We start from the raw sequence: 72,089 nt of genomic DNA on the forward strand, positions 1-72,089 counted from the left end.
ATCTGTGTGAATTAAATCTAATAATTCAGTTTCTCTTTGGAAAGTTATACAACTTTTCTTTGTTATTTCTTTGGACTATATTATGGTCTTCCAAGAATATTCCAAAGATAACATTATCAACATTTTCAAATTATATATTTGGGATAACACACTGCAATTTGAATGAATCTCAGTACTCTTTGAGTTATTCTCCTTAGCTGTAATTAATGCTTTCCATTTCAATAGATTTTCTTCCAATTCAATAAAACACAAGATTTTAGCAATTTACCTTGCCAGCTCCTTGCAAATATCCCAAGACCAGCTTAAATGGCATCCTTGCATAATGCTGCAACTGTGTCCTATTGTACAAGCTCAGCTGCATATGTAATCTACTGTAGGGTATGTGGCCACTTGTTTTGTATCTGCGATGGCTTGAACTCAGTCCGAGATTCTACGTTCATTCCTGTATCTTCTAAAGATTCAGTCCATTTCCCTACTGTTTTGCAAAGTATGCATCTAACTTCTCTCCATTCCTAATTAAAGTTCTATGGGTTAAAAACAAAAAAGCTTTCTGAAGTATATCTAATACACAGAAAAGCCCTCGTGATTTCCAAACATATAAAACGACACCTTATGTTTTGAACTAAATTGTAAACTAATAGAATTCGTTAAACTTAACGGAATCCGGTAAACTTAACAGAATTTGATAAGTTTAACGAAAATGATGGTCTCGACTGTTAAACTTACCGGATTCTGTTAAGTTTACCCGATTCCTTTAAATTTAACAAATTTTGTTAGTTTACAATTTAGTTCAAAACATAATGTTTCATTTTGTATGTTTTAAAATTATGGGGGACTTTTATGTGAATTAGGTATATCACAGGGATTTTATTGTTTTTAACCCAAGTTCTATTCATTTGTTGTCTCCTAAATTTGCCACGGAAGATTAACTATTCTGTCTATTCGTTTTTCCCCATCTTCTCTTTATAATCTATTTTAGGTTCACCCACCATTGGAGAGTCATGTCTGAGGTTCTCAAGTACATCCCACTCAAGTATCTACTATTGGAGATCTCTTGTCAACAAAGAACATGGCCTTCGACTATATCTACACCTCTACCATAGTATTTCCTAGCTCAGCTCAGTGGAAAGCTACATTTACTGGAATAATTTGCCTCAAGTCTAATACAAAGCTTCAGCCAAGAAACCAGATGAATGAATATGTAATGATGAATTAAAGGCCAAACTGATTGTGTATAATTTTTTGTTATGCAAAAGCACAACATGTTATGTATGCCTTGTTGACATTTTGGAGCCTGAAACCTCTGATGATTGTGAACTTGAGGTAGCTAGTGGTTGACGAGAAGAATGGATGGCAGTGGCTTGTGGAGAGCAGACCAGAAATAGAGATGTTTGCAGGGGTTAATAGGATTAAAAAAGATTTTTATTTTCCTTTACATAATTTTTGCTGTCACGAATATGAAAAGTTTTGGTCATGTCTCATGGCATATATGTTGAATTTCAAAGTCAACAATTGTTGAATTTCAAAGCCAACAATTGTTGACTTTGAAATTGTTGGCCTAACATTCTAATATCCCACATCGATTGAATTGGTTTTTGTGGAATGGTTTGAGAGCTATAAAATAACTCTCAAGCAAACCAATTAAATCACGCCAAGCAAAAGCATCATAACTTGTTTTATTCTCTCTCTTTGTAATATTTCTTCTAGTAAAATATTAAGTTGTCGGTAGTGTCCAAGGACGTAGGCAAATTAACCGAACCTCGTTAAATTCTGGCGTTCTATTTTATTGTCTATTTAGTAGCTATATTTGTAGGTACATTTGTAGTGAGTTATTGTGCAATTAATTGCATATATATGTGATTCTGTCTAGAAAATTGGTACTTAAGCAGGCCAGTGTGTCTCACCAAATATTTCCTGGGAATTATCATTTTGCAATTTTAGGTACAATAATTTACTCGTTATACCTTAATTTGGTAGAGCTTCCGCAACAATTGGTATCAGAGCTCGAGCTTTCTTAGTATGCTCTGTGGTTGTAGCATAGTCTGATCTTCCACATCAGAAAAGATTTCTTGGACTATTGTTATTCTACATTTAGGAGCTACTAAATATAATTTGTAGAGATGGCGGAAAGTAGATCTTCATCTACAATGTAAGCTTCGACAAGCTCATCATCGTCTATTATGGCAAGAAATGCTATAATGAATGCAAAATTAAATGTGGAGACATTTGATGATACCAGTCATTTCGGTATGTGGTAAAGTGAGATTCTAGACGCGCTCTTTAATCAAGGTCTAGACATTGCCATCGAAGAAGAGAAACCAGAAGAGATTGAAGAGAAGGAATAGAGGACGCTAAATCGTTTAGCGTGTGGTACAATTCGATCGTGTCTTTCAAGGGAATAGAAATATGTGTTCTCAAAAGAAACTTCTACAAATAAATTGTGGACTGGATTGGAGGAGAAGTTCTTGAAGAAAAATTGTCAGAACAGGCTTAATATGAAGAAGCGTTTATTTCGCTTCACTTATATTCCCAACACAACTCTAAGTGATCACATCACTAATTTCAATCAGTTAATCACTGATCGGATGAATTTAGATGTGACATTTGAAGATAAAGATTTGGCTCTCATGTTATTGGGATCTTTTCCTGAGAAGTTTGAGCATCTCAAAACAACTCTACTTCATGGGAAAGCTGAAGTGTCCCTCAGTGAAGTTAGCTCTACCCTGTACAACTACGAGCTCAGAAGAAAAGACAAGTAAAATAGCAGAGATGGAGCAGCAGAAGCTCTGGTAACTAGAGGACGCTTACAAAATCAGAAAAAGGGGACAAGATATAGATCCAAATCGAGAGCTAGTCTAAGCAAAGATGAGTGTGCTTTTTGCAGAGAGAAAGGGCACTGGAGGAAGGACTGCCCAAAGTTAAAGAGTAGACTTGACAAGGAAAAAACTGTTGCGGATTCAAATATAGGTGAGTGCATTGATCGAGACTCAAACTTTTCATTAGCTGTCATGCCTACTGGTCATTCTAGTACATGGCTATTGGACTCAGGTTGTAGTCATCATATGACGTCCAATAGAGAATGGTTCTTTGATTTCAAGGAACAAGAAGGTGGAGTCGTCTACACAGCAGATGAGACCATATTAGCAATAAATGGGGTTGGTTCAATTCGGCTGAGGAATCAGGATAGATCAATTAGAATTCTAACTGATGTCCGATATGTGTCAGAATTGAAAAAGAACCTCATTTCTGTGGGAGTACTAGAATCAATAGGTTACAAGGTGTCGGTATATAATGGAGTGATGAAAATCATTTCAGGTGCATTGGTATTGGTAAAAGAAATCCGAAAAAATAATAATTTGTGTTACTATCAAGGTAATGTAATTGTTGGAGTAGCGGTAATGGCTTCCAGTGATGATCGAGAATTGAAAGTAACCAGATTATGGCATATGTGCTTAGGGCATACCGGAGAAAAATCCTTGAATCTTTTGATGAATCAAGGACTATTGAAAGGAGCCAATGTTTGCAAGTTAGATTTTTGCGAGCATTGTATCAAAGGGAAGCAGACAAGGGTAAAATTTGGCACTGCAATTCACGATACCAAGGGTATTTTGGATTATGTGCACTTTAATGTGTGGGGATCTTCCAAAATAACTTCTCTAGGAGGCAAAAATTATTTTGTTACCTTTGTCAATGACTTCTCTCGAAGAGTATGGGTGTATACTATGAAGGCGAAAAGTGAAGTATTGGGAATTTTTATCAAGTGGAAAAAGATGATGGAAACTCAAATAGAAAGAAAGATCAAATGCCTTCGAATAGACAACGAAGGTGAATACATTAGTGATCCGTTCATGGAGGTCTGTGAAAATAAAGGCATTGTTTGGCACTTCACAGTCAGAGATACACCACAGCAGAACAGGGTGGCAGAGCGTATGAACTGGACATTGGTGGAGAAAGTTCGGTGTATGTTGTCCAATGTTGGGTTGGGCAGATAATTTTGGGCTAAGACTTTAGCATATGCAAATCACCTCGTTAATCGCTTACCATCAACTGCTATTGGCGGCAAAACGCCATTAGAGAAATGGTCAGGAAAACCTGCTACAGATTATGATTCCTTATATGTGTTTGGTTCTACTGCATATTATCATGTTAAAGAATCAAAGTTAGATCCAAAGGCAAAGAAGGCGCTCTTTATGGGGATCACGACAGACATTAAAGATTATCGCCTTTAGTGTCTCGAAACAAAGAAGATAGGTTTCAACAGGGATGTCACATTTAATGAATATACCATGTTAACAAAGGTAGATGTACAGCAGAATGGTGGTACTCCATAACAGGTGGAGAGCACTCCGAAGCAGGTGGGGTTTGAAAGAAACATTATCAGGCCAGCAGTAGATATAGAAGCAGATGAAAGGACTCCTTTGATAAAAGAATAATCAACTGAAGAAGATGTTCTTGTTAGAGAGTCTTCACAACAACTTGAATCAATTGCATTGAGTAAGCCAAAGAGGAATATCAAAGTACCTGCTCGGTATATTAATATGGTGGCTAATGCATCTGCAATTGCAATAGATGAGGTTCCTACCACTTATCTTGAAACTATCCAAAGTTCAGAGAAAGGGAAAAGGAGGATAACCATGGAAGAAGAAATGCAATCCCTTTATAAGAATCAGACTTGGCAACTTGTCAATTTGTCAAAGGGAAAGAAAGCAATTAGGTGCAAGTAGTATATGCAAAGAAGAAAGAATTTCCTGATAAATCTGGTGTTCGCTACAAAGTAAGATTGGTGATTAAAGGCTACGCTTAGAAGGAGGGAATTGATTACAACGAAGTGTTTTCTCCCATCGTGAAACATTCCTGTATCAGAATTTTATTGGCTTTAGTAGCACAATTGGATCTGAAACTTGTCCAATTAAATGTAAAAACTGCGTTTTTACATGGTGACTTGGAAGAGGAAATCTACATGACTCAACCAGAAGGATTCAAAGTTACTGGTAAAGAAAAGATGGTGTGCAAGCTCGACAAATTGTTGTATGGATTGAAGCAATCTCTAAGGCAGTGGTACAAGCGATTTGACAAGTTTATGATGGGACAGAGGTATACAAGAAGCAAATATAATGACTGTGTATATTTGCGTAAGCTACGAGATGGATCCTACAGATATCTTCTTCTTTATGTTGATGATATGTTGATAGCTTCTAAGGATCAAGGTGAGATTGAAAAATTAAAATCTCATTTGAGTCGAGAGTTTGAAATGAAGGATCTCGGCGAAACCAAGAAAATTCTCGGCATGGAGATAAGCAGAGATAAAAGATTGGGGAGGCTTTATTTGACTCAGAAAGAGTATCTTAGTAAAGTATTAAAGAAATTTGACATGAATGAAAAGATCAAACCTGTTAGTACTCCACTTGCTCCTTATTTCAAACTCAGTGCATCGTATCTCCAAAGAATGATGCAGAACGAAAATATATGGCAAATGTACCATATGCAAATGCGGTGAGTAGCTTGATATATGCTATGGTGTGTACAAGGCCTGACATTTCACAAGCAGTCGGAATTGTGAGCAGGTACATGCATGATCCTGGCAAGGAGCATTGACAGGCCGTAAAATAGATTTTACGGTACATTTTGAACACCGTAGATGTTGGATTAGTATTTGAGTGGGATGAGAAAATTGGTCAAGGTGCAGTTGGATATTGTGATTCCGACTACGCAGGTGATCAAGATACACGTCGATCAACGACTGAGTATGTGTTTACACTTGCTAAGGCACCAGTCAATTAGAGGTCTATCTTACAGTCAACGGTTGTTTTGTCTACTATAGAGGCGGAGTTTATGACAGTTACGGAGGCTGTTAAGGAAGCAATTTAGCTTCATGGACTGCTTGATGAATTGGGAATCGGACAGAAGCCTTTCAAAGTTCATTGTGATAGTCAGAGTGCTATTCATTTAGTAAAGAACTAGGTTTATCATGCAAGGACGAAACATTTCGACGTACGGTATCATTTTGTGAGGAAGATTTTGGAAGATAGTATGATACTACTTCAAAAGATTCAGACTAAGGAGAATCCTGCTGATATGCTTACGAAGGTTGTGACAACTATCAAATTCCAACATTGTTTGAATTTGATAAATATTGTGCACAACTTGAAGATTGGTGCTTGACAACGCATTTGAAGACACCATCAAATATTGAGTGAGAAGATTTTATATTTTTTTGAGTAGGAATTAGAAATTATGCCAAGGTGGAGATTTGTTGAATTTCAATACTAATAATTGTTGAATTTTAAAGCCAACAATAGTTGACTTTAAAATTGTTGGCCTAACATTCTAATATCGCACATCGATTGAATTGGTTTTTGTAGAATGGTTTGAGAGCTATTTATAACTCTCAAACAAACCAATTCAATCACACCAAACAAGAGCATCATAACTTGCTTCCTTTTCTCTCTTTATAATATTTCTTCTAGTGAAATATTAAGTTGTCGGTAGTGTCCGAGAACGTAGGCAAATTAGCCGAATTTAACAAATCTCGTTAAATTCTGGTGTTATATTTTATTGTCTATTTAGTAGCTATATTTGTAGGTATATTTGTAGTGAGTTATTGTGCAATTAATTGCATATATAGGTGATTCTGTCTAGGAAATTGGTACTTAAGCAGGCCAGTGTGCCTCACCAAATATTTCTTGAGAATTACCATTCTGCAATTTTAGATACAATAATTTACTCATTATACCTTAATTTGGTAGAGCTTCCACAACAATATATTTGCCTGGTCTATGAAACGAATCACTTTTAGTTTTATTCAATAAAACAATTTCAAACTAAGTTTTAGAATATACAGAAATATCATGTGCAACACGTACATCTCAGGGACCAAACAAAATGGACATCTTACAAAGAGATAATTTATATCCTCTGAAATTGAGTGTAGTTCTACAAATTGATTTGACAATGAAAGGCTAGCTGTCAAAGGAAATATGGATCAAGTTGGATCATATACTAGCCAAAATCAAAACTAGAATCAAATTTCCAGTGAAAGGAAGAAAGCAAGGGCTTCTACCTTGAATGCTGAAAGAGCTGATAATTGTTCATTGCAGATGAATGCCTCAGTTCTCTTCAAAGGATCCACCCACATGCAGCCAATGACATCAGACAAAGCAATCATGATCAAATAATGAAAATATAAGATGTGAAGAGAATATCACCACTCCATCAACTATAATATCCTTGAACTTCAATGCCTGGAAAATCTTCCGTTGATCCACACCATGAAGTTCGCCGGATGGGGTTAACCTTGCAGATTTACATGAGGAAACGTCTTCAAGAAAATCAAGAATGTCATACGGTGGGGAAAATCATGAATGTGAAAGTTATCCAGTTCATTTTTTGAACCGAACATAAGCAATATAGTAAACCAGCAAAACATATTAGAACTCTGCCTATTTTAATGGCTGGCCTTCAGTAAACAAATTTTCATCATTTCCCCAGTTTGAAGTATCAGCTTCAGAAAAACAGGCAGGATATTTTTGAAGAGAAGATTTAGCAAATGTTAGTTTGATTGCCCTGGCCGGAAGGAGCAAAACAACTGAAAAACCACATATAGCTGGGGCAAATATTGTCATCACTCAGGCTGGAAGCGTAACAAGTGAAAAAGTATATGCAGTCAGAAAGATATTTCTTATTCGATGACTGCAAAAGATGCCGAATTGAAAGAACTCTTTGACTTACTTAACGTTTGAGAATTTCTCTGGAACTTCCTGAATATTTCAGCATATATGCTTGAGTAGGTGGTACTCCTGATTTTTCTGCTTATGCAAGTAAACAGAAGACAAAGGGCCAAGTTCACCTACTGAACATGCACACTCCAGTGAGTTTTGTCATTTTTATTATCCATTTATTGCTTTATTTCATACAGACCTATTACAGTATAGTTCTTCATGGTTGTTTCCCTTTTGTGCGTTATATTCAAGTTCTAGATTTGATCATTCACTCCTACAATTCTAGTTTTTCTTCTCCTCCTCTTTTGGGGTGGGGGGTTGGGGGGGGGGGGTTGGGGAAAGGGATGACTGGATGTGCTGCTCTATTTTGGGCAAAGATGGGAAGGATTAAGCAAATTTGCCAGAGTTTTCTGACATCTAGAGCCTCAAAGACAGAATATGTAAAATAGGAATATTATGCAGTATGCTCTATTGCAATAGTGCCTAATTTTTTTCAAGCACAATGTTTGAGCTGCTTTTTACCAATACTCTGATAAAATAGCATCTCCCGTCGATGGTCAAATATCACTAATCTGTTCCAGCAAGATGAGATTTTTTAGTCTGAAAGAACTCATGGAAATACTGAATTGAATGATAATAAAATCCTGTCTAAAGGGAGAGATTGTAAAAGTCCATCTTCATGCTCAATAAATATGATGGCTTTATACATATGGCTCATTAAATAAACTGAAGAATTGAAGCTGGCTGCATTTGTTTGTTGTTGGCATAAATACTTCTTTAAAACACCGAGGGAACAAGGCTTCACAGTAATTAATGTTGATGAAACTTGAATTGTGTGCAATGTCCCCATCTGTATTAGGGATTGGAGCATGAAATTCACATTTATTTGTTTGAGTCTTGTCTATCATTAACTCTCTCTGCTGATGGCTTGCAGTTGCATATGCATGAATCCCTGCTGCTAAGTCAAGCTATTGCCATCAGAGGTTCATCTATAAGCTTTTTACCATCCTAGCAACATTGTTAGTTATTTTGTTTTTACTAGCTGAAAATTTGGTACTCTAAGTTAAGCAATTGGAACTTCAGATTTCTTACTTTCCAACTTGTGCTGAATGGTATTTCAGTTCGGGGAGCTTTAGATGTATGTTCGAGGACTCCTTTCATAAATCAGCGTTCGTTGGTAATTGATATCGTTCTTGCTTCTTTCTTTTCCTAATGTACTGGCTTTTATCACACTACTTGTTACTTCTCATGAGGTAAAAGGGATTTATTGATTGACCAATACGCAAAGCATTAAGCAGTTCATCTTGTCCATTGCTTTACGATTATTTCTGTTGGGGACTTAATGATGTCGGCTACATTCACTGAAAAATTAATCAACTACATGAAACATAGCCAATACTTTTTCAGAAACAATAAAATCTTGGAAACAAGGATTCCAGACGATGAACAATACACACCGCAGAGATAGGGACTTTTAAACAATACCAGTTTTTTAATTGACTAAAAATATTGTTTAACAAATTTAAAAACAAACATTGTTATCCTCTGAAATTCGCACTGGATACTATAACTGAAACCTGTTGTTTAATTCTTAGCTTGTTTGGTAATAGTAGAAATGTGTGTGCATGTGCGTGGGTGTGTGTGTGTGTGTGTGTGTGCGTCTGTGAGAGAGAGAGAGAGAGAGAGAGAGAGAGAGAGAGAACATGGTTTATGAGAGGAACAGATAGAGGAGTAGCTGGACTTCTGAGTTTAGTGTTGGTTTGAGTGGGCAATTGAAGCTAATAATTAAGTGCTGCAATGCCTTGTACTGGTAGGGCGTCATTTTTTTCATGATTAGTTTATGCTGCAGTTGTGATAAACAATGAAGAAATAGTAAGTTACATATGCATTTGCATCTTAACGTTTGTAGGAAGCCTAGGAAGCCGATGCTAGCCAAATCCTTAAGTATCAGACAAACACAGTTCATGTATTATTCCTATTGGTAGCATCTACAGTGTTGCTGCAACTATCGCAATCCTTTGATTTGCCGAAAATGAAAGGCAAAATATTCCAACGAGAGTACTTGCTCTCTAATTTTTGTGGCATCAGGGATGTAATCTGACCATTCTGTTTCAGATGCCTTCCCCCCCCCCCCCCCCCCTCCGTTTTCAAAGAATAATACCTTCTCGAGTTTACATCGACATCAGATCAATGTTTTCATGGACTGTCATTACTGGCATGATCTATGGAGGTTGTTACTAATTGTGGAACTATAAAGTGATCATGGAATTCGAAGACTTCCATAACACATTTTTATTTGTGGTAATGACTTCCTATCAGCATTGTGCTGATCTAAAGGAGCATTAAGCTTATTTTGTAGGCAATCAATAATGTGACTATGGTGACAACCTGAGCTTATCATTTTTCACTTTTCTGCATCTAAATTTTTTTACTCTGCATACTAAGAGATGTATTTTTCTATAAGAAAACAAGATCCAGAAGGATTGTTATTTTCTATCTTGACATCTTTCTGTGACATCTAAGTGTACTTCTTTTCTTTATGCTGAAAGGGGCTCATACATTCCTCTGAACTTATGGTTAGGCTTCCACATTGTCTTGAGAGAACATATGTGGCATTGTTTTGCCTAATAGTCACTTCACTCAGCACAATCATTCATGATCAGTCACTCTACATTTCATTAATCTCCAAGTGTGTAACATATGCATTTCCATCACAGAATTCATGGTGGAGGAGTATTAAAGACAAATATACCATGTACACATTTCAAGATTTTTCCTTTTGTGACATTAGTAACAACTAGAAGAGTTGAACTCGTATAACCTGAGATTGAAAATTAAGATTAATAAGAAGGACAAAAAAATGCAAAATTGCTGAGTCCAAAATATTCAATTGATAAGACTTCTGATCGAAGTTCTTGGTCTTCCGGCAGTGGGATCTACTTGTTGGAAAGAAGAATAGGCAGAATATGACATGAAGAAGGACAATATTCGTCCTTTTCATGTCTTCCATTTTGTTATGGTTGATAAACTTCAGAACCAATCTTTTTATCCTTTTTTCTGGAAATTAGATATTTGTTAAAGCATGCTGCTACATTTTTTAAGTTGACAGATGACAAGAACAAAATCATGCACCACAGCATCCTATAGGGTCCCGAGTAAATACGATGCTATGAGATGCAGACGTACCCCTTTCCTTTCCTTCCTGCTACTGTTGTGAACTGAACGGTGTTGTTTCTTAGCTTAATTTTTAATGATGAAAGGGGCCTGGAGGGAGAGGGGGGGGGGGAGATAGGGAGAGGGAGAGGGAGAGGGAGGAAGGGAGAGATAGCGGCCGGAGAGAGAGAGACAGACCAACTGACTGACTGACAGAGACAAAGAGAGGGTGGGAAAGAAAAGGAACAGATGAGAGTAGCCGGATTCTTTGAATTCACTGTCGGGTTTGAGTTGAAAATTTGAAGCTACTAATGTAAATGTTTCAAATGCCTTCAGTTCATATAGTTACTTAAATCTTTACTTTGCATCTTAAACTTTGTAGGATTCTCAGAAGTTCTGATCTTAGTAAAATCCTTAACTTGCAGTCAGGTGAACGGGTTCTCTCCATTTCGCATACTGGGAGCATCTAAAACTGTGTTCTGACAAATTCTTTCTTGGCTGAAAATCAATGGTAAGTTATTCAAACTTCAGTTATCATGCTCTAATTTTCGTGGTATCTGGGATATAGTTTGATCACTTCAGTTCCATAAGCTGTTTCTGTAATTTTTCCTCTAATTTTGTAAATCTAAAATTCCGTCCAAACGGAACTACAAACATGCCACCTTGAGTTTTACATATTGATTAGATAGCTGCTTTCACGCAACTTCCATCCCACTGTCTATGATTCAGGATAATAGCATCATCTTTTAAACTTTTTACTGGTTATGAAACTAAAATACGACAACCACATCCAAATCTCCATTTGCAAGTTTGAACTTCCATTCTTTTATGTTGCTGATATAATAAAGCATATAGCTTATCTTTTAAAAACCAATCTATAACGAAGTTCAAATCCAGAGCTAACAATTCTTTACTTTCTGGTTTAAACTTCTTAACCCTCATTTCTTACTCTTGAATCTGAATCTTTCTGTTCTGCATATCAGGTTGGAACTTTTTCTGTTCCGTTCTAAACTGATTTGTGGTAAAGAGTACACATGAGGGGTGTTTTTAGACCTACTACCCATTTTAGAGTGCTTCCTTTTGTCCCATTAGGCACATTTCAAGAGTGGATCCTAGGACAATTAAGATTGAAAAGTTAAATCAGGCACAAAGTATAAGAAATGGAAAATTGGAATGCATTTTTACAAGGACTCGTTATCAATCTTCTTGGTCTTTGGTATCTGCCTAGTCCCCTCTTTATATTACAAAGGAAAATAAGGAGTGGAAAACGGAAGCTGCGAGGTTTAACATGAATTCAGAAACTGCACAGTGTTCTTCCATTACCATCTGTTATAAATGTACTTGATCATTCTTCTCATGATTCTTTCATCTGTTCATGGCTGATAACTTCACGGCTGTTCTCCTATCAATTTCTAACATTCTGAAACTTTCTATAGGATGCTGTGAAGTATATTATTTAACAAAGGAGAAGAATTTTTCATGCTCCAGTATTTTCAGGCAAGACTCTAAACAGCAAAACATAGAAGGCATTCTCTCTGGACATTATGGAACAGAAGCTCCTTGATATAACCATATCATTTATCTAGCCTTACATAAGAATAGTTTCCGTGGTAAAATAATAGCAACAAACCTCTTCATCAGAGAAATTAATTTGAATTGTGCTTTTTTTTTTTCCAAATAATTCTAAGTCTTAAGAGTTATTGAGCAGGAAAAGGATTTCAATGGATTGGCTCAAGCTTCATGAGATCGATGTTCCAAGAAATAATCACTTGACTACTTTGAGTTCTTATGTTTTTGCAACATTACCCACTTTCTTTTGCTTCTGCAAATATGTTTATTTATTTATCATCATACAAACGCAGATATTTTGGCATTCAACTTAAGCATACCTGATCAGCGGGCGTTTCTCTCCATGCTCTTATCAATCAACAGTTTAACAGCATTGTTTACTTTATATTTTGATGTAGACAAAGGATTCTTTCCGTTTATGAATGGAAGCTTCAAAGAGCATGCCTTCCAGGAATTTTATTCCCTTGGCATTTTTCTAAAGTTTGTTAATCAAATACATCATTTTGCAAGTATTAGGTTTGAGATGACGTTTTAATCTGTTTTTTTAATTCCCGTTTTCCCTCATTAGAAAAGAAGTAACTAAGCATTATGCATAATGAGATTTTACCTGTGAGGCCTTATTGTATTTTTGACTTTCTCTCTTTCTCTCACTCTCATGTTTCATGTGCAAATGGAGCACAAACCACTTCCAGAATTTACAATCTTTTCAAAAAAAACCACTTCCAAAAAACGTCACCCGAATGCTTCGAATCAAACAAGCATTAATAAATAGCGCCCTCCTTCTGCTTCGGATGGGAAAAAATTCGGTGAGTTATATCAGCAGAACAGAAGAAAAGATTTCAAGTTTTTTGTTGATCAGGCGACACCCGGATTTGAACTGGGGGAAAAGGGATTTGCAGTCCCCCGCCTTACCACTCGGCCATGCCTCCAAACCGATACAAAATTGGTGAAATTTGTCCCGTATGACTTAAACTGCTTTTTCTATTCATGAGTGAATGGGAACACTGTACTGCCCTAATCGTAAATTCAAGTCATTGGGAAGTAAAAATAAAGATGTGGTACTGGAAAAAATTCGGAGATAAAAAAAACCTCAAAGATCAGATCAACCTTAAGCTGTCAAAAAAAAAAGGGGAAAAAGAAAAAGGATCTAGTTCAAGAAAGGGATGACCCTGGTTTGGAATGATTACTGATTACTAAAACCGAGTTAGTTCTCAGAACACCTGAAAGTCAATCTGTTTGAACACCTGAAAGTCAATCTGTTTTTCTTCGACAGTGCAGTTTAAGCAACCATTCAAGTCATTATTTTCCTGCATATTGCTTTAAGGAAAGTGAAATCCATAGCTTGACACAGTTACATGTTGGAATAATAAGACAGCAGCTACTTCCTCTTTTAGTTTTAAATGAAAGGATACACTGAGCATTATCTAGTGGCATTATGAAGCCATAAAACCTTAAGCTTACATGGGCTTTTCTATATTTGAGCAATACGAATGTAATTTTTTCAGAGGATCTCAAGGTAGCCAAATTTAAGAGAGCCTGCAAATAATGATGGCCAATTTCTCTGTGTGATTACTCATCACAGAGGCAAGGCATGCAAATAAGTTAAATGGTAAGTAAAAGTAGCTACAGAAATTTGTTGAACTGCAAGCTTGTCAAAGAAAGAAGAATTTATGCACAAACAAAAAAACTTTTAACAACCCCTGTGGAAGTTCCTTTCTGAAGCAAGGATCCACAATCGTACCCATGCCACACTATACTGAAGCAAATTTGCCAGCAATGTACCTATTAAACACAAGTTGCAAAAATCAAATCAGTGTCAGAAGTGTGCCACGTAGAAAAAATAAACAAAATAACAGGAACACTTACCCTGCCCTAAGTACCACAGCACGCTTAGGCAACTCTTCCGAGCTCAGATCATCATCTGAGGTAACGCATCCTCAAGTTCCTCGTAGCTCCTCAATGCAACCTCCACATTCTTCTACAAACACTGTACTTTGCCCTTGACATCAATTCTTGCCTTCTTGACCATTTTTCTCATGCTTATTCTAATGTCCTTATCAGCACCTCCACATTAGTCCAGCAACAATATATTTTCATGCTTGATGGTCCACATCTATCCAGCAACAATGCAACTGCAAGCTATGCCTCGAGCAACAATGGGTTTTCTAACAAATCTCCTCAAGAACCTCTCTTGCCCCATCAAAAAACTGGGATTCTGTCCTTTGCAGCTAAGCTAAGCTTAACCATCTATCTTAAATTCTTTACATGCTTGGGCCCATTAAGTTTCTGCAGCAGCAAACTTTGAAAGGCCTCAACAGCTCAAAGCTTGATACAGGAACTGGTAAATTTTCTTGATCTTCAACTTCTTTGTAGATCATTGTATCAGTTACTTTGCTCAAGCCAATGTGTGAACAAATCCTTGTAGTGTTTCAGGTAATGTAAATGGAGATCCCCATTCCACGGACTGACCATTCTTATAGAGTCATTGCCTCCCATTCTGCTAGTCTAATTGATTGCTATATTAATTTATATTCCAATCACACCATCCAGAAGACACTGCCACGTCATCCTTATCCTGCTGCTAAATTTCCTCTATCCTTCTGCTTTTCTCTGCATTTGCTGTTTCTGATACATCCTTGAGCTCAGCCAACTCTTTCTTAACCAATGTTACTAACTTTTCCATCTTTGCTCTTCCATTCCAGTTGAGGGTCGCCTATGAAATGTTGAGAATATATTCACCATAGATTGGCATCCTGATTTTAGAGAATATCTCATTTATTCTCAATGGGAAATCACTTAGGGTCAGCAGTAGAGAGGGATGATGGAATAGTTTCCATTCCAATAGAAGAATGTTCCTTTCCAGCCCCATCACCACAGTTATCATTTTCGCTAGCAATTTGCTCAACTAGGGTACCCCTTGCATCATCTGTTCCATAACCTGAATGCTTCTGCTCAAGTGCAGATCCAACATCCCCATTTGCATGGTGGTTCTCATTTTCCACAATCCTATCATGATTCTGCAAAGTCTGCTCAACTTCTTCCTCCACAGAAATCGATGTGATCCCACTATTATCTGGACAAATTTGGCCATTCAACTGCATCTGCACAGAGACTGCCAAAGAAACGGCATGGTCACGCACCAAAGAATCATAGGGTGGGCAGTGCAGCATATTAATCAGAGCTTGGGTATACTGGAGCATGCTAACAGACGGTACAACATATTTTTTATCACGGCAAAACTTGATAGTTTTCACTACGTGCTCGCACAAATTGCCTGTACTAGACCAGTTACAGTCACACAATGCATACTCAGAGCCTGGATTCCATACCACATGAACAGAATCTCGATCTTCCAGGTCAATAACTTTTGCACATTTACCATCTATGGCAATGTCAGCATCTGGAATCTTCATTGATTTCCTCCACTTTGTTAAGCCACTCAACCATTCATCCTTCCAGTATCGTGCAAAATCATCCTTACATGAATATTCATCTAGCCAGAAGTAAGAATGCACTTTAGAGCCCAGCTTATCCACCAACCAGTCAGCACGTTGGTATACATTACACTCCTTCTCATTCATTAATCTGGCCTTCAACTGGATATGGTAGAACTCTATTGCTGCAGAAGTTTCCTGGCTGGCAAGAGGAAGAGTTTTCAGCACAGTAAACCAGACACCTGGGGGACAAAACCCTCGTCAGACAACATAAAACAAAAGAAAAGAGGCTAGAAAAGGAAAGTGCAAAACCAAACTACAATCACTGTCGCAAAAGATAAAATAATTGCCACCAAAATGCTGAACATTTCCCACTGTTATTCAATTAAATTCAATTAAAGCTACATACAATTACCTCTATTCCATGTTATGCCTACAGAAACTGAGGTAAAAACTATCATGTATAAATTTTAGACACACATATAGTTTCAGCCCTATTTTTCGTTTAGGAAAAATCAAGCATGTCTTCCCTAAAAGTAGACCTGATACAAAATTGCTCATTTATGTTGTCAATGAAAACAGAAGACCTTCTAACCTAGCCTCGGCAACCAAACTGACTTGAAATATTCAGCAAAATCAGTAGCGTCTACAAAATCTTCCATCATATCCTCAAAAACATTTGCACTGCTAGATCCTTTGCAGATATTCAAGACAGTCTGACCAAGCATTTTTGCAATTTCAGCACGTATCTCCATTGTTGAGCATCTCTTCATCAGGTTTTTGTGCCAAGCATGACGAACTCGCCAAAAGCATATCAATACTGAGCACTGAAAGACTTCCCTGCATTAAATAGAAGAAGACAACTAAATCATCAGGTCAAAAATTACAAGCACGCAAAAGGAAAAGGAAGTACCAAATCTTCTAACCAAGAGGACAAACTTAGTTAAGAAGCTAAGATGCTAACCTGATTGCGAGAATATCAAACAGCGGATCATCTATAATAAACCCAGCAAGCTTCCATGAAGGATCTTTTGTGCGAACTCTGTTGTAAAGAGCTCTCATCCATCTATGTGCATCTCCAACTGCTAACCTAGGAGCGATTATCCATGCTACCGGGATAGCCTTGTTGTCTAAGTTGAATACAACAAGACTGTGAATAGGATACTGGATGGAATTCAATAAAAGTAAGTAAGCTCTACGGGAATTTATATTCTAAAGAAGCATCGTAGTTAAAAAAAAAATCCAAATAAAAAACTGACCTTCAATTTATTGGTTCCAAACCTTGAATCAGAAGCGAGGAGGCGGTGATTCCCAAAACGAATCATTTGTTGCAACTGCCAGTCCGTTTGTATACCCAAGACAAAAGGGTCTGAATCAGAGAAATCTTCAAAAAAGAAAACACAATTCTGATGGGTTTTAACCCATATGCTGATGCTGACTGCATCATCTTCGTCCAATTCATACAAAGAACGTCGTATGCTCCGCTCTTGTCTACGTACATATCTGTGTGTTAACAAGTCATCTCGATTGCTCGGACCTCCCTGTCTCTCCACTGACTCGTTATGTCTCTGCATGATTGTTTCCACAGAGACCCCAACATGCAGTAAAGATAAGACACGAAGACGGAGATCCTCGGAGATATATGGGGCATACATTGCACGTGTCCCAGCAGCCTTCTTATCCTGTGGGCCATGGCATGGCAACCCCTTTTTATCCACATGCTTATCTTGATTGTAAATAATAAGAGCAACTGAAGGCTCTGCAATTAAGCGTTTGACAATAAAATGACAAGTACAGCCTCTCTTTGTATTTGGTCGGCCAGCAGACTTCTTTTTTGGCACATAGGTAGTCCTACTAGGTCGAACAACACCTCCCTTTCTGTGGTCATCAGGACCAAAAGAGCACCAGTACCTAAATATTCAGAAAACTTAACTTATTTCCCGAAGGCAAATAGCAGATAAACTGCCTAGAAGCAATCGAAAATAATAAATTAGACCAAACACGTCCTCTTGTTTTAATGGAACTCACAATATGTATTCAAGAATGCCATCAACTTTCGGCTTGTAAGACATCTCAGGGGGTCGTCTTCTCCTTGCTTCAACATGGAATCGTGTCGGACAATCATTATTAGCTGATTCACCCCTAACAAAGTCATCAACTCTAGCAAACGGAATAAGACAAACTCTGTCTATGTTGTCACGCCAGCCTTCCACCTTTGACCACACAAGATCACTGGAAGAAAACTCCAAAGTTGGCGGGTTTTGTACAGGAAGAGAGAGAATCTCATCCCATCGAGCCATCTGCAATTGAGTGGCAAGTAAAAGCAAATGATGTTAATACCACAAGCAAGATGAAATTCACAAATAAAACTGCAATAATCTATTCGTTAAAAGCTTCTTCTTTGTCTCTTCTTTTTGGTTTGGATAAACAAATGACTGAAAAATGCCAATAATCATCAGTAACTTCAGCCACAAGGTCAAAACATAGATCATCGGGAGCATCACTGATCCAAATTTAGCCATCTTCAATGAGGTGTAAATGTGTGAGAAATGGGCAATTTCATCAGCAACTCTATTACCATTTGCACCCATATTTTTCACAAAGCCAGATGCTCACAGGTTTACATTAATAAGCCTGTCAAAAAATAACCTGCTAAACGCTTCTACATCAGGAATACATATTCCACACCTAGGGCCAGTAACAATACTTGAGTACCAAATAACCAAAATCTCTAACCAGGAACAACATGCAAAGGATTGATTAACTCTTGTCACAGTTTTGGGATGTCTAAAATTGCAATGCAAGGAGTCATTCTAATCCATTTACATAGGAATAAAGGAAGCATAAAGCTCTATGTTAATGCTTTTCACTGTTACAACCAGGTAGCTCAGCAGGCAACAATCCAATGCAAGGAGTCTGAAAACATTCTGAAATTTGCTCTGTTTTTCCATATAAAACTAGAAAGTTTCATGATAGCCTCCTTATAATCAAGTTTTGATGCCTAACCAATTAAAAGCAATTAATACCACAAACAAGACCTAATTCACAGATAAAGGTGCTCTTATCATATCCACCATATACAGGTTTCTTTTTATTCGATTTTTATTAATTTTTGATAAATAAATGATCAGAGAATGCCATTAATCCTCAGAAACGTCAACAAAATGGTTGATGATACATTACCAGGTAGGTCAATCATCCAATTCGCTTACCATCAACGAGGCACAAATGCACGAGATTTGGGCAATTCTATGAGCTATTCTATTACAATTTTAACCCATATTTATCCTAAAACCAGACAATACCATGTCCACATTAATCAGCCTCCACGAAAATCAACTGGTTACACAGTGCCATCGGGAACAGACATTCTACAACTAAGGCAGTTAAAAAACTTGGTTACAGAAAACTGAAATTTCTGATAAGCAACAAATGCAAAATATCAATTCAACTCTTTTCACATTCGAGTAGCAATTGAGCATAAATCTCCACAACACAAACCAATTCTAGCCACTTCATTCAACACTGAAAGGTATTCAACACAGAGGGATAGATTTACAAGAAAATCAAGAAAGAGGCAAATGGTTATTCAAAGCAGCATTAGTCCTTTTGTCACATAAGCTTCGCAAACCCAAAAATAATAGTCAAGAAACTTTACATCTATTTGCTGTTCGCTGGTGGTGGTCCTGGCGGCGGCAGTGGCGGCTTATTCCGGGCGGCAACGGTGGCTATTTTCTATCTCTTCTGGGGTTTTTGCGGTTTGTTTTTCGTCGGGGGCTGCTGCAATTCCCCTGATAGTTTTTTTTTTTCTGCCTTTTTTTTTGGGCTAACAAATTAGTACTTAAGAAATCTGGGCCTGGGAAAAAAATTTTTGTTTGCTTGGTTTAAGGCCCAAATAATGTGTAAAGAGCTTTTGTTATCTTTTTGTTATTTTATTTTTAATAATAAAAAATGAAGCTCATGTTTCTAAGGCCCAATCAAGGCAAAATGAATCCTTTATGGCTTTGAAAATTATGTCCATAGAGGATAAAGATTTAAAAAAAAATTATCCAAACTACCAAAAATAGGTTCCTACCAGCGGAAAAAAAAAGAGCATGTTTTTTAGGCAATATAGAATAACAAATTAAAGAGTAAAAGTGCCTTAAATAAAAATTAAAGAGTAAGAGTAAACGATAAAAAATGAACCGCATGACCCTTATAGGCTTATAGCTATGAGAATTGCATCCTACTACCATATCGTATCAAGAGTAACACCAAAACCACCTAAAGTAGGTATCTCAAAAAAAAAAAAAATCACCAATTCTATTTCAAATCATATGTATATATATAATAAAGTCATATTTTAATACTTATCTTATAGTACTTCCTCTTTCATGCAGGGCACCCTAATTGAGTGAGTTTTTGTAATGCACTCTGTGATAAATTATGCGCTCTTATATTTTAATTACTTTCTCTCTCCTCAAAACAAGTTGCTACGCTTTAATCTTACTTTCATCAAATTTCAGATAGGCTTATCTCTTTAATGAGGCTTATCTTTCCCACTTTATTTTGAAAATATTTTCTCATCCTAATACTCTCAATTAAACTTGGGATATCGATTACCTTCCATGCTTTTACTTCTACATAATGTGTAGTTGCATACACATGTTTTTTTTTTTCTTCATCAATACCTTAGTTGTTTTTTTTCCTCTTTTTTTCCTTGGAACTCCTATGCTTTGTACAATTTTTTTCTTCATCAATAGGCAAGTTTTTCTATCTTTTCTTGGAACATTTTTACAGTTTTAACAATTCTTTGAATTATTTTATACCAAGTTTATTCATGATATATGTTCCACAAAAAGGGTGATGGCTAGGAAGGCGAACCTAAAGAAGTTTTAACAATTGGGCATTTGTACTCTTCATAAAACCATATGACTCTTGATAGTGAAAATAGAAAGGGGTTATAATTTTATGGTTGATAGGCCGTTTGTGTTCATAAGTCAAGAATATTATTGTTGTAACTTTTACAAGTGAAACATGGTAACATAATTTCGTGATTGTTATTCATCATCACAGTTTTTGCTTCTTAATGGATTTGTTATTCACACAATAATTGGAACAGATTGGAAAAGGACTTACAATAATTATTATACGTTGATGTCTATTTTGTTCATAATATAGGCATCACCGCAACTTTTTGTAACAATTTTGACTGTTTTTTTTTCGGTTTAATAACAATATGATGCTCGAGATTTCAAAGCTTCTCCTTCAGGTTTTGGTTGAATTATTGCTTTTATCCTATAACCTGAAAGCCTTTGCTACAACCAACACTAACAGTCAATCCCTTCTATGTTGCTACTAACAACTGTAGACATCAAATTTAGAAGATAAAGAAAATGGAATAAATATAATTTAGTAGTAATAATTGAGTGAATAACGGATAATGTACAGGATATAATAGGGATTGTATATGTGTTTATATTTTATTATTGTATGATGCATGTTTTCGATTTGTTTGGAAGAGGAGCTATTAATGAGATTTTTTCTTGGCCATGGAACGCTACTATTGGAAGATAGGAAATTTTGGATATACTATTAAAGGAGATTTGGTGGTCAAGTTAGTATTTTGGTTGTATCATCTTGACACGAGGTGTAGCTTTTCAGTTAGTATTTTGTGGGTTTCAACATTCTATTGAGTGCCCTTGTTAACTCTATTTTGCACAATTCGGGCTTATTTTAAATTTTGGATATATCTTTCTTTCAATAATCTTTTATTTACTTATATATAGATTCTTTGAGTTTCCTGAAAATATAATGGTACTGTATTGTATGTTGGTGTATCTAACGGTAATGTCCAGAGCAAAATTATCCCGTGCAATTGCACGGGAAAGGAACTAGTTTGACGTAAAGAAGATCAAACAAAAAATGTCTGATTTGCTACTTTAAATTCTTTTCTTGTTTCAAAATGTTTTAACTTTTGCATGAATTTGAAATTTCTAAAATTTATTAGTTTTCTTTTGAGCTGATTCCAATCTCACCCACCATCTAAACTAAAACAAATATCGTCCTTAACCTTTTTTTATTATTTTTTCTAGCAGAGAAGGGTGACATTTAAGAAATTTCAAATTCAACCCATTAGACCAAGGCTTTCTTGACAAATGTGATCCTTAACTTAATTAATACTACATAACACGCTTATGTTAATGTCTTATAAATCTGAAACCTCTTGTATTTTGATTCTTAAACGCTAATGTGACCTCTTACAATGTGATTCTTGCACGTACTATGAAGAAAAAAACCATTCAAAACACCCTTCCATATAATTTGTTTTAAATTTTTACATATGCGTTATACATTTATACATTGCCAGTGTACATATAAAATTGATTTGCTAAATAGCAAGTAAATATTTTAAAAAAAAAACAGTAACAATCGGTTAAGCATGGGAAAGTTCGGAAACTTGACTCAAAATAACATTCAAATGGAGGTTTACACTGTAGTCCAAATGCTACTGTTTCTCTATGGTGATGGCAACTGATGTAGGAATAATGGGGTATGCTGAAGCACCGCTGAAATGAAAAAGTTTAATCAGAAGTTGCTCATTAGTAATTTTCCACCATTCATATGCAGTAGCCAGCTTGTATAATCACCATTACTGTCCATGCAACATGTATACAAAAAAGATGACAAGAAGGATCCCAAAATGATCAAGAACCCCATACAACTTCATTTCTTATAATACATTGATAGTCTAAATAATAAAGAAGTTTTAGTAATACCGGTAATTGTTTACTCTTCCCTGTAGGATCGACCCGATATATACCCTAAACTACAAGTTGACATGTATACTTGTAGTGAACGGGTGTAATTTGGTTTTTTTTTTTTTTAACTTGTACGTATGTAAAATACCCGTCAAGTTTTTGGCGCCGTTGCCGAGGAAGATTTGGTAATATCGGTGTGAAGAGCAACTTTATTAGTTTAGACATTTTATTAGTTATAGTGTGAATGTTATTTTTTATAATTTTAGTGTTTTATGTGTGTATGTTTTTAATCAATTATTCTTCTTACTAATTCTACTCTTAAGTTGTCTAAAAAGCAATTTTAGGTAATAAGGAGGGTAGGCTAATTTGGAGGACAATGCTTGAGAAATGGAAGATTGGCAATGGATGGTTACCAAGTGCAAAACTCCTTCAACAGAGGTAACCAAGAATTTACTGAATGTATGTCTTTTGAAGATGGTTTAAGGTGCTTAAAGACTAAATTTGATGTTATAATGCTACAAGTTCAAATGGACACAATTATGCATGAAATTGCCTCTTAATGCTTTTAATTCTTATCATGTGATTCGTGGCTTGTGTAGAGGTTATCGTACTACTAATACATGTATACAAGCACAAAATGTGGATTATCATGATGAGTTAGAGCATTACAATCCTTGTTTTGATCGATATAGTGCTAATTGAAGCAATTCTCCTGCTTATGGTTGGAATAATCAATGTACTTATAGTGATTATTCATATTTTTATGATTACCAACCTGAAAGTGTCCAATATGAATCAAAATCATCTTGGGAGTTGGCAATAGAGAAGTTAGCTAATGCACCTCTACCTTGGGAGTTAGAAAGTGAATCATTAACTAATGATTCTAATGCGTCTTGGGAGCTAGCTGTAGAAAATTTTTCTAATCAATTTGATTTAGCAATAGGAAAGCTAGCAAATGCAACTTCTGATCGTTTTGATAGGATTGAGGAAAGAATAGATGAATTAGCTTCTTACTTTAGTAGAATACATGAGCAATTGAATGCATTGTGTGAAGTTATTTCCTCTAAGAATTTGCAAAATGATCCTAGCATGATTGGTGGAAATGTTGTATGTGAAAATGGGTTGCATTTTGATGATAATGATGAATATCAAGTGTGTTTTAATGAGCAAATATCCATTTCACATAATAATATCTTTGTAACTAACTTTGAGCCTCAAGAGGTGAGTTTTAATGATTCATTTTTCATCCCTCTTGAGGAGTGCATTGAAAGTATAGGTTCTAAGGGTATTGCTACTCAAGATATTTTCATGGCATTTCCTTTGGTAAGTTCTCAAGTGATACATATTCAAGATAATTTCTATGAATCACTTGAGATAGGTAAGCAACTTCCATCTCTCTTATCATTAGAATATGTGGCTTTTGCTATAAAACCACCTTTTAATAATCCACCACGGCCTAAAATGGTGGATTATTCGTTAACTAAGCCTCCTTGAAAAATGAGGTGATATAATCAAACTAATTACTATAAAGAAGTGCTAGTTGGGAGGCAACCCGACAATCTCTTGTTTTTAGTAAGTTTAAGTTGTTTAATTAGTGTTTTTGTGTGTTTTATAGGTGGCAATGACAATGGTTTATGCAATTTGTTTCAAGTGCAAAAGAGCTTATAAGGAAGCAAAAAGGGAGTTTTCTTGTTCATTTGATCCAATTCATGCATTTAAAATGCTTTATGCTAATGCTATATTGATGCATAATTTCATGATTCTAATGGCATTCAGTTGAGAAAAACACATTTTTTGGTTTAAAGTGAGTTTTGTTGAGAAACATGAAAACATTTATAAAATAGGTGAGTGTGAAGAATTGTTCAAATAGTAAACAGAAGGAAAAGCTGTAGAAATCAAAGAAAACTGTAGCACATCCGGCCTATAATCCGGCCAAAAACAAGCCGGATTAATGACCGGATTGACAGGGGTGGCGAAACTAAAATTTTTCAAGCTACTGGCTTGATTCCGGCCGGAAATCTGACCATATTTTGGCCGGATATGCAGAAATGTCAAAAAAAAAAAATCAATCTGGCCAGAAATCCGGCCTATTTTCGGCCAGATTGGTGGTCGGATTGACCTGCGAAATTGAAATTTTTTTTTTTTGGCTACTGGCCAGAATCCGGCCGGATTCTGGCCAATTTTGCGCACAAGAGGGGAATCCGCGGATTCCCTAATTTCTTCCTACCTTTCTTCTTCAATTCACATACACTCACACTTTAAACACACAACAATTTTGCGCACAAGAGGGGAATCCGCGGATTCCCTAATTTCCTCCTACCTTTCTTCTTCAATTCACACACACACACTCATACCTTAAACACACACTACTCCTAAAATCCATCTTTATACCATCCAATCTCCAAACTAAATACACCAAAACACTCCCCTCTCCCTTGTGAGTTGATTTCATAGTTTAAAATCCTTCAAAAACAAGTTTTAATTCGGATTTGAGCTTGAGAAGAAAAAGGGTTTCAAATTTTTGAACTCTTCTTTTAAGGCCAAATTGGAGTGAAATTTTTGGGGGTTTCTTCACCATTTCCATCCATAATCATCAGCAAACAAGTTCGAGGTAACAAATCTTCACCAAAGTGTTGTCATTTCAATTTTGCCAATTTTCACTTTTTTCTATTTTTGGGCAATTTCGAATTTTTTTTTTCATTTTGTTAAGTTTGATACTTTTTATTATGCTTATGGAGCTTATTGATGATTATTGGTGATGTTTAACTCATGAGTTTGTGATTATTTGGTGAATTTAGCAATTTTTAGCTAATTTTGAGGACTAATTTGATTTGATAATTATTAGCTATTTTTTTTTGGCTAATTGGATTGAAGAAAAATGTATGAGATTAATGGATTGCTTTAGGATATTTACATGCTAAATTTAGGCTTAATTTGCTTATCCTTTGAATTTTGGCATGTTTATTTTAGAAATTTAGGTGAAAAGGAGAATTAATGACCTTTTTAAGTTTAAATTCATGGTTAAGGTGTTATTAACACTTAATTAGGTCATTTGGGAGCAGTAGTGCATTTGTTTAATTGTTTCCTCTAATGGGACTTATATGCTTCAATTTGGGAAAAATGAAAGGAGCATTTGTGGTTGAGAGTCAAGTGTAATTCTTAATTATGGTGTCAATTGTTAATTATTATATAAGTAAGTTGATAAGATTGTCTAATTAAAGATAAAGGGGTAAAGTGAATGAGTTTTCATTATCTTTACTTAGCAATGTACCTATTAAATGAATTGAATGTTTAATTATTGAATTTAGGTACAATGGCTCGCACTAAAAAATCCGGTGTGAAATCTCCTCTCCCTAATAGGAGAGGAGAAGCTTCGACGTCTAGAACACCGCGCATGAAAAGAAAAGCAAGTAGACGTCTAGTGCTTGAGGACGAGCCATCATCCAGAGAGGAGACTCAACTACAAGAGGAACAAGAGAAACAAGAGGCACAAGGGGAACAAGAGGAGGAAGTCCCATATGATAAGTCGCGCTTCACCTCCGCCGAAAATGAAGCCTGGTACAATGCTAGGAGGGGAGCTACGATATTGGTGGAGAAGGATGTCACTTCAGATGTTGAGGAGGTATGCCATCTCAAGGCTTCCTTTGCCAAATTGGGATGGGAAAACTTTTTTAACATTCCAAACTTCTATTATGAGGAGCTTGTCCAAGAATTTTATGCAAATGTCGAGGACAAAATGGTTTTTCATTATGACACGGAAGTGATTACCAAAACAGTGCAAGGGAGAAAAATTTGAATCCATAGAGCTGATTTGGAGCGTTATCTTCATGTTTCAGATGTGGGGTATAAGGTAGACTTGAAGAAAGCTTTCAAACCCAGCGATTTGGACTCTTGGAATATGCTAGAGGCACTTGTACGTTTGGGGGTTGAGTACAAGGCTACTCGGAAGATTGGGCGATATTCCGTATTGATTTCATCATTTCCAGAGTCCCAACGTCTTCTTATTTACCTGTTTGCTTCCAACATTATTCCGAGGGTAAGTGGAACCAATGAGGCGCGCACAAGTGACATCTATTTCTTGGATAAAATGGAGCATGGTCTAGGGAACATCCAAGGCATTCCATTGGGAAGCATTATCACCAACCACATGTGGACAGTGGTTCGTAGTAATGACATCAAACATGCTTTCCCATATTCTCGGTTCTTGACCTTCAAGTTTCAAAGGGCTGGAGTGGATTTTTCTAATACTATACCTACAGGTCTCAAGAAGAAGGACATCTTTACACTCGATTTTTGCAAGTTTATTTTGAAGAGTAAAGACGTAGGTGGTTCTTCAACTCAAGAAGGTGCTCAAGCAAACATTCAGCAAGAGGAGGAAGCTGAGATTGAACGAATTGAAGGAGCTCAAGGGGTTGAGACAATTATCCCACCGGTCTCAACTGAGCCGTCTTCCTCACATCGTCCATCCTCACCTCAAGATACTCGGTCGTTTCTGAAGAAGATAATGGATAAGCTGCTTTGTGTCGAGGCTGAGGTGAAGAAAATTCGACAAGAGAACACACGGAACTCCGAGCGTCTTCGTCGCATTGAGACCAAACTGGGTATTGAAGCTTCTCGGACTCCACCCTCTTCACCTGACCAAGCAACTACTTGAGGGAGTGCTCCTCACCACTTGACATTGCCGCTGGCTTTTATTTTATTTTCCGTAGTGCTTGTGCTGTTTACTTTTTAGTAGTTTTTTTTTTATTTCTTTTGTGTGAACTAATCCAAGTGATTTTCATCTCTGTTATGGTGTTAGTGATTCGGACTACTTAATGTTGAAAATTCATCACTTAGACATGGATTCGGATTGCGCAAGTTCAGTTGAGTAGTATTTTCTTTTACTCTTTATTTATTTTCCTTTTCTCACATTGAGGACAATGTGAAGTTTAAGTGTGGGGGAGGAATATACTTGCCATGTGATGATATTTTGCGGATATAAATGCTTAGAAATGTTGAAATTGTGTGTGAATTATTTGCCATGTGGATAATTTGCTTGAAATTGGGTTTGTTGGCAGAGAGTTTTCATCTATTTATAAGGAGAAACTCTATAAAAAATTTTCTAAAATCTTTTCCTATATTTCACTATGGCCCAAAAGTTCTTCAAATTTCTGCATTTTCATTCAAAAGGGCTAATTTGTTCCAATCTTAAGTGTTTGATTCTTCCAATTGTTGAAACTTTATGTGTATTTTGAAAGGTTTAGTTCTCATTTAACTTGGAAATGATTATTATGCAATTAGAATTTTTGCATTTTAGAAAGTATATTTGGTCAAGTGAAGAAAATTATATCTATAAATTTTACATGTTTAATGAGATTTTTTCTCTTTACTTAAGTTTGCAAGTAAGCGATTGATATAGTCGATAAAAGTTATACTCCTCCTTTGATTTAATTTTCTATGAGGAAAAATCTATTTATTTTCTGATAAAAAAAAGAGAGAAAAAAAGGAGAAAGAAAAAAAGTAAATAAAAATTATTCTACTCTAATGATTCGCGTACCGAGTAACCGGGGGTTGGCATCTACAAATGTCGATATTTGCGTTAAAAAGTATTTGAATTAAGAGTATGCATAGCAACTTGAATAAGTGAAATATTGAGTAACCGAAAATCTTCACCTAAAAGTGTCGATTTTCGCGTAAAAAAGTATTTTCATTATTTAAGTAAAATTAGTGTGAATAAATCCCTCTTAGTTATTAATTTTTTTTAAAAAAAACAATGATTATAGGAGGAGAAAAACTATAAATTGACTATGTGATTTGCTTATTTGTAAAATTAGATTGGGATGAGAGATTAAGTTTAACTTGTTAAATTAGGGTATAATTATCTTTCCTTTATTTGATATTATGAGTATTTAGTATGAATTGAATAATTGTATAATGATTGTTTTCCAGATCTTGAGGAATTAGATTTGACAAAAGTACATATATTGTTTCACCTCTTGAATCATTGTAGTTGATTATGTGTGGATTGCTTGAGGACAAGCAATGATTTAAGTGTGGGGGAGTTTGATAAGTGATTAATTTTCGTAATAATTGAATGATATTTTATATTATTTTTACTCACTTTAGTTATATTATTGGAAGAAAATGAATCATTTTGGATATAATTGGTGAAAAATGCTTTTAAATAATTAAATGAGGCTTTTATCACTTTTTACTTGGATTTTGTGCATGTTGACAGTTTTGACATATTTTTGTATTTTGGCTATAACTTGAGTTACAATGATCGGATTGAGATGATTCTTAAACCAATTTGAAGATAAGAGATAGATCTACAACTTTGGTGAAGACATCTGAATCCGGTTTGAAGGTTTTCTAGGTCAAAAAGCGAATTACAGTAGCTAATTTTTATTGGTCGAAGCTGAAACAGGGCAGTGAGCAGTCAAGGGTATTTCGATCATTTTTCAGCCTACACAAATCCAAATGAGGTGATTTTTGATGCATTGGAAACTCGAAGGGCTACAAGTTTTATGCTTTGGTCAAGATCTAAATCAGCTTTTATCATCAAGAAAAGTTCAGTTGAATTTGACGCAAAATCGGAGTAGAACTGGAAATTGAACAAAAGTGCACCAAAATGTCACTGTAGCAATCCGGCCGGAACTTGGCTGGATTTGTGGCCAGATTGTGGTCGGAGAAGGCTATTCTTTACGCAGAAAACTTATTTTCACCTCCAACAAGTCACATGCAATGCCAGACATGTGAGAACTACTTTGCAGCTATAAAAGGGTGGTGTAGGTCTCATTTTCTTGACTTCTTTCATCTTTATATAGCCAAAACTTGCAAGATAGAAGGAGAATAGAGAGAGAAATATGGGAGAAAGCTTGGAGTGCAGAAATGTAGCTCTTTCATCTTCTGAGTATTAGGTTAACTTAGTGTAGACTAGTATAGTTCATCCATTTTTGTAGATTGACTAGATTAGAATGAAGATGGGGATGAAAAAGGAGGAGTTGAAACTCAAGTGACATGGGTTATCTCTTCTCCAATTCTTTATCTTTTGTATCAGATTCTTAAGTATAGTTAATATGCAAGATCTAGATTTTGTGTTTAACATGTATCTTTAAAGTTTATGCCTTGGGTTTGGTTAAACTTTCTATAATTATTAGTGTTTATTATTTGGTTATTTAATTGCTATGATTTGAACAAGTTATTTAGCACTTTGGCTCTTTAAATCATGATTAATCTGGTACCATTAATTGTGATTATCTAAGGTGTTGTTTCTGCAATGAAAATTGAGATTTAACACTAGTTCAAAAAGTGCTAAACATAGGGAGTACACTCACGAAAATAGAGGTGCACCTATGTGGTTTTAAGTGATTCATTTCATGTAATTTAATTGAAAAAATGAACTTGTAGCTAATTTCATAACCATGAGAATAGGTATGGATTAGTTATGAGCATAGTTGATTCACTACAAAAGTAGGTTTCACATGTTTAAGGAAATTGCACCATAACTAGCCTAGATAGTAGTACTCAATGATCCAAAAATGGCAATTGCATGAGTAGTTAGGGATACCATAACCTAAGGAGCTTTTATCTGTTATTTTGCATAAGTTCAGTAGGCTTCATTTCTTAAAATACATTGATAGTTTAAATAATAGAGAAGGTTTAGTAATATCGATAATTCTTCATTCTTCCCAATAGGATCGACCCGATATATACCCTAAACTGTTAGTTGACCTGTATACTTGCAGTGAACGGGTGTAATTCGATTTTTTTAAACTTGTACGTATGTAAAATACCCGTCAAGAAGAAAAGGATCGTCACAATTAACGCATTCCAATAACTCCAAGTTTGGAGCATCAATTTGAGCAAATGACAATTTACTACAATCTTCAAAGACCAATCTTTTGAGAGAGAACATTCAAAAAGCGAAAAAGAAGAAGTTAGAATCTATTTTGACGAACCCCATTACAATGTAAATGTTATATACATGTAACATTCACAAAAGGGTAAAATACACATAACTTCTTTCGGTTCCACTAAAAATCCACAAGCTCCCTTATAATTCAAAAGTATTCAAAAAACTCCTTGGTGGCTCAAACTGATGTGAAAAGATAATTTAAAACCAGTTGTGTCACTGGTAATGAGTGCAATTCCAGAAATACCGTCTCTTAGTTAGGTTGTTTGTGTCATCACTGTCGGATCACCCTCTCAGTGTCATCTTCATCACCACCATTTTAGTTAGGGTTTTAAATAAAGTCCCGATTCTGCCGCAAATTAATGCTTATCCATGCATATTTTCATGGTCAACTAGTGCTTGATAACTGTGTTATGGGTCCTAAGAATCGTCTAATGAATTTTACAACCCTCTCAAGCCAGTTTTAAATAAGGTCTATAGTGAAGATATGTTGGAAGTTTTACCAATCAATGGTGGTAGCCGATAGTGGCCGGTAGTTGTGGCGTAAGAGGCAGCACGTCCTTTTTTCAGCTGTGCCTATAAGAGAAGGTCCGGCAAGACTAAACATGAACATGGTCATGGAGCTTTGCTTTGTCCCTACACAATATTGCATGGGGTATCAGCAACATCTTTGACTGCTCTAAATCACCTGGAGTAGTGCTGATTCATGTTAGCTTTTGGAGCAAAACCATTTAACAGTGGAGAATAAGGGAAAAAAAGGAAAGAAAAGAAAAAAGGAAGAGAACAAGAAGAAAAGGAGAGAAGAGGAAAAGAAAAAGAATTAGGAAGAGAATGTTCTCTCTCTACATTCCGGACGGTTGCAGGGGTTTTTTCCTACTTTATTTGGGAGTACCTTCGAAACAAAATTATGGACTATTAATTTCATAAACCATTTTCAGGAGGCTCGCGCATAATTTTTTCATGTATACATCACTTGCAGGTGACACAATCAGTTATAAGTTAATATTCATGTCACTTTAAAAAAATGAGGGGTCTTGTAAACATTTAATCTTGCCACAACATTTGCGAAAAAATATGAATTATCCATACTGCAGTCTAGACATTTGTTGAATAATAAAAAAAAAGATGTCAGACTCACATATCTTTGTCAATTCATGCTATCAGATCCGGAATGTATATGTTAGGAACACTGATTTGGTTCATGAAGTTCAACATCTGACACAAACTTGAGAGATGAAATCTACTACATGTAAGGCAAACTACTTATCCAATCCTTCCATTATGGGTTCAACTTGGAAGGAATCTGCGAATACAAGTGTATTAATCATTCCACAAAGTGCTACAGTGCATTCTTTGAAAAGTAAGTTGCTTAGCTTCCAAATCAAATGCCATGTAGAAAAATTGTTGGAGAATAACCCTAATAAGATTAAATTTGTATCCTAACTGTGAAGCGTCCACCACATTCAAGCATACCTTACCAGAATATTGTTGAAAGATGTTCTCGTAATCCAGTTCCATTGTTGAATCATTAGCAAAATGAAGTGCTACAGTAGGAACCGCAATGAAATTTGTGTAGAGATTTCCCCTGTAACAAAGCTTAGTTACATATGTCCCATGGTAGTCCACTCTCTCAAGTGAATCTCCAACCAAGTTTGTTAGGATCGAAGTGCAGAATAAACAACTATTGAGATGTCAAATGCACAACAATTTAATGAGAAACAATCCATAAGCATAAAAGATTGACGACACACAATATTTAACGTGGTTCGACTCCACAATTGAGCCTACGTCCACGGAGAGAATCCCGTTCTTTATTATGAGAGAAAAACCCTATGCAAGAATACAATTTGAACCCAAATCCAACCCTTGTATACCATCTCTCATCTCCCAAGAACCCTCTCTCACACCCCATATATAAGACTACATGATGCCCTTGTGTATCTCTTGTGTATCACTTTGTAGTATGTCAACCCACCTATTTATAGAGAACATTATTTGGCCAAAAATACCAAATAACAAGAGAAAAAAAAACAATGCTAATTCCTAAACTTGTATAGAATAGGAAATAACTTCTAATTCTAAACTAAATAGAATATTTTTTGGTTACTACTTGACGTAACTAAAACCAATTAGAAAACTAGTTACTTCCACACAAAACAAGAATTCTATCTAAAAGAAATTAAGACAATCTCTTAACAAAGTCTACAATCTCTTTGTGTAATTTCCAATATGCCATTGGCTAAAGAGCACTAAAACTTGCACCAGAATCAAAAGCTGCACCACCTTTATGATTTGATATTTTTAGTTGTTCTTTGTCAATGTCAAGCATCTTACGTCCAAAACTTATGCCTTCTAGGTCTGCATAGTATTTGAAGCCATCAATCTGAAAAGGAGTTGAATCTCCTCCAGTGGCTAAATTCTTTCCAACGATTAGTATATTTTTATCATAGCCTGAATCATCTAATTTTTCAATACAATAAGAAAATTCACCAGATCCCAATTGTGATAGTAAACAACGTTTTGCTGTCCCAAGTTCAAGCAATCCATTGCAGTTATTGGCTGTTGTTTCTGCTTCATGTGAACATCCAAAAACTACATCATTGATAAGTGATACTTTACTGTGGGAGGACTTAAAAATAAATCTCTCAGACGCAAGTTCCCTCTTGAAAATCCAGTTCCATATTGCATAGAATATTCGCATGATTTTTGGTCACAAAAGCACCGAGTGACATTGTTAATATATTCATGACAGTTTGCTAAATTTGAAAAAGTTGAGGACTCTGCAAAATTATGGGGTGGATCCAATGAATATTCACCATCACCACCCACTGGATTATTGCAATGGACCCAAAATAGGCTGCTACCAGTGTCAAAAGCAACAGTTTGTTGGACAGGTGGTTCGCCCATTTCAAAACATGCGAGAAACAAGGAAACTTTACGTCGCATTACTATACTTGCATGGAAATCACTTTGATCAGTGAATCCTTCGGCTTGCATGGACAAAAAGTTTAACCGAGCCAACAAAATCTCCATATCTCTATCCACTTAATCTTCAAGTTTGGCGGTCTGATCGAAATACGGAGAGCCAACAGCATTATGATAAATTAGTTTTGTCACTATCTGGTTGGATGTGGGGCCGTTTAGTATTGTATTTGGAAATAGGTAAGTAATGGTAAAAGTTAAGGCAAGGGAAAAGGCTTGAAAACGTCGCATATCACCTCTAACAGCTTATATCAAAGTTTTCTAAGAAAAATGCAGCAAAAGGAGGGAACAAATCGATATGCATTTTGATATAATATCCAACTATCTATATCTATATCTCTATGTATTGCAGAAAGGGTTTTTAACAGAAACACTCTCAATAGCTTCTAAACTTCTCATTCTTTTTTCTAGATTTTTGTATTTATTTTAATACATAAAAAGTAATGGGTTATAACCAACCTTATCACCAATCAAATTTAAATTTAAAATATTCCCACTATCCCTTAATTCATACTACAACCACTCCAACAAATCCTCTAATCATTATCCCACGTTTCCCCCAAAATTTCCTCCCATGTTTCCCACTCCAATTAAGAGTCCACTCCAATTAATGTATTGCATAGGGGATTTTTAGCAGATACCTTCTCAATGGCTTCTAAACATCTCATTCTTTTTTCAAGATTTTGTATTTCTTTTAATACATAAAAAGTAGTGGGTTATAACCAACCTTATCACCAATCAAATTTAAATTTAAAATATTCCCACTATCTTTTAACTCATCCAACAACCACTCCTACAAATTCTCGAATCATTATCCCACGTTTCCCCCTACATTTCCTCCCACGTTCCCACTCCAATTAAGAGTCCTCCAATTTAAGAATTCCACCCAAATTAAAACTCCTCCAAACATAGCGTCCTCCGTCAATTTTCTTGCATGCTCATTCGTATTTTTTGGTTAACGAAAACAAGAATCTATTGTCTCATTCATCTTTCTTGTGGTGTCAATCCAATTCTGTGTCATCCCATAAATCAAATGAACCCTAACAAGTCCGAATACATGCCACGTATATCCAAACTGGCGATTAATCCAAATAGCAATACTACATTATGAGTCTCTAATCTCTTTGAGTCATCTCTTACGGGATTTATTAATTGATTGTTTAAAATTGCAATTTTCTCCTCATTCTTTTGAGAACTCCTTTAGTTGAAATCTCCTCTAACTCTCCCATAGGATAGAGACCAGATAAATCTGGTCTTTCCACATGGGAGATATTCCTCTCTAGTTTTTTACCGTCGTTTGGTATGTTGAAATGGCATAGAAAGAAAAGATCTTTTCAACTTGTCCATTCCATTCTAGCGTTTTGTTATGGCTCATTTAAGCGGAAAAAGCTCTTATCCCTTGGAATGCTCATTCCAAATTTTCTCTCAAATCTCGTTCCTCTGAAAAATTTAGGAAAACTCCTTTCCACCTTCATCCTAAAATGCCTAAAAAGTAGGATGTCAAATTTATTCTTATAAATCTTTATATTGCATCATGATTGCGTCATGATATCTTAGGCTATTTGTAACTTTAATTAATATTTGAATGTAATTTTCCATAATAATTAATCTTCCTTATATTTAAAATTTTTTTCTTTTGTATTAAGAAACAAATGTTTTAAAATGCTTTAGTCTTTGACTTTTGAACAATTATGCAAGAAGCTTTTTTGAATTTTATCAAAATTGAAAAATGAATTATAGTATTTCACTTCATGTAATTTATGTTTTACATTGCTAATCATTATTGCTAATAAATGCAAAATTTTAAATTGAAAATCTACATATTACAATAAATCAAGTATTACAATTGAAGAATTTTGATATCAATCCTCATTTACTTTGAAAGTAAAATAGCAAAATTTCACGTAAATAGAAAAATACTATTTATATATCAAGTTGGGATTTGACAAATTAGATCTAAGAAATTTCAAATATGACAAATCTATAAAGAAATTGAGATTTGACAGAGAAAGACATAAATTCATAGAACGCTCTTACTAAGAAATGTTAGAAGAAAAGAAACTTTTACTCAAAAAACTTTAAGACAGAAGAAATCTCTCACTGTAAAACTCTAGGAAATGGAAATATTCAAAACACCTTGTTACCTATCAAAACACAAAAAGAGAACATTCAAAAAGCGAAAAAGAAGAAGCTAGAATCTATTTTGACAAACCCCATTACAATGTACATGTTATATACATGGAACATTCACAAAAGGGTAAAATACACATAACTTCTTTCGGTTCCACTCAAAATTCGCAAACTCCCTTATAATTCAAAAGTATTCAGAAAACTCCTTGGTGGCTCAAGCTGATGTGGAAAGATAATTTAAAACCAGTTGTATCACTAGTAATGAGTGCAATTCCAGAAATATCCTCTCTTAGTTAGGGTGTTTGTGTCATCACTGTCGGATCACCCTCTCAGCGTCATCTTCATCACCACTATTTTTAGTTAGAGTTTTAAATAAAGTCCCGATTTTGCTGTAAATTAATGCTTATCCATGCATATTTTCATGGTCAACTAGTGCTTGATAACTTTGTTATGGGTCCTAAGGATCGTCTCATGAATTTTACAATCCTCTCAAGCCAGTTTTAAATAAGGTCTGTAGTGAAGATATATTGGAAGTTTTACCAATCAATGGTGGTAGCCGGTAGTGGCCGGCAGTTGTGGCGCAAAAGGCAGCACATCCTTTTTTCAGCTGTGCCTATAAGAGAAGATCCGGCAAGACTAAACATGAACATGGTCATGGGGCTTTGCTTTGTCCCTACACAATATTGCATGGGGCTTCAGCAGCATCTTTGACTGCTCTAAATTGCTTGGAGCAGTGCTGATTTATGTTAGCCTTTGGAGCAAAACCATTTAACAGTGGAGAAGAATGGAAAAAAAGGAAAGAAATGAAAAAAGGAAAAGAAAAAGAAGAAAAGGAGAGAAGAGAAAAAGAAAAAGAATTAGGAAGAGAATGTTCTCTCTCTACATTCCGGACGGTTGCAGGGACTTTTCCCTACTTTATTTGAGAGTACCTTCGGAACAAAATTGTGGACTATTAATCTCATAAACCATTTTTAGGAGGCTCATGCATAATTTTTTCACGTATACATCACTTGCAGGTGACGCAATCAGTTATAAGTTAATATTCATGTTAATTTGAAAAATGAGGGGTCTTGTAAATATTTAATCATGCCACAGCATTTACGAGAAAAACATGAATTATCCATACTGCAGTCTAGACATTTGTTGAATAATAATAAAAAAAAGATGTTAGACTCACATATCTTTGTCATTCATGCTATCAGATCCAGAATGTATATGTTGGGAACAATGATTTTGTTCATGAACCTCAAAATCTGACACAAACTTGAGAGATGAAGTCTACTACATGTAAGGCAAACTACTTATCCCATCCTTCCATTACGGGTTCAGCTTGGAAGGAATCAAATCAAACTGCGAATACAAGTGTATTAATCATTCCATAAAGCTCTACAGTCCATTCTTTGAAAAGTAAGTTGCTTAGCTTCTAAATAAAATGCCATGTAGAAATATTGTTGAAGATTAACCCCAATAAGATTAAATTTATATCCTGGCTATGAAGCGTCCACCACATTCAAGCATACCTTACCAGAATATTGTTGAAAGATGTTCTCGTAGTCCAGTTCCATTGTTGAATCATTAGCAAAATGAAGTGCTACGGTAGGAACCCTAATGAAATCTGTGTAGAGATTTCCCCTGTAACAAAGCTTAGTTACGTATATCCCATGGTAGTCCGCTCTCTCAAGTGATTCTCCAACCAAGTCAACAATCTCTTTGTGTAATTTCCAACAGGCCATTGGCTGAAGAGCACTAAAACTTGCACCAGAATCAAAAGCTGCACCACCTTTATGATTTGATATTTTCAGTTGTTTTTTTGTCAATGTTAAGCATCTTACCTCCAAAACTTATGCTTTCTAGGTCTGCATGGTATTTAAAGCCATCAATCTGAAAAGGAATTGAATCTCCTCCAGTGGCTAGATTCTTTCCAACTATTAGTATATTTTTACCATAGCTAGAATCACCTAATTTTCCAATACAATACGAAAATTCACCAGATCCCAATTGTGATAGTAAAGAATGTTTTACTATCCCAAGTTCAAGCAGTCCATTGTAGTTATTGGTTGCTATTTCTGCTTCATGTGAACATCCAAAAAATACATCGTTGATAAGTGATTCTTTATTGTGGGAGGACTTAAAAATAAATCTCTCAAACGCAAGTATCCTTCTTGAAAATCCAGTTCCATATTGCATATAATATTCGCAAGATTTTTTGTCACAAAAGCACTGAGTGGCATTTTTACAATACTCATGACAGTCTGCTAAATTTGAAAAAGTTGAGGACTCTGTAGAACTATAGGATGGATCCAATGAATATTCACTATCACCACCCACTGGATTATTGCAATGGACCCAAAATAGGCTGCTACCAGTGTCAAAAGCAATAGTTTGTTGGACAGGTGGTTCGCCCATTTCAAACACATGCAAGAAACAAGGAAACTTTGCGTCACGTTACTATACTTGCTTGGAAATCACTCTGATCAGTGAATCCTTCGGCTTGCATCGACAAAAAGTTTAACCGAGCCAACAAATTCTCCATATCTCTATCCACTTGATCTTCAAGTTTGGCGGTCTGATTGAAATACGGAGAACCAACAGCAATAGAATAAATTAGTTTTGTCACTATCTAGTTGGATGTGGGGTTGTTTAGTATTGTGCTTGGAAATCGACAAGTAATGGTAAAAGTTAAGGCAAGGGAAAAGGCTTCAAAACAACGCATATCCCCTCTAACAGCAAGTATCAAAGGTTTCTAAGAAAAACGCAGCAAAAGGAGGGAACAATTCGATATGCATTGTGATATAATATCCAACTATGGGTATCTGTATCTATATTTATTACAGAAGGAGTTTTTAGCAGAAACCTTCTCAATGGCTTCTAAACTTCTCATTCTTTTTTCTTGATTTTTGTTTTTATTTTCAATACAAAAAAGTAATGGGTTATAACCAACCTTATCACCATTTAAATTTAAATTTAAAATATTCCAAATACAACCACTCCTACGAATCCTCTAATCATCATCCCCCATTGCCCCCACATTTCCTCCCACGTTTCCCACTCCAATTAAGAGTCCACTCCAATTTAAGAATTCCACCCCAATTAAAACTCCTCCAAACATAGTATCCTTCTTCAATTTTCTTGCATGCTCATTCGTATTTTTTGGTTAACCAAAACAAGAATCTATTATCTCTTTCATCTTTCTTGTGGTGTCAATCCAATTCTATGTCATCCCATGAATCAAATGAACCCTAACAAGTCCGAATACATGCCACGCATATCCAAACTAGTGACTAATCCAAATAGCAATACTACATTATGAGTCTCTAATCTCTTTGAGTCTTCTCTTGCGTAATTTATTACTTGATTGTTTAAAATTGCAATTTTCTCCTCATTCATTTGAGAACTCTTTTAGTTGAAATCTCCTCTAACTCTTCCATAGGATAGAGACCAGATAAATCTGGTCTTTTCACATGGGAGAAATTCCTCTCTAGTTTTTTTACGGTCGTTTGGTATGTTGAAATGGTCTAGAAAGGAAAGATCTTTCCAACTTGTCCATTCTATTCTAGCAATTGTTACGGCTCATTTAAGTGGAAAAAGCTCTTATCCCTTGGAATGCTCATTCCAAATTTTTTTCTAAGATCTTGTTCCTCAAAAAAATTTAGGGAAACTCCCTTCCACCTTCATCCTAAAATGCCTAAAAAGTCGGATGCCAAATTTATTCTTATAAATCTTTATATTGCATCATGATTGCATCATGATATCTTAGGCTATTTGTACCCTTAACTGATATTTGAATGTAATTTTTCATAATAATTAATCTTCCTTATATTTAAAATTTTTTTTCTTTTGTATTACGAAACAATTGTTTTAAAATACTTTAGTCTTTGACTTTTGAACAATTGTGCAAGAAGCTTTTTTCAATTTTATCAAAATTGAAAAATGAATTACATTATTTCATTTCATGTGATTTATATTTTACATTGGTAATCATTATTGCTAATAAATGCAAAATTTTAAATTAAAAATCTACATATTAGAATAAATCAAGTATTACAATTGAAGAATTTTGATATCAATCCTCATTTATTTTTAAGGTAAAATAGCAAAATTTCACGTAAATAGAAAAATACTATTTATATATCAAGTTGGGATTTGACAAATTAGATCTAAGAAATTTCGAATATGACAAATCTATAAAGAAATTGAGATTTGACATAGAAAAAGACATAAATTCAAAGAACGCTCTTACTAAAAAATCTTAGAAGAAAAGAAACTTTCACTCAAAAAACTTTAAGAGAGAAGAAATCTCTCACTATAAAACTCTAGGAAATGGCAATATTTAAAACACCTAATTACCTATCAACACACAAAAAGAGAACATTCAAAAAGCTAAAAAGAAGAAATTAGAATCTATTTTGACGAACCCCATTACAATGTACATGTTATATACATGGAACATTCACAAAAGGGTAAAATACATTTAACTTCTTTCGGTTCCACTAAAAATCTGTAAGCTCCCTTATAATTCAAATGTATTCAGAAAACTCCTTGGTGGTTCAAACTGATGTGGAAAGATAATTTAAAAGCAGTTGTGTCACTGGTAATGAGTGCAATTCCAGAAATACCCTCTCTTGGTCAGGGTGTTTGTGTCATCACTATCGGATCACCCTCTCAGCGTCATCTTCATCACCACTATTTTTAGTTAGGGCTTTAAATAAATTCCCGATTTTGCTGCAAATTAATGCTTATCCATGCATATTTTCATGGTTAACTAGTGCTTGATAACTGTGTTATGGGTCCTAAGGATCGTCTCATGAATTTTACAACCCTCTCAAGCCAGTTTTAAATAAGGTCTGTAGTGAAGATATGTTTGAAGTTTTATCAGTCAATGGTGGTAGCCGGTAGTGGCCGGTAGTTGCGGTTTAAGAGGCAGCACGTCTTTTTTTAGCTTTGCCTATATGAGAAGATCCAGCAAGACTAAACATGAACATGGTCATGGGGCTTTGCTTTGTCCCTACGTAATATTGCATTGGGTATCAGCAGCATCTTTGATTGCTTTAAGTTGCCTTGAACAGTGCTGATTCATGTTAGCCTTTGGAACAAAACCATTCAACAGTGGAGAAGATGGGAAAAAAGGAAAGAAAAGAATAAAGGAAAAGGAAAAGAAGAAAAGGAGAAAAGGGGAAAAAAGAATTAGGAAGAGAATGTTCTATCTCTACATTCCGGACGGTTGCAGGGACTTTTCCCTACTTTATTTAAGAGTACTTTCGGAACAAAATTGTGGACTATTTATCTCATAAACCAATTTCAGGAGGCTCACGCATAATTTTTATACATATTCATTACTTGCAGGTGACACAAACAGTTATAAGTTAATATTCATGTCAATTTAAAAAATGAGAGGTCTTGTAAACATTTAATCACGCCACAGCATTTGCAAGAAAAACATGAATTATCCATACAGCAGTCTAGACATTTGTTGAATTATAAAACAAAGATGTTAGACTCGCAAATCTTTGTCAATTCATGCTATCAGATCCAGAATGTATATGTTGGGAACACTGATTTTTCTTCACGAAGTTCAACATCTGACACAAACTTGAGAGATGAAGTCTACTACATGTAAGGCGAACTACTTATCCCATCCTTCCATTACGGGTTCAACTTGGAAGGAATCAAATCAAACTGCGAATACAAGTGCATTAATCATTTCACAAGGCTCTACAATCCATTCTTTGAAAAGTAAGTTGCATAGCTTCCAAATCAAATGCCATGGAGAAATATTGTTGGAGATTAACCCTAATAAGATTAAATTTATATCCTAACTGTGAAGCGTCCACCACATTCAAGCATACCTCACCAGAATAATGTTGAAAGATGTTCTCGTAGTCCAGTTCCATTGTTGAATCATTAGCAAAATGGAATGCTACAATAGGAACCGCAATGAAATCTGTGTAGAGATTTCCCTTGTAACAAAGCTTAGTTACATATGTCCCATGGTAGTCCGCTCTCTCAAGTGAATCTCCAACCAAGTCTACAATCTCTTCGTGTAATTTCCAATAGGCCATTGGCTGAAGAGCACTAAAACTTGCACCAGAATCAAAAGCTGCACCACCTTTATGATTTGATATTTTCAGTTGTTTTTTGTCAATGTTAAGCATCTTACCTCCAAAACTTATGCTTTCTAGGTCTGCATAGTATTTAAAGCCATCAATGTGAAAAGGAGTTGAATCTCCTCCAGTGGCTAAATTCTTGCCAACTATTAGTATATTTTTACCATAGCTAGGATCACCTAATTTTCCAATACAATACGAAAATTCACCAGATCCCAATTGTGATAGTAAAAAATGTTTTGCTGTCCTAAGTTCAAGCAGTCCATTGTAGTTATTAGCTGCTATTTCTGCTTCATGTGAACATCCAAAAACTACATCATTGATAAGTGATCCTTTATTGTGGGAGGACTTAATAATAAATCTCTTAGACGCAAGTATCCCTCTTGAAAATCCAGTTCCATATTGCATATAATATTCGCATGATTTTTTGTCACAAAAACACTGAGTGGCATTGTTACAATACTCATGACAGTCTGCTAAATTTGAAAATGTTGAGGACTCTGTAGAACTATAGGATGGATCCAATGAATATTCACCATCACCACCCACTAGATTATCGCAATGGACCCAAAATCGGCTGCTACCAGTGTCAAAAGCAACAGTTTGTTGGTCAGGTGGTTCGCCCATTTCAAAACATGCAAGAAACAAGGAAACTTTACATCGCGTTACTATACTTGCTTGAAAATCACTCTGATCAGTGAATCCTTCGGCTTGCATCGACAAAAAGTTTAACCGAGCCAACGAAATCTCCATATCTCTATTCACTTAATCTTTAAGTTTGGCGGTCTGATTGAAATACGGTGAGCCAACAACATTATAATAAATTAGTTTTGTCACTATCTTGTTGGATGTGGGGCTGTTTGGCATTGTACTTGGAAATATTTAAGTAAAGGTAAAAGTTAAGGCAAGGGAAAAGGCTTGAAAACGTCGCTTATCCACTCTAACAGCATATATGAAAGGTTTCTAAGAAGAACGCAGCAAAAGGAGGGAACACTTCGATATGCAATGTGATATAATATGCAACTATCTATGTGTATTGGTGAAGGGGTTTTTAGCAGAGACCTTCTCAATGGCTTCTTAACTTCTCTTTCTTTTTTCTAGACTTTTGTATTTATTTTAATACAAAAAAATAGTGGGTTATAACCAACCTTGTCACCAATAAAATTTAAATTTAAAATATTCCCACTACCTCTTAACTCATTCTACAGCAACTCCTACAAATCCTCTAATCATCATCCCACATTTTCTCACACATTTCCTCACACCTTTCCCATTCCAATTAACGTATTGCAGAAGGGGTTTTTAGTAGAGTCCCTCTCAATGGCTTTTAAACTTCTCATTCTTTTTTCTAGATTTTTGATTTATTTTAATACATAAAAAATAGTGGGTTATAACCAACCTTATCACCAATCAAATTTAAATTTAAAATTTTCCCACTATCTCTTAACTCATCCTACAACAACTCCTACAAATCCTCTAATCATCATCCCCCATTGCCCCCCTATTTCCTCTCATGTTTCCCACTCCAATTAAGAGTCCACTCCAATTTAAGAATTCCACCCCAATTAAAACTCCTCCAAACATAGTATTCTCATTCAATTTTCTTGCATGCTCATTCATATTTTTTGGTTAACCAAAACAAAAATCTATTAGCTCTTTCATCTTTCTTGTTGTGTCAATCCAAATCTATGTCATTCCATGAATCAAATGAACCCTAACAAGTCCGAATACATGCCACTTATATCCAAACTGGTGATTAATCCAAATGGCAATACTATATTATGAGTCTCTAATTCTCTTTAAGTCTTCTCTTGCGGGATTTATTACTTGATTGTTTAAAATTGCAATTTTCTCCTCATTCTTTTGAGAACTCCTTTAGTTGAAATCTCCTCTAACTCTCCCATAGGATAGAGACCAGGTAAATCTGGTCTCTTCACATGGGAGAAATACCTCTCTAGTTTTTTACCGTCGTTTGGTATGTTGAAATGGTCTAGAAAGGAAAGATCTTTCCAACTTGTCCATTCCATTCTAGCATTTGTTATGCTTCATTTAAGTGGAAAAGGCTCTTATCCCTTGGACTGCTCATTCCAAATTTTCTTCTCAGATCTTGTTCCTCAGAAAAATTTAGGGAAACTCCTTTTCACCTTCATCCTAAAATGCCTAAAAAGTAGGATGTCAAATTTATTCTTATAAAGCTTTATATTGCATCATAATTGCATCATGATATCTTAGGCTATTTGTGTCCTTAATTAATATTTGAATGTAATTTTTCATAATAATTAATCTTCCTTATATTTAAAATTTTTTTTCTTTTGTATTAAGAAAAAAATGTTTTAAAATATTGTAGTCTTTGGCTTTTGAACAATTGTGCAAGAAGATTTTTTGAATTTTATCAAAATTAAAAAATGAATTATATTATTGCACTTCATGTAATTTATATTTTACATTGCTAATCATTGTTGCTAATAAATGAAAAATTTTAAATTAGAAATCTACAAATTAGAATAAATCAAGTATTACAATTGAAGAATTTTGATATCAATCCTCATTTATTTTAAAGGTCAAATAGCAAAATTTCACGTAAATAGAAAAATACTATTTTTATATGAAGTTGGGATTTGACAAATTAAATCTAAGAAATTTCAAATATGACAAATCTATAAAGAAATTGAGATTTGACATAGAAAAAGACATAAATTCAAAGAAAGCTCTTTCAAAAAAATCTTAGAGGAAAAGAAACTTTCACTCAAAAAACTTTAAGAGAGAAGAAATCTCTAATTGTAAAACTCGAGGAAATGGCAATATTCAAAACACCTTATTACCTACCAACACACAAAAAAAGAACATTCAAAAAGTGAAAAAGATGAAGTTAGAATCTATTTTGACGTACCACCCCATTACAATGTACATGTTGTATACATGGAACATTCACCAAAGGGTAAAATACACATAACCTCTTTTGGTTACACTAAAAATCCACAAGCTCCCTTATAAATGCAAAGTATTCAGAAAACTCCTTGGTGGCTCAAATTGATGTGGAAAGATAATTTAAAACCAGTTGTGTCACTGATAAAGAGTGCAATTCTAGAAATACCCTCTCTTAGTTAGGGTGTTTGTGTCATCACTGTCCGATCACCCTCTCAATGTCATCTTCATCACCACCATTTTTAGTTAGGGTTTTAAATAATGTCCCGATTTTGCCGCAAATTAATGCTTATCCATGCATATTTTCATGGTCAACTAGTGCTTGATAACTGTGTTATGGGTGCTAAGGATCATCTCATGAATTTTACATCCCTCTCTAGCCAGTTTTAAATAAGGCCTGTAGTGAAGATATGTTGGAAGTTTTACCAGTCAATGGTGGTAGCTGGTAGTGGCCGGCAGTTGTGGCGCAAGAGGCAGCACGTCCTTTTTTCAGCTTTGCCTATAAGAGAAGATTCGGCAAAACTAAACATGATCATGGTCATGGTGCTTTGCTTTGTCCCTACACTATATTGCATTGGGTATCAGCAGCATCTTTGACTGCTCTAAGTCGCCTTGAACAGTGCTGATTCATGTTAGCCTTTGGAACAAAACCATTCAACAGTGGAGAAGATGGGAAAAAAAGGAAAGAAAAGAAAATAAATAGTCTTTTTTCTAGATTTTTGTATTTATTTTAATACAAAATAAATAGTGGGTTATAACCAACCTTATCACCAATCAAATTTAAATTTAAAATAGTCTCACTATCTCTTAACTCATCCTACAACCACTCCTACAAATCCTCTAATAATCGTCCCACGTTTTCCCCCATATTTCCTCCTACGTTTCCACTCCAATTAATGTATTGCAGAAGCGGTTTTTAGCAGAGACCCTCTCAATGGTTTCTAAATTTCTCATTCTTTTTTGTAGATTTTTGTATTTATTTTAATACAAAAAAGTAATGGGTTATAACCAACCTTATCATCAATTAAATTTAAATTTAAAATATTCTCACTATCTCTTAACTCATCCTACAACCACTACTACAAATCCTCTAATCATCACCCCACGTTTCCCCTCACATTTCCTCCCCCGTTTCCCACTCCAATTAAGAGTCCACTCCAATTTAAGAATTCCACCCCAATTAAAACTCCTCCAAACATAGTATCCTTCTTTAATTTTCTTGCATGCTCATTCGTATTTTTTGGTTAACCAAAACAAGAATCTATTATCTCTTTCATCTTTCTTGTGGTGTCAATCTAGTTCTATGTCATCCCATGAATCAAATGAACCCTAACAAGTCCGAATACATGCCACGTACATCCAAACTGGTGATTAATTCAAATTGTAATACTACATTATGAGTCTCTAATTTCTTTGAGTCTTCTCTTGTGGGATTTGTTACTTGATTGTTTCAAATTGCAATTTGCTCCTCATTCTTTTGAGAACTCCTTTAGTTGAAATCTCCTCTAACTCTCCCATAGGATAGAGACCAGATAAATCTGGTCTTTTTACATGGGAGAAATTCCTCTCTAGTTTCTTTCCGTCGTTTGGTATGTTGAAATGGCATAGAAAGGAAAGATCTTTCCAACTTGTCCATTCCATTTGAGCATTTGTTATGGCTCATTTAAGTGGAAAAAGCTCTTATCCCTTGGAATGCTCATTCCAAATTTTTTTCTCAAATCTCGTTCCTCAGAAAAATTTAGGAAAACTCCTTTTCACCTTCATCCTAAAATGCCTAAAAAGTAGGATGTCAAATTTATTCTTATAAATCTTTATATTGCATCATGATATCTTAAGCTATTTGTACCCTTAATTAATATTTGAATGTAATTTTTCATAATAATTAATCTTCCTTCTATTAATTTTTTTTTCTTTTGTATTAAGAAACAAATGTTTTAAAATACTTTAGTCTTTGACTTTTGAACAATTTGCAAGAAGCTTTTTTGAATTTTATCAAAATTGAAAAATGAATTATATTATTTCACTTCATGTAATTTATATTTTGCATTGATAATCATTATTGCTAATAAATGCAAAATTTTAAATTAAGAATCTATATATCAGAATAAATCAAGTATTACAATTGAAGAATTTTGATATCAATCCTCATTTATTTTGAAGGTAAAATAGCAAAATTTCACGTAAATAGAAAAATACTATTTATATATCAAGCTGGGATTTGACAAATTAGATCTAAGAAATTTCGAATATGACAAATCTATAAAGAAATTGAGATTTGACATAGAAAAAGACATAAATTCAAAGAAAGCTCTTACTAAAAAAAACTTAGCGGAAAAGAAACTTTCACTCAAGAAACTTTAAGAGAGAAGAAATCTCTCACTGTAAAACTCTAGGAAATGGTAATATTCAAAACACCTTATCACCTACCAACACACAAAAAGAGAACATTCAAAAAGCGAAAAAAGAAGAAGTTAGAATCTATTTTGACGAACCCCATTACAATGTACATGTTATATACATGGAACATTCAGAAAAGGGTAAAATACACATAACCTCTTTCGGTTTCACTAAAAATCCGCAAGCTGCCTTATAATTCATAAGTATTCAGAAAACTCCTTGGTGGCTCAAACTGATGTGGAAAGATAATTTAAACCAGTTGTGTCACTGGTAATAAGTGCAATTCCAGAAATACCCTCTCTTAGTTAGGGTGTTTGTGTCATCACTATCGGATCACTCTCTCAGTGTCATCTTCATCACCACCATTTTTAGTTAGGATTTTAAATAAAGTCCCGATTTTGCCGCAAATTAATGCTTGTCAATGCATATTTTCGTGCTCAACTAGTGCTTGATAACTGTGTTATGGGTCCTAAGGATCGTCTCATGAATTTTATATCCCTCTCAGGCTAGTTTTAAATAAGGTTTGTAGTGAAGATATGTTGGAAGTTTTACCAGCCAATGGTGGTAGCCGATAGTGGGCGGCAGTGGTGGCGCAAGAGGCAGCACGTCCTTTTTTTGAGCTGTGCCTATAAGAGAAGATCCGGCAAGACTAAACATGAACATGGTCATGGGGCTATGCTTTGTCCCTACACAATGTTGCATAGGGTATTAGCAGCATCTTTGACTGCTCTAAATCACTTGGAGCAGTGCTGATTCATGTTAGCCTTTGGAGCAAAACCATTTAACAGTGGAGAAGAAGGGAAAAAAAGGAAAGAAAAGAAAAAAGGAAAAGAAAAAGAAGAAAAGGAGAGGAGGAAAAGAAAAAGAATTAGGAAGAGAATGTTCTCTCTCTACATTCCGGGCGGTTGCAAGGGCTTTTCCCTACTTTATTTGAGAGTACCTTCGGAACAAAATTGTGGACTATTAATCTCATAAACCATTTTCAGGAGGCTCACACATAATTTTTTCACATATACATCACTTGCAGGTGACACAATCAGTTATAAGTTAATATCCATGTCAATTTGAAAAATGAGAGGTCTTGTAAACATTTAATCATGCCACAGCATTTGCGAGAAAAACATGAATTATCCATACAGTAGTCTAGACATTTGTTGAATAACAAAAAAAAAAAGATGTCAGACTCGCATATCTTTATCAATTCATGCTATCAGATCCGGAATGTACATGTTGGGAACATTGATTTTGTTCATGAAGTTCAACATCTGACACAAACTTGAGAGATGAAATCTACTACATGTAAGGCAAACTACTTATCCTATCCTTCCATTACGGGTTCAGCTTGGAAGGAATCAAATCAAACTGCGAATACAAGTGTATTAATCATTCCACAAAGCTCTACAGTGCATTCTTTGAAAAGTAAGTTGCTTAGTTTCCAAATCAAATGCCATGTAGAAATATTGTTGGAGATTAACCCCAATAAGATTAAATTTATATCCTAACTGTGAAGCGTCCACCACATTTAAGCATACCTTACCAGAATATTGTTGAAAGATGTTCTCGTAGTCCAGTTCCATTGTTGAATCATTAGCAAAATGAAGTGTTGCAGTAGGAACCCCTATGGAATCTATGTAGAGATTTCCCTTGTGACAAAGCTTAGTTACATATGTCCCATGGTAATCCGCTCTCTCAAGTGAATCTCCAACCAAGTCTACAATCTCTTTGTGCAATTTCCAATATGCCATTGGCTGAAGAGCACTAAAACTTGCATCAGAATCAAAAGCTGCACCACCTTTATGATATGATATTTTCAGTTGTTCTTTGTCAATGTTAAGCATCTTACCTCCAAAACTTATACCTTCTAGGTCTGCATAGTATTTGAAACCATCAATTTGAAAAGGAGTTGAATCTCCTCCAGTGGCTAAATTCTTTCCAACGATTAGTATATTTTTATCATAGCTAGAATCATCTAATTTTCCAATACAATAAGAAAATTCACCAGATCCCAATTGTGATAGTATAGAATGTTTTGCTGTCCCAAGTTCAAGCAATCCATTGTAGTTATTGGCTGTTGTTTCTGCTTCATGTGAACATCCAAAAACTACATCATTGATAAGTGATCCTTTATTGTGGGAGGACTTAAAAATAAATCTGTCAGACGCAAGTATCTCTCTTGAAAATCCAGTTCCATATTGCAGATAATATTCGCATGATTTTTGGTCACAAAAGCACTGAGTGGCATGGTTACAATATTCATGGCAGTCTGCTAAATTTGAAAAAATTGTGGACTCTGCAGAATTATAGGGTGGATCCAATGAATATTCACCATCACCACCCACTGGATTATCGCAATGGACCCAAAATAGGCTGCTACTAGTGTCAAAAGCAACAGTTTGTTGGACAGGTGGTTCGCCTATTTCAAAACATGCAAGAAACAAGGAAACTTTGCGTTACGTTACTATACTTGCTTGGAAATCACTCTGATCAGTGAATCCTTTGGCTTGCATCGACAAAAAGTTTAACCGAGCCAACGAAATCTCCATATCTCTATCCACTTGATCTTCAAGTTTGGCGGTCCGATCGAAATATGGAGAGCCAATATCATTATGATAAATTAGTTTTGTCTCTATCTTGTTGGATGTGGGGCTATTTAGTATTGTACTTGGAAATGGGCAAGTAATGGTAAATGTTAAGGCAAGGGAAAAGGCTTGAAAACGTCGCATATCCCCTCTAACAGCATATATCAAAGGTTTCTAAGAAAAACGCAGCAAACGGAGGGAACAATTCGATATGCATTATGATATAATATCAAACTATCGATATCTATATCTATATGTATTGCAGAAGGGGTTTTTAGCAGAGACCCTCTCAATGGATTCTAAACTTCTCATTCTTTTTTCTAGATTTTTGTATTTATTTTAATGCATAAAAAGTTGTGGGTTATAACCAACCTTATCACCAATCAAATTTAAATTTAAAATATTCCCACTGTCTCTTAACTCATCCTACAACCATTCCTACAAATCTTCTAAACATCATCCTACGTTTCCCCCCACATTTCCTCCCACGTTTACCACTCCAATTAAGAGTCCACTCCAATTAATGTATTGCAGAAGGAGTTTTTGGCAGAGACCTTCTCAATGGCTTCTAACTTTTCAATCTTTTTTCTGGATTTTTGTATTTATTTTAATATATAAAAAGTAGTGAGTTATAACCAACCTTATCACCAATCAAATTTAAATTTAAAATATTCCCACTATCTCTTAACTCATCCTACAACCACTCCCACAAATCCTCTAACCATCATCCCACGTTTTCCCCCACATTTCCTCCCACGTTTCCCACTCCAATTAAGAGTCCTCCAATTTAAGAATTTCACCCCAATTAAAACTCCTCCAAACATAGTATCCTCCTTCAATTTTCTTGCATGCTCATTCGTATTTTTTGGTTGACCAAAACAAGAATCTATTATCTCTTTCATCTTTCTTGTGGTGTCAATCTTAGTCTTTAACTTAATTTCACCATGGAATATGCCCGCCTACAGGCATTTCAACAACTACTAAATTTCAAACTCGCAAGATTGCAAAGGAGGAAACATTTGCTTAGAAAACGAAACATATACCGCAACGATTCCACACACCAGTTGGAAAAGCTTCAACAATTTTGCGCTGACGAAGAGAAATCTCAAATCAAATTCGAAGGACAAAATCCAGACTACACCGATTAAAACGTCGTTCGCATCAAATTAAAAATTTCGGTACTATGTATTCTTTAAATATTGGCATTTCAATTGTAATTTCAAATATTATTCCCTATACTGTAATATTTTTTATTATTTTTTATTATTTCCAATACTATAATATGTCTATAATTTTTTTTCAACCCTTTTACTGATCGAGTTAATTAACTGATCGGGTTAATTCACCCACCCTCTCTCTCAGTTTTTTCTTTGTTTTTGGTTCTCTATTGATTTTGTAAATATATTATTTTTTTTTTGTGAGCAGTTATGGAAGAGATTATGTGCAGAGATTTCAACGGAAATCAACTTTCTTGCGGAGAACTGGAAGTATATTCTTGCCGGCTTAATTTTCCAGGTCGTTCCCCTCTCCCCCTCCTTTTTGTCATGTTTTGCTTTTCTTTTAAGGTGATTTGGTCTTTTACTTTCTTTATTTTTTCTCTTTTTATTTTCTGGGCTGGCGGATGGTTTTGATTGCATACATGATCAATGCTTTAAAGAGGCCATGTGAGCAGCTGCGTGCTGTTTCTCTTTAGGCCAATGGATATGGTAGACCGATGACTTTGTCAACAGTAGTGTCTTAAATTTCTAATAGTGGTGACATACATTTATATCAAATCCGTGCAATGTGTTAGTTTGAGTCCTGCAACTTAGGATGAAGTCATCCCATACCTTCGTGCATTAGGGAATATGAGTTCTGATGGGTCAATATTTATGTGTTTTCATTTGCGTATAGAGAGACCCATGCTTCTTAGTACTTTTAGATGTTAATCATACTTCATTTTGGTAAGTCAAGATAACGAAAAAAGAACAAGGGACCAAATAGTGGAAACTGAAATGGAATCAAGTGTTGGAAGAGTGTGCATGCGGAACTTGTAGGGTTGCAAATGAATCGAGCCGCTCGAGTCGAGTTCGAGCTGGCTCGAGTCGAAATCGAGATCGAACTCGAGCTCAAAATATTAAGCTCGTTAGCTCGCAAGCAGGAGCAGATTTAAAGGCCCGCACTGCCCCCCTTAAATTCCTATAATAGTTCTATAATTTTGACATAATTTTAAAGGTGCCCCCAGAATTTTTTTTAAAAAAATGTGAAAGAATGGATCATAGAATTTATATCATTCATTTTCTTCCTCTGGTCCCCATTTTCCCCCCAACAGGGCCAAGTACCAATTATATTAGTCATTACTTTTAGTCCCCACTTCCCAAGTTCCATTTACTCCTCTGGTCCCCCATTTCCTTTCACAACCGATGACCCCTCTTCTTCCACACCCAACTAACAACTCTTTTTATTTATCACTTCATCCAATCATCATTAATCATTTACTTCCTTTGTCCCCACTCCCCAAGTTCCATTTACTCCTCTGGCTTTTGGTTGTCCCCACTCGCTAACATACGATTGCCACTTTTTCTTCCACAACCAAAGCTTGTTACTCTTTCTCTTGATCACTTCATTCGATTTAGAGATTGCATTAGAATCAATTGATCTTTTGGGATCTGGGTCCGCCACTGATTTGCAGCTCTTTTTACCAACTTTAGGAGACCATCAAAATCAGGTTCTAAACAATTACTTCTTATTATTATTATTTTAAATTTGTTTGCAAATATATTGCTAGAGCATGAGAGTATTACTGTTTTAAAGAAATTTGAAAATTGATTAGTTAATGGAATAACTAATAAATGGGTTATTTGATAAATATTTTAACTTGTGAAATGGTGATTTTATGGATTTATAATTTATTTTTTTACTTTCCTTGATTAGTTTCTTATATTGGAGTTAATGTAATGATGAATAGAGGACCATTTGACATATATTTTAACTTTTAAATTATTTTTGTATGGATCCTTTTGTCTAATTAACTTGATTAGGTTCATATGTTGTGATTAATGATTTGATATGGTAATGAATAAATAAGTCATTTAATAAATAACTTTAACTTGTAAAATAGTTCTTTGATAGATTTTATTGTACATTTAATATTTTAATTGGATTAGTATCTTATATATTGATTTTAATTTCTTTAGCTATGGAGAGATATTTCAAGAGGAAATCAATGGAAAAAGAGTCATCTAATAAAGAAGAAGCCAAGGATAATGAAAGTGCAAAAAATGACAATGGGTATTTTCAAAAACAGCACTGTAGTCCTTCGAACGTGAAATACAAGTACTGTACATATCTGTTATCCTTTCCCTTTTAGACCAATCCTTTTGACTTATGTGCTTTCTGATTAAAAATTTTCATTATTTTTTTAAATGCAAAAAACAAATTAATTCTGTCTAAATCGAAAAAATTACTATTTCAATTATTGGCACTTTGCTCATACTTTGGAGGACTGGTAAAAAAGCCGTGAAGAGCTGGTATTTTTATTAATGAAAATTTTTTCCATAAATGGCCTGCTTTTTATGACTTTCCTTTATTATATGTCAAAGTACCAGCTTTTAACCGGCATCTTACATCTATTTATTTAGTACTTTAAACAATGATATTCAGCTGTATCTTTCCCTTTCAGACCAACTATTTTGACTTGTGGATTCTTGTGCTCTGTGCAAAAAAATTTTCGCTTACTTTTTTTTAAACTGCAATAGAAAAAATGTAATTATGTAGAAATTTCAAAAATACTAATATATTCACATACGATCAAGTATTTATACAAGTATATTAACAGTACTTACTAAGTAAGGTACTCAGTTTTAATCATTAATAAACATTAGAGTGTTATTTCAAATAACAATAAAATATGGGCTTGGCATAAGTTTTTAAGCATAATTGAATATCTTTGCCATAAATTAGCATGTTTTTGTCATTAATCAAATTTACTATGTTATAAGTAAAAATGATTATTTATGTATAAAAACATACTATTACTTCGAATAAACTTACTCCCTCAAAAGTATATTGAGGATAAAAATTGTAATTTATCTCTTTAAAAAGTATGTTTTATAATACTTTCAATTCAACTTTTGGGCTGCAAAAGTTACTAGTTTATTACATTAACTTACTATTTTAGATGACAAACTTATTTCCTTATTTTTACGCATAATCCTATTCAAGTGAATAAGTCCAACGGGTAATCAAATGGTTGCTAAAATTATTATAACCTATTATATCATGTCTAAAACTGTTTTTTTACCATAACGATAGTTACTACTCCATTTTCCCACATGCTTAAGCTCAACACTTGGTACTAAATTTATATATGTATATAAATATAATGAAGGCTTGAATCCTTTCGTTTACCTCCACTTTTCCTTCTTCCAAATTATTATCCCCCACGCGTGTGCAATAATCATTTATTATTTCTTAAAATTTCAGTACCTTCTTTATGCACATTTTTTGTCCAAGGCATTTGCAGCATTTTTCCATTGGTAATGGGTACATTTGCAAATACATAAATGTCTCTGGTTTTAACCTACAATAACACTTCCTGGCCCAACCTACAGGATCGTACGGAAGTCAGTGTGCTTTTTGGTTGCATCCGCAGACGGTTCTTGTATATTTCCTCTCCACGCGCTCTGCAACAATTTAACATCGTCATTTGGACTGTATGCAACCCCAACACGTGTCGCTCTTTGCCGGCCTTCCTACCATAGGCAGGTTCCTACCATAAAGGTATCCTTTCCTTCCCTATCACATTTGAAAAATAATGAATGTGACTAGTAAGAATTTTAGAAATTATTAATTTTCCTCACATTTTTACGCCCTAAGATTTTTCCTTCAATTTGTACATTACCCCCCTAAATTCTTTTATATTTCTTTTATTTCATACATTGCTTCATACAAGAGTAAAACTTTTATGAGAAATTACCACAAGAATAGAGAGAATCTAAAAAATGGCTGAGTTAGTACCAAAGTTATCTTGTTGGAATTCTTTATTAATATGCTAAAACAATTGCCCCTAACCGTTGGATCCTTGTCCCATTTAGGAGTGGACAAAAATACCCACTAAGTCGAAAACTTGCCATATCTGATTTGATCCAATTCGAAAATTAAAATATCTTATCCATATTATTTGATTAGGTCAAAAGATAGTCAGGTACCTGCTTAGATGTAGAGAGGGTTAGTGTCACATCCTTAAAAAATCCGTAGGAACTTGACCAACCCTGCTTATTTGTATGTATGTATGTGTGCATATATATAGACACACACACACACATACTATAAAATATTATTTTTAGAATTAAATAAGCAATTTCATTGAACAAAATGCATTACAAATATGAGAGATTATAATTTATTTACAAAATCCATTTGTAAAAGTCATGAACTTATTTTTAAAAAAAAAGAGTTTAATTAATTTGGAATATATAATTAAAAAAGGTGCTACTTATTTCAAAATTCTATTGATTTTGAATACTTTTAATTTTTTCTTTTTCTTGTATTCCTTTTGCATGTTTGTTTCTTGGTGGGAAATTTTTTTTTTGAGAAATTTTTTTATTAAATCTTAGATGAATATGTAAAATATAAAATTAAATTAATATAAATTATTTTTTAAAAAAATTAAATGATTAAATGGGGTGAGAAGGGTATCCATTGATTCGATCCTATTTCAGTGAGTACCTGTTGATATGCAGGGTGGGTAAGGGATAGAAAATGGTTGACCCATAAGGTGCGGATCGGATCAATCAAATGGTGCACGGGGTGGGCACCCTAGTCCCATCGCTATTATGGGATAAGGTTCCAACTCATTCATTATTGACCCACAAAAGTGATTAAGCCAATGGCCATTGGTCCAATTGTTTGGCCAAATTTAATTGATCCAAAATGTTAGAATTATATCATGGGTTATTATCACTTTACCCTTTTAACGTTGTGTACCATTATCAATTTCTCTCTTAACATTACTTTTCGGGTTAATCACATTTAATTCTCTTAAGGTATACCTTATTTCTCAATTTACCCCCTAACCTTTAATTTTGCTCACTTAACCCCCTATAAGACAAAATTGCCCTTGCATTAGTTTGACTTTTCATTTACCTTGTTTTCCTTTCTTTTACTTCTTTTTCTCTTTCTTCTTTATTTAATTCTTCCTCTTTCCCACAAAAATCTTCACCTTAATAATTGAAACTAAAAAAGAGGAATTGCAGAGATCTATCTTCTCCTTAAATGATTAAAAAAATATTCAAATCAGTTTTCTAAAATACAATTTTTTTAGCCTTTCAATTCTTTTAATTTTGAGTTTTCCTCTTTCCTTTCTACTTTCTCATTTTATTTCCAAGAAAATATCATAAGATGAAATTGTGACCTGATTAATAATCATCAATTGAAATTTGTGACATGTGGCATCATACAAAAAATCAAAATTAGTTTTTGATGTCTTTTAAACCTTCATCCAGAAATATGCAATTACAAACTCAAAACAAAAATTTTCATTGAAATGGAGTTTTCTATCGGGAAGGATAAAAGAGAGAAGAAAGAGAAAAAGAAATAAAAGAAAGGAAAATAATTTCATCTTATGATATTTTTCTTAAGAATAAAATGAGAAACTAGAAAGGAAAGTGGAAAATCCAAAATTAAAAGAATTGAAAGACTAAACAATTGTATTTTAGGAAAGTGATTTGAATATTTTTTTAATAATTTAAGAAGAAGATAGATCTCTTGAATTCCTCTTTTTTAATTTCAATCATTAAGGTGAAAATTTTTGTAGGAAACAGGAAGAATTAAATAAAGAAGAAAGAGAAAAAGAAATAAAAGAAAGGAAAATAAGGTAAATGAAAAGTCAAAATGATGCAAGGGCAATTTTGTCCTATAGGGGGTTAAGTGAGCAAAATTAAAGGTTAGGGGGTAAACTGAAAAATGGGGTATAGCTTAAGGGGATTAAATGTGATTAACCCTTACTTTTTAGTCATTTTTTCCTCGGGTTAATCACATTTTATCCCCTTAAAGAATACCTCATTTCTTAGTTTACCCCCTAACCTTTAATTTTGCTCATTTAACCCCCTTTAGGACAAAATTGCCCTTGCATTATTTTGACTTTTCATTTACCTTGTTTTTCTTTCTTTTATTTCTTTTTCTCTTTCCTCTTTATTTAATTCTTCCTCTTTCCCACAAAAAATCTTTACTTTAATGATTGAAATTAAAAGAGAGGAATTGCAGAGATTTATCTTCTCCTTAAATGATTAAAAAAATATTCAAATCACTTTCCTAAAATACAATTTTTTTAGCCTTTCAATTCTTTTAATTTGGGTTTTCCTCTTTCCTTTCTAGTTTCTCATTTTATTCCCAAGAAAATATCTTAAGATGAAATTGTGACCTGATTAATAATCATCAATTGAAATTTGTGACACGTGGCATCATACAAAAAATCAAAATTAGTTTTTAATGTCTTTTAAATCTTCACCCAGAAATATGCAATTACAAATTCAAAACAAAATTTTTTGTTGAAATGGAATTTCTATTGGGAAGGATGAAAGAGAGAAGAAAGAGAGAAATAAATAAAAGAAAGGAAAACAATTTCATCTTATGATATTTTCTTGAGAATAAAATGAGGAACTAGAAAGGAAAGAGGAAAATCCAAAATTAAAAGAATTGAAAGGCTAAAAAATTGCATTTTAGGAAAGTGATTTGAATATTTTTTTTAATCATTTAAGCAGAAGATAGATCTCTGCAATTCCTCTTTTTTAATTTCAATCATTAAGGTGAAGATTTTTGTGGAAAAGAGGAAGAATTAAATAAAGAAGAAAGAGAAAAAGAAATAAAAGAAAGGAAAACAAGGTAAATGAAAAGTCAAAATAATGCAAGGGCAATTTTGTCATAAATGGGGTTAAGTGAGCAAAATTAAAGGTTAGGGGGTAAACTGAAAAATGGGGTATTCTTTAAGGGGATTAAATGTGATTAACCCTTTTTTCCTCAAGACCAACAACCAAATTTAGGGTTAATCACATTTAATCCCCTTAAGGTATACCCCATTTCTCATTTTATTTCCTAACCTTTAATTTTGCTCACTTAACCCCCTATAGGACAAAATTGCGCTTGCATTATTTTGACTTTTCATTTACCTTGTTTTCATTTCTTTTATTTCTTTTTCTCTTTCTTTTTTATTTAATTCTTCCTCTTTTCCATAAAAATCTTTACCTTAATGATTGAAATTAAAAAAGAGGAATAGCAGAGATCTATCTTCTCCTTAAATGATTAAAAAAATATTCAAATCACTTTCCTAAAATACAATTTTTTTTGCCTTTCAGTTCTTTTAATTTTGGGTTTTCCTATTTCCTTTCTAGTTTCTCATTTTATTCCCAAGAAAATATCTTAAGATGAAATTGTGACCTGATTAATAATCATCAATTGAAATTTATGACACATGGCATCATACAAAAAATCAAAATTAGTTTTTGATACCTTTTAAACCTTCACCCAGAAATATGCAATTACAAACTCTAAACAAAAATTTTCGTTGAAATGAAATTTTCTATTGGGAAGGATGCAAGAGAAAAGAAAGAAAAAAAAAAGAAATAAAAGAAACGAAAACAATTTCATCTTATGATATTTTCTTGAGAATAAAATGAGAAACTAGAAAGGAAAGAGGAAAACCCAAAATTAAAAGAATTGAAAGGCTAAAAAAATTGTATTTTAGGAAAGTGATTTGAATATTTTTTTTAATCATTTAAGGAGAAGATAGATCTCTGCAATTTCTCTTTTTTAATTTCAATCATTAAGGTGAAAATTTTTGTGCGAAAGAGGAAGAATTAAATAAAGAAGAAATAGAAAAAGAAATAAAAGAAAGGAAAACAAGGTAAATAAAAAGTCAAAATAATGCAAGGGCAATTTTGTCCTATAGGGGGTTAAATGAGCAAAATTAAAGATTAAGGGGTAAACTGAGAAATGGAGTATACCTTAAGGGGATTTTTTTTTTATATTATTTATTAATGGGAAAAGATATACAAAAAATTCCTCTTACATACGCCTAATTTTTTGAATTGAAGGCATCCCTAATCTGTCAAGGCGAATTGCCCCACGAGCTTCCCTTGGGAATGTACTAAAGCTGTCATACACCTTGACTTGTTGCTGTGGATGAGAAACACCCACATTAGACAATGCATCAACAACTGTATTAGCCTCTCGATAGTAGTGTGAAAAATGAACAGGATCCTCCAAGAACTTCCAAATCTGTCTGACTTCCCTTCGAATCTGCCACGGACATTGAATGTGAAGTAGAGTGATCCCAACTAAGAGCAATGAATCTGATTGCACACTTATATTCTCAAATCCCCTATGTTTACACGTTTGAAGACCAATAAGGAGGGTCTGAGTCTCTGCACGGAGAGATGTAGTTTCTCCAAGATAGGCCGAAAAGGCAATTATTGGTAAGCCAGTTGAATCCCGAAGAACTCCACCACCTCCATCCGCTCCTGGATTACCCTTAGAACATCCATCCGTATTAAGTATGAACCGTCCTGTCTCCTTTGTCTCCTAGCGAACAAATTTGTATGCAACCCTACCGACAGACGAATTCGACCAATCATACAACTGACAAAAAAACTGCAGTCGAAACACTTGTTTAAAATGAATCCCCACCATGGACTGTATTTCCGAGAAAATGTCATGACAAATAACAGACGACCGCATATACCTTAAGGGGATTAAATGTGATTAACCCTCAAATTTAATGGAATTTGTTAATTCAATTGAAAAGACATGTTTAGTGCTTAAAATTATTATTACTTTACTCCCATAAACTATGGCCTTATTATCAATTTACCCCAAGAGTTATTTTATAGGCAATTTATTCCAACATCAAACTAACTTAGCAAGTTAAAAAACTTTAGACAAAAGTATTCTTCTCTTTGTATAATAAAAATAATAAAAATTTTAGAGTTACTCTTCTCTCTTTTAGTATTAAGAAAAAAGCGAGAGCATTAATCTCTTTCTTCTTGGCAATCTCATTAATATTGAAAAAAATAGAAAGGTAGCGAGAGAGAGAGAGAGAGAGAGAGAGAGAGAGAGAGAGAGAGAGAGAGCTCTTTTTTTAAAAATTAGGAATAAGAAAGAATTCAATATTTTTATTATTTTCAATTTTAATCCCAATAACGTTAAATTAATATGATAATATAAGATTCTTCCTCATTTTCTTTCTTTGCAAAATCTAATTTTTTGTCTCCTTCTCTCCTATCTCTTTTTATTTTCGTAATATTAATAAGTGTGAAATAAATTAAGAAAACCAATTTATTTTTATTTTTTGAACTCTTAGAGTGAAAAAAAGGAAGAATAACCATTTCAAATTTTTTATTTTTAATTATATATAAAAGGGTAAATACATTAAAAAAAATTTTGAACATACTGATTAAGTTAACAATACGGTAAAATGCCTACAAAATAATGTTACAGAGTACAGCGATTGTATCACTATAATTTAAAGGGATAAAGTGATAATAATAATATAGTAATTCTATAGAATAAAAGGATATTTTTGTCCAAAATTTGTTAATATGCTGAGTTGAATTACTTATGGGGGTAAAGTGACTAAAGGATAATATTAGAGGCTAAATTGATAGTAGCGCTATAATTTAAGACGGTAAAGTGATAGTAATCCTTATTTCATAAATAATAGCTATGTATACTATATATGTAAGCCTTGAAAAAGGACAATAAAGCAGAATTTACTAACAGTTCAAAAAGGATATAAAACATATGTACCTATATTTTCTGACGTATAGGTTAGAGGAATTATAAATGAATATAAGTAACTTGTTGGGAGATAAAAACAATAAAAAGAGAGTATATGCAAGACATAAATGTCTAAAATATTTGTTATGAAAATAATTGGAGACAAGATTTTCTTTTTAATTGATTGTAATTGAGTGCAGACTGTGATTTATTGTGGAGCCTTGACTGAATTTGAGTAGTTTAACATTAACTGCAATAAGAGTGATGGACTAGCCAATTCACTTGAAACTATTCGGATTCAATGGTTTAGAAATTGAACCGCTAGTTTATCCGCATCAAAAAATTTGCGCAGCATTAATTTGTCATTCTGTATTTGAAAGCCTAATCGAACAGACTGCAGATCCTTAGATGGTTCACTTGGTCAGATCCGCTAGTTCAGTCTGGGTTTGAAACTATGCTATTAGGGTGATTGAGGGTTAGGCCTTTAGGCGGGAGTAAGTATTGAAGGAGTGAGTGTATATTAGTCTAATGAAAAGAGTGTATATGATGAGCCTACCTTTCCAGAGACCCTTGTTATCAGTTCTCTAAATATTTAAAATAAAACCCATAAATTAAGTTAATACAAAACGAACCAAACTAATGCAAAGTTAGTTAATACAAAACGAACCAAGCTAATGCAAAGTTGGTTAGTAGTGGTTTTATCATCCTTTAGCTGGTTATTAAGTGGAAATTAGTTTATCCATTTGTGAGGATAATGCAAAGTTCCTATTGTCGTGCATGATTATAAATATAAGATAGTGAAAATAAAAGCAGATGGTTCGACTAATATTCAGATGTGATATTCAGATATAACGGATTTGTTGAATAGAACAAACTTCCAATATACCGCAACTAGTATTTGGGTACACACAGCAGATACAGACTGGTGAAATCAGACCAACTTTGTATAATAAAGCGTTAAACCTACCATTTAGTAAGTCAGCATATTTTCGTTAGTCACATTAAGATCTACCACCTTCTTTTATGTATTTTGTGTTATTCTCCAGCTCATTTGATCGACGAAATAGCACCATCATGGGACGAGAAAGAGGGCGGAGGAGGATTGTGGGCTGCTTGTGACACCTGCCAGAATGCAACTGTTGACTTGGTAAAGGGTAGTTTTCGATTACACAGAAATGCTCTGGCAAGATAATTTGAAACTAATCAGAAAGTTTTTCTGTCCAAGTACATATCCTTTCCAAATACTCTGCCCTAGCTGAAACGATGATGTTTAATTGATAAAAAACTGGCGTTTCATTTATTAAAAACATATTATTTGTACCTTAACACTCTGAGAGGTGGTTCCACTTTCTTCCCAATCGACTCACGGCGTTGTTCTTCTTTTTCAGATTACTAGTTGAAAGTACCAACACCTTCGTTTCTTCCCCTCTCATCTTGTCAATCTCTTGAAACAAATCAGAAAGTTTTTCTGTGCAAAGAAAAGAAGATAATTGCTGTTGAGGGTCCAAACCGAAAGAAAAAGGCCTTTAACCTCAGATATAGTCAGATCAGTATTGTTGCATTATCATAATATCCAAATTTAGTAGTGGGATTGATTTTGCTGGACCTTTTCTTTACCATTTAAAATGTTACCAGACGGGTTTATGACTTCTATTGCCTCAAATTTGGGATGCTTAGTTCATAGGAAATTTCAATATTGCTGATTTTACTGAAGGATCACACAGAATATAAATATACTATATCCTCTTATCTACGTGAACTAGTAAATGGTTTCTTACTTTCAAGGTAAATAACTGGAATTCTAGGATAAAAATGGTTAGCACGAGTTAAGATTACCCGAAAGTGGGGCAGTCTTGAGATTTATTTAGTCATTAATAAGACAATCTTTTAACATTCGGTGAAGAACATATTTTACCTTGTAAAAAATTACTAAAATATGCCTTGCATGTTAACATGGAAAGTAGTGGTACTGCTTTCCCTATTTCCTTGCAAAAATAAATATTTACCTTGCATATTAATTTAAATATTAGTGGTAGTCTTTTATCAGTTGGACATCTATTATAACAGGGCTAAATTACCGCAAGGTAATTTGAAGATGATAAATGGAATTTAATTGCTTTCAAAAGAACAAAATGATGATGATGATACTAATGATAATAATAATAATAACAACAACAACAAAAACAAAAACAACAACAACAAATAAAAGATGGAAATTCTTCCAATGAAAGATCCTTACTTTGTTATGGAGTGGTACACATCACACAGAAGAGAGTGAGGCATGTGTTGGAAAAGCTTAATATAGAGGCTGAGAAATTTAAAGAAAAAAAGGAAATATAATGAACTAAGAAAAGGAAAAGTAATTCAAAAACTTTATCCATTATCAGCATTATAGCACCAAAAAACCATATTTTGGTTACTATATATTAATACAACAGTTGGTAAACATCACATAAGCATTTCATCCTTCCGCAAAGAAATTTCCTCACCCCCACATATCAGGCAAATATGCCTCAAAGCTCTACAATCCATCCTCCTAAAACCAACTTGTTTGTTCTGAACATCAAATGACACATAATGATATTGTTGGAGACGAACACCAAGAAGGCTGTGATCAAGATCCTTCGGATAAGCATCCACCACATTCAAACATGTTAAATTTGGTTGTAGAAGCGTGAAAAGGCTTTCAACACCTAGATTCAATGTAGCCTCATTCTCAAAATGGAAAGTAACCAATGGAAAATCCTGGAAGTCCCGATACAAATTTCCCTTAAAGCAAAGCCTCAGAACACCTTCCGAGGAGATGCCGTCTGATCTCTCCATCTTGTCTCCTATGAAATCAAGAATTGTTTCTTCAAGTTTATAGTAAGCTATCGATTGAAGAAAACTCACGCTTAAACCTGAATCAATAATTGCACCACCTGTGTGAGTCGCATCACTTCTCCATAATAGTTTCTTGTCAATATCAAGTAATCTCCCTCCAAAACTAATGCCTTCTAGGTTTACAGCATAATGGCCACCCTCAAGGTAAAGAGGTGCTGTTTGGCCATCAAACTTAATGTTTTCTCCAATGAATAAAACATTATCCTTGTAAAATGGATCACTCAAATTTCCGATACAATAGGAAAATTTTCTAGGACCTAGTTTCCTGGCACCCACTTGTGAAACTAATGAAACTTTAAACGTACCAAGTCCTAGAACTCCATTGTATTTACCTAGAAAATCTGAAGATTTGCGGGCGCATCCAAATACACCATTATCAATGGTGGATTGGTTATCGTAAAATGGCTTGAAAACTATGCTATCGCGTCCCAAGAACCCTCTGGTATCACCTGCCAAGTATTTCGTATAATAATAGCAACGATTGGCAAGTTGAACGCAGTTAACAAAAGCAGCCTCATCACAGTACTGGCTACAAATTAACTCCTCTGCATAACTTTTAGAATTTGCAGGATTATATATTTTGTATATAGGGTCAACCTCCCCATGATTTGGTACGCAGTGGACCCAAAACAATGAGCTGCCAGTGTCCATAGCAACAGCTTGTTCCTGGGGCGGTTCACCCACCTGCAAATACACTAGAAACACAGGTATAAGTGGACGTGAGATTATCTCGGTTCGAACTTTACTATCATTAAAATCTCCCTCCACGTGCCCTCTCAAATGATCCAAACGTGCTAATGAGATTTCCAAGTCCCTGTTGGCGGCATTTGGATCGAAATAGGGAGACTCAACAGAATTGTAATGAACCATTCTGGCGACTATCCTATTTCCTGTGGCACTTGAGAATTCAATTACTAGGAGTAGAAAACAGAAAATGACACTAAATGATGAGTTTTGGAACTTTCCCATGCTTAAGTTTAACAAGTCTATACAATTTTCTAGACGTGACAGATTTAGAGAAGGTCACCACTGGAAAGAAAGCGCAAGGAACACAGATATATAGCATCTGGCCTGCCAATCACTAATGGTAATAGCATCTGTAACATTTTAATGTGTTCATGAACGTGCATGTCTGTTTATTTTATGGTGGTTGTCCTTTAGAGTAGACAAATTTTCGGTTCATACCCCTTTTTTTTTTTGGTTCATACTTTATATGACAATTTCTTTTTAAGTCAAATAAATAACAAAGTACTAGCAATTTGCAAATGTCTTACCTTAATTAAGGTTTCTTCCGAGTATTTACGATGTGATTGTAAACAAATAATTGGGCATTTAAATTTTCATTAAGCAATTGCCACATCATTACTTGACAAGGATGGGAAAAGAAATTAATTTTCAAATCATGTGTGTGTAGGAAGTAATACACCGGTGATGAAAAACTTGTGGTAAATATTATTATTCAAATTTTTAAGGGAGAGTGAGAAGCAACATTAGTCAGATAATCATGAAATTCATGAAATTCCTATTTTGAACTCATTTAATTGGGAAAAAATGTTTATTCACAAGTAAGAAGTCAATAGCCAGATAAGTTCATGGTCCTATTTAATTAAGAGATAATTATAATTTATCCTCTTAACGTACATTCTAATTCTCACTTTACCTCCTAATCTTTATTTTGTGTCACTTAACCCATAAAAGAAAAAAATTTCCCCTCTACTATGTTGGTTGTTTTCATTTTGGGTCTCTGTTATCTTTTTTATTTGAAATTAGTTTTCTTCTTTTTTAATTTATATATATATACTAATTAGTTTTCTATTCTAATATATATACTAATTGTCTTTATCACCACTAATTAGAGGGGTCAAAATCAAATGACAAGTTAAAATTCAATGTTTAAAATAAGTAGAAAATTAAAAATTAAAAACTTTTTATAATAGAGGTTTACTTTTGTCTCATAGGAGGTTAAGTGATAAAAAAAATAAAAGTTAAAGGGGTAAAGCGAGAATTATGGCATACCTTAGAGGATAAATTGTAATTAACCCCGTCAATTAATGGAGAAAACATTTGCCTATGACTAAATTTAAATGATTCGCGGGATCGACCAATTCCCAAAGACGTGGAATTATGTTTATGTGTAGGAACAGAATAAGATGTGAAAGAAATCAAGGCAATGACACTGATCAAATGGCTTTGCGATTATTCTTGAGAGCTTGGACCCAAAGATTCTTGTTTGTGTCTGAATTATATAAATATAGGAAGACGAGACAGTACCAGGCATGGTAAGTGAAAATTCGTATTATATCCATATAATATGCATTCGATCATATGTAAAATTTAAAAAAATTGAATTTCATATATTGCAAAAATACTCTAAAAATACTCGTATTTTAAAATAATCATATAAAACACATAATAACTTTTGGGATGTTATATTTCACTCATCATACTTTAATTCTTATACAATTTTGAAATTTGTATAAGAATAATGACATATCTTCCGAGTTATATGTAAAATAGCAAATTTCAATGGATATATGCACATAAGTAAAATAAGGTGATCAAATTCTAGTAAATTTAATGTCTCATGCATAAGATAAGAGTTAAAATTAATTTCAGTACAGCATAGTCTTTGAAAAATATATTAATTTTACCAGTATTTGAATTCCAAAACATTTTTTATTCCACAACTTTTGAATATATTCATATGATTCACATACAGATTTATATACATAATTTTGCTAAAGTCATATTTTGTGCCAAATTAAATTTGATATCGTACTATTGAAAAAACTTTCTTATGGTATACGTACTACTTTATTTCACTTTATACTTTTCAAATATACCCGAATCTCTACTTGGTTTACAAATTTTAAAATGGAACCCTTTAGTCCTTAAACTATAAATTGGGTCCCACTTAAATAAAATTTGTCCAATAATCCCTAAAACAGTCTTCCTAACCAGTGGATCTTGACTTTGTTACTGTTATTGGTGAAGGCTTGAAATCAAGCTGTTCATAGACCCAAAAAAGTAATAGGAGTCAATTGTCATTGGTTCAATATTGGGTCAATTGTAATTAACCCTGGCTGTCATAATTATTCAATAAGTGTAAATTATGTATACAAGTATATTAAATGTGTAAACTTTGAAAAAGATAAAAAGAAAAGCAAAAGGAAGGTTAAATGAAGACAAATTTACTAAAAGTTCAAAAAAGGAAAAGTTATCATACATGTATGTATGTTGACAAAAAGTTAAGAGAAATAAATATGTGTATGAGTAACTTGTTGGAAGGTAAAATAAATTGTTATTATCACTTTACCTCCTAAAGTTTATAGTTACTGTCAGTTATCCTCTAATATTGTCTTTTAGTCAGTTTACACCTTTTTGTTGGCCAACTCAGCAAGTTGGCTTAAAAATTGTCCATGTGACTTTCTTTTTTGTATCATTATCAATTTTTAGGTTGAAAATAACCTTGAACCTTGTTTCTCCTCTTTTTTGCTCACATGATTTGAAAATGTTTTGATTTCTTTTAATTCTTATTCTCTTAATCTGATATCCAACCTTTTTTTATTCTTTTTTTTCTTAAATCATTCACAACTCCCATAATTTTTTAAATTCTTATTTTCTTTATTTCTTGTAATAAGAATAAAAATTCTTATTACAACCGGTTGCTAGACCGGTTATAATATGATTTTTTTTAGACATAAACTTTTACATAGGTGTCAGACCAAAAAAATCTGGAACTTCTAATATTAAACACCTATTTTTTCCTTTTTCTAGACTAATAATAAATCCCTTTTGCAAACAATCTAAAATAATTTGGAACTTCGTATGCTAAGACACAATGGAGAAGATTAATCGATGCAATCATCCTGGTAAAAATAATAATCACATATGTAAGATGCTACCACCAAATCAAAAACAAAAAATGTATCGACCTAGAATATAAAATTTGTATCAACATATCATGAATTTACATTATCAAGTGTTGATGGTATTACAATGAACTGGCAGACAAAGTAAGAAGAATTGGCTTCAAATCGTGATTGTATATCACTTTCCTTTAACGTTTATGTGTCCGGTATAACGTGCAATAAATTTTGGACAAATATCCTTTAAGATAAGATGAAATTTGTTTGTCTTACACTCTTGCACAAAGACAAACTCTCTTGAACTAAGGAATGCTATTGAAAGAATTCAAAATAATAGGAAAGTGATTTTCTACAGCAAAGCACTCTCTACTTGATCTCTTTACATAGGAGAGATTGTTTAAGAAACAAATGAATTTAATAAATACTTGTATGAATAGATTCAAGATATTGTGTACAAATTCATGCATCATATAATTCTATGATCAAAGACATGAATCTATCCTTACATTCAAGGATCCCTACATACATGAATATATTCACGAATGAGTATATATTTATCACAATGTATGTACATCTTAGAATCATTTGATTCATAACACAATAAATGTATGTACATCATAGAATCACTATATAAAAATTTTGAAAATTTCCAACAATCTCCCACCATTTTCAAAATTTAGAAAATGGACATCCAAAAGATCACCGAATAATCTCACACTCATGCATAAATAATGATGTCTTTCGATTGAACCACTACCTTAGTAAAGGTTCTTTGAAATTAATCCTATAAGATGGTAGACAAGTTTTGAATCACTTGTATATTCGACTAACCTCATAAACACCTCACACATTGAGCAATGCACAACCATAAGTTCTTCAATGATACATTTTACGGCCTTTTATCACTATCATTTCATGAATGCTACAAAGCAAAGTCCTTAACTTTGTGGTTTGCTGAAAACCAACATTCATATTGGCAACATCTTAGTGCCCCTCGTTGTGGCACTTTTAAGATTTGTTAAGAGTCCAATGACTCACCCTTACATTTGCACTGGTGAAAATAATATGCAATATTCTACCTTGGGATGTCTAAATTTTATATAGTGCACCAACCACAAGAATGATGCACTTTCACTCATTGAATTCAAGAATAGACGTTGTATCTAGTTGACGGGCTTTTGATATACGTACAAGTTAAAAAATCCGATTTACACCCGTTTCACTGCAAGTCTACAGGTAAACTAGTAGTTTAGGATATATATCGGGTTGATCCCACGAGAAAGATTGAACAATTGCCGGTATTACTAAAGCTTCTCTATTATTTAAACTATCAATGAATTATAAGAAATGAAACCTACTGAACCTATGCAAAATAACAAATGAAAGCTCCTTAGGTTATGGAATCCCTAACTACTCATGCAAGTGCTATTTTTGGATCATTGAGAACTACTATCTTGGCTAGCTATGGTGCAATTTCCTTATGCATATGATCCCTACTTTCATAGTGAATCAATTATACTCATAACTAATCCATACCTATTCTCATGGTTATGAAATTAACTACAAGTTCATTTCTTCAATGAAATTACATGAAATGAATCACTAAAACCACATAGGTGCACCTCTACTCTCGTGAGCGTACTCCCTATGTTTAACACTTCTTGAACCAGTGTTAAATCTCAATTTTCATTGCAGAAACAACACCTTAAATAATCACAATCAATGGTACCAGATTAATCATGATTTAAAGAGCTAAAGTGCTAAATAACTTGCTCAAATAATAGCAATCAAATAGCCAAATAATAAATACTAACAATCATCGGAAGTTTAGCCAAACCCAAGGCATGAACTTTAAAGATATCTAATAAACACAAAATTCAGAACTTGCATATTAACTAAACTTGGAATCAAGTACAAAAGATAAAGAGTTGGAGAAGAGATAACCCATGTCACTTGAGCTTCAACTCCTCCTTCTTCATCTCTATCTTCATCCTAATCTAGCTAATATACAAGAAGGATGAACTAACTAGCTAAACTATCCTACACTAAGGAAGAACTACATTTCTGAAGACTCCAAGCTTCTCCCCGTATGTCTCTCTGACCTCTATTTTCTCTCTGCCTATAAACTGATCAAAAGCTCCCTTTTCCACCGTTACATCTCCTCTTGATTGATTCTCAAATCTTCATTTTGTCTTCTGAAGCATGTGCAGCTGAATTTTCTTACCAAAAATAGCTGAAAAGTGGTGTGAACATAAGAGAAATGGCTGAGCAAATTGCAAAATTTCGGCTACAAAACGTGGCTTCAACTCTGTGGCTTCAAGCCACGTTTTGTTGACTCGCATTTTCAACTCTATGAAATTGACCTCACTTCAACTGTGATTTTCTCTATGATGGAGGCCGAAATAGCTTTTGTACAAAACACAAAAGTTGTAGCCCTTTAAATTAGCTTTACAATGCTTCAAGAATCATCCAAATCGGAGCTTTGTAGACTGAGATATGATCGAAATACTATCACCTGGTCAAACCCCTGTTTTCAACTTTGGACAGCAGTGTTGAATTTTGGTATTTAGACCTTTCGACTGAGAAAACGGCTGAATTGGATTCTGATATCTTCATGTCAAAATTTAGATCTATCTCTTAGTTTCAAAATGGTATAAATATCACCTCAATCCAATAGTTGTAGCTCCAGATATAGTCGAAATACGAAAATGTGTCAAAGTTGTTTTCACTTGCATTTCTTCAATTCACTTCATTTCTTCTTTATCACTTAAATTCATCACCAATTATCCACTTTTCTCCTCAATTGACATCCTTTGGTGATTGAATCATTAATTCTGCAAGAAAATGAAGTTTTTACCATTAAAATCAATAGAAATGCAATGTTAGCCACTTTAACATAAAATGTAGATTTTTACCAAATTGATAGTTATTTTAGTTATAAAACTAAATAATCAAACCAAAATTAACTAATAAAATACACTTAAAAATACGTAAAATAAACCCGTATCACTAGTGTTGAATTGAGGTTCCACCATTAGTGATCAAGAATTTGGACTTTAAACCCACCCCCTTAATGTTCTTAACATCAAGTTCTTTGATAACCCTTTTGTCAAAGGATCACTCAAATTTTCATTAGATCTCACAAAGTCAATTGATATAACTCCATTTGGGATCAAATCTTTGACATAACTATGTCTTAGACCAATATGTCGTGACTTACCATTATATACTTGACTATATGTTTTAGCAAGTGTAATTGCACTATCACAATATTTTGAGATAGATGACAAAGGTATCGGCTACAATGGTGTATCACAAAGTAAATTTCGTAGCCATTTAGCTTCTTTACAAGTCGAAACAAGTGCTAAAAACTCTGCTACCACTGTTGAATCGGTGATACAAGTTTGTTTCTTAGAACCTTAAGAAACTGCACATCCACCAAGCATAAAGATCGAACCACTTGTCGACGAGTGATCATCTTTATTAATGATCCAACTAGCAATCTGAAAATCCTTCTAAAATTGAAGGATAACCAGTATAATATATACCATAGTCCTTAGTGGTCTTTAAATACTTCAATATTCTGGTCATACTTTGCTAATGTAACCTACTAGAGTTGTTTGTATATCTGCTTAATACACCAATAGCATATGCAATATCAAGTATAGTACAAGTCATTATATACATTAAACACACTATAACCTTCGCATATTCCATTTGAGATTTTGAATTTTCATCATTATTACAAAATTTATTTTGGGATCCAATGGTGTTGAGGGTGGAATACAATCACGTTGATTGAATTTGTTAAGAATCTTTTTAATATAATGCGATTGAGATAACATTATATTGTTGCTTCCTAAGATTCTTATGCCAAGAATGACATCCGCCTCACCCATGTCTTTCTTATCAAATTTACTTGAAAACAAAGTTTTGGTGACTTCAACTTACTCCAAGTCAGTCTCAAATTAACAGGTCATCCACATATAAACAAATTATGATACCTTTGCTATCATTAAACTTGCTATAAATACATTTATCAGATTCATTTATCTTGAATCCATTAGTAAGAATAATTTAGTCAAATTTTTGATGCCATTGCTTAGGTGTTTGTTTTATTCCATATAAAGACTATACAAGTTTACACACCTTGTGCTCTTGACCAGGTACTACAAATTCTTCGGGTTGTTCAATATATATACTTTTTTTTATCCAAATCACTATTCAAATTTTAACGTCCATTTGGTCAATGACTAGATTTTGGATAGAAGTTGATGAGCGCGGAGTATACATATAGCAATAAACTCATTCACAATCAAGTTTTACATTTATAAAATCCTAAATACCCCACATGCGATTTTTCGTAAGTATACAAGTCGTTTATTGAGCATAGGGGGATTAAGTGTCGATCCTACAGGGAAGAGTGTCAATTACCGATGGTTTTCAAACTCCATTATTATTTAAACTATCACAAATACAAGAAATTAAATCGACACTATAAAAGTAACAAAAATACAATAGAAAGCTTCTAGAGGTATGAAATTCCATATTACTCTTGTAAATGATATTACCGGTTAAGCGAATGCTATTATTTTGGCTAGTTAGGTATAATTTCCTAATGTATGAGAGACCTACTCTCGTAGTGAATCAACTATACTTGTAGCTAATCCAGACCTACTCTCGTGGTTATGAAATTAACTATAAGTTCATTTCTTTTTCATTTCTTCTATGAAATTACATGAAACAAGTCACTTAAGCTACATAGGTGCACCTCTACTCTTGCGAGTGTACTCCCTAAGTTTATCACTTTCTTGAACTAGTGTTAAATTCTAATTCTCATTGCAAACTTAACACCTTAAGATTATCACAATTAATGGCCGGTTAATCATGATTAGAAAAGCGAAAGTGATAAATAACTTGCTTAAAATAATTCTATCAAATAACCAAGTAAATATCACTA

The 72,089-nt window shown here is 34.1% G+C and overlaps 3 protein-coding genes and 1 non-coding gene across 4 annotated transcripts; all 4 read right to left on the reverse strand.

Moving 5' to 3' along the window:
* Positions 1 to 13,297: 13,297 nt before the first annotated feature.
* Positions 13,298 to 13,369, reverse strand: TRNAC-GCA (transfer RNA cysteine (anticodon GCA)). The gene has a single exon. It is a non-coding gene; the product is annotated as a tRNA-Cys (tRNA).
* Positions 13,370 to 13,957: 588 nt separating this feature from the next.
* On the reverse strand, positions 13,958 to 19,672 carry LOC113694098 (uncharacterized). The gene is made up of 7 exons (XM_027212947.2): positions 19,533 to 19,672; positions 17,903 to 18,174; positions 17,134 to 17,785; positions 16,839 to 17,038; positions 16,470 to 16,714; positions 14,307 to 16,116; positions 13,958 to 14,222 (listed from the first exon to the last, which is right to left on the reverse strand). Exons 2-6 carry the CDS (start codon positions 18,172 to 18,174, stop codon positions 15,233 to 15,235), a joined length of 2,253 nt encoding a protein of 750 aa, XP_027068748.1. The 5' UTR covers positions 19,533 to 19,672; the 3' UTR covers positions 13,958 to 14,222; positions 14,307 to 15,232.
* A 28,703-nt stretch (positions 19,673 to 48,375) lies between these two features.
* Positions 48,376 to 49,589, reverse strand: LOC140008808 (protein ASPARTIC PROTEASE IN GUARD CELL 1-like). The gene is made up of 3 exons (XM_072053693.1): positions 49,511 to 49,589; positions 48,579 to 49,459; positions 48,376 to 48,408 (listed from the first exon to the last, which is right to left on the reverse strand). The coding sequence occupies exons 1-3, from the start codon at positions 49,587 to 49,589 to the stop codon at positions 48,376 to 48,378; spliced, it is 993 nt and encodes a 330-aa protein (XP_071909794.1).
* Positions 49,590 to 62,825: 13,236 nt separating this feature from the next.
* On the reverse strand, positions 62,826 to 64,130 carry LOC113693305 (aspartyl protease UND-like). The gene has a single exon (XM_027211862.1). It carries the CDS (start codon positions 64,128 to 64,130, stop codon positions 62,826 to 62,828), a length of 1,305 nt encoding a protein of 434 aa, XP_027067663.1.
* Between the last annotated feature and the right edge of the window lie 7,959 nt (positions 64,131 to 72,089).

Source organism: Coffea arabica, chromosome 6c, assembly GCF_036785885.1.
Source record: "Coffea arabica cultivar ET-39 chromosome 6c, Coffea Arabica ET-39 HiFi, whole genome shotgun sequence".
Taxonomy (NCBI): domain Eukaryota; kingdom Viridiplantae; phylum Streptophyta; class Magnoliopsida; order Gentianales; family Rubiaceae; genus Coffea; species Coffea arabica.

Excerpts from the sequence above, each read along its gene's own strand:
- LOC113694098 (XM_027212947.2), bottom strand. The coding sequence starts at position 18,174 with ATGGCTCGATGGGATGAGATTCTCTCTCTTCCTGTACAAAACCCGCCA. Across the intron at positions 16,715-16,838 it reads TTTGATATTCTCGCAATCAG|GGAAGTCTTTCAGTGCTCAG; the intron begins GTTAGCATCTTA and ends TATTTAATGCAG. Across the intron at positions 16,117-16,469 it reads AGTTTGGTTGCCGAGGCTAG|GTGTCTGGTTTACTGTGCTG; the intron begins GTTAGAAGGTCT and ends TTTGTCCCCCAG.
- LOC140008808 (XM_072053693.1), bottom strand. The coding sequence starts at position 49,589 with ATGGAGATTTCGTTGGCTCGGTTAAACTTTTTGTCGATGCAAGCCAAA. Across the intron at positions 49,460-49,510 it reads TCAGAGTGATTTCCAAGCAA|GCGAACCACCTGTCCAACAA; the intron begins GTATAGTAACGT and ends GTTTTGAAATAG. Across the intron at positions 48,409-48,578 it reads TTCAACAATATTCTGGTAAG|TTTGATTTGATTCCTTCCAA; the intron begins GTATGCTTAAAT and ends TTGTATTCGCAG.
- LOC113693305 (XM_027211862.1), bottom strand. The coding sequence starts at position 64,130 with ATGGTTCATTACAATTCTGTTGAGTCTCCCTATTTCGATCCAAATGCC.